The sequence below is a fragment of the Pelodiscus sinensis genome, chromosome 16 (assembly GCF_052426305.1).
Source record: "Pelodiscus sinensis isolate ZL-2025 chromosome 16, ASM5242630v1, whole genome shotgun sequence".
Lineage (NCBI taxonomy): Eukaryota > Metazoa > Chordata > Testudines > Trionychidae > Pelodiscus > Pelodiscus sinensis.
This window is the reverse complement of record NC_143067.1, coordinates 12,997,137-13,069,225: the sequence shown is the minus strand read 5'-3', so window position 1 is coordinate 13,069,225 and position 72,089 is coordinate 12,997,137. Positions and strand designations below refer to the sequence as shown.

At 43.9% G+C, this 72,089-nt stretch overlaps 1 protein-coding gene and 1 long non-coding RNA gene across 2 annotated transcripts in view; one reads left to right on the top strand and one right to left on the bottom strand.

Moving 5' to 3' along the window:
• Window positions 1-6,148, bottom strand: part of CXCL14 (C-X-C motif chemokine ligand 14) — a 12,583-nt gene extending 6,435 nt beyond the window's left edge. The window contains exons 1-2 of the mRNA XM_006116033.5: window positions 5,796-6,148; window positions 4,747-4,852 (exon numbers count right to left, since the gene is read on the bottom strand). Coding sequence (XP_006116095.1) covers window positions 4,747-4,852; window positions 5,796-5,859 — 170 coding nt within the window. The 5' untranslated portion in view covers window positions 5,860-6,148. The remainder of the gene's footprint in view (window positions 1-4,746; window positions 4,853-5,795) is intronic.
• Window positions 6,149-26,003: 19,855 nt separating this feature from the next.
• Window positions 26,004-52,308, top strand: LOC142818673 (uncharacterized). Its single transcript, XR_012896256.2, has 3 exons — window positions 26,004-26,074; window positions 26,370-26,462; window positions 48,739-52,308. It is a non-coding gene; the product is annotated as an uncharacterized LOC142818673 (long non-coding RNA).
• The last annotated feature ends 19,781 nt before the right edge of the window (window positions 52,309-72,089 follow it).

Below are 72,089 nucleotides of genomic sequence, written 5' to 3'. Positions count from 1 at the left end.
CTGCTGCCTGTTATTTTTACTCGATGGTTTTACTCCACCTCCTATCAGACATTTCTATTAGAGTTTAATAACTGATTTAAATAACTTGGTCAGGTAGGGCTCAATCCTGCGATTCTCTGCTCAGACACGTAATTCTAGCAAAAGGGCTATAGCACCTGGTGCAAAGAAGACAACAGCCACGTGGGACCATCTCTAGCACTATTAGCATGCTGTTTGTCCAGTCCACTCACAACTTGCACATAGCTGCACTGGAGGGGAAGTACACAAGGACTGATAGAACCTCCCTTGTAAATAAGACCAGGCAAGGAGGCAACACGTGGTCAATTTATTTCCTGGCCCTTCTCTTTTCCTCCTGCTCTATCCTTCGTTTGAGTGCCAACCATTTAAAGCTGCATGTACTGATGATGTCATGATTTGACTGACAAACCGGCAGAACTCATCCAGAAATGGGTAAACAACATAGGACAAAAATCCAAAACCCTGAATTTCAAAGTTTTAATTTCTACAGGTTCAATTTTCCACTCCTGACACATTTTTCCTGTGACTTTTTTACTATATTTTTCATTCAAAATTTTCCTTTTCTAGAAAGTAGGTAGTTAGTAAGGAAGTGTTGGTTCAACCAAAACATTTCAAAAACCATTTAAAAAATAAAGTCAGTAAAAATATCTGTGAAAAAAAATCCCGGAAAATGGAAAATTCTGAGAATGTTATTTTTTTCACAAGGACCCTCCTTAGGCGTATGAAGCTTACAGTGTTGCTCTAAATTTTGTAGTGCTCTATTCTGCATATGCCTAGAGTTGCCATCGGCCACAGGCAGCACCAGCTCCGGCAGCTCCAATCCGCATGTCTCCTGTTCCCTGCTCCGCCTCCCAGTCCTGATCTCCCAGTCTTCCCACCTCCCCGCTCTGCCTCCTGGTCCTGTTGGCCCACATCCCACAGTCTCTCAGCTCCCCACCTCCGGCTTTGTCTCCCAGCCTCATCGGACCCAATCCCTCCCAACCCATTTCCCTGCCCCAATCCTCTGCCCCCTTTACCTACCAGCCTGCAATTCCAGTGGCTGCACCACTCCCCCTTTCACCTGTTTCACCTCCCAGCTTGCAGCTCCAGCTGGCTGTGCCATTCAGTCTGCCTGCTCCCCCATCAGCCTCCCTACTCTTCTGGCTCCTGCACAGCCCTGCCCTGCCCCATGGAGTGACTGCCCCTGCCCACAGCAAGGAATGGATGGTGCAAGTTCTAGGGCACCAAAAATCATAAGGACAGCCCTGAGTAAATGGGAGAATTCAGACTCGTGAGCAGTGCATTATAATGGAATCAAGATGGAGGAATAGTATCTGTCACCAATGGTTATTGTCTTGACTGGGGATTTGTGTGTGTGTGTGTGGGAGGGAGGCACATGAATCAGAACTCAGTCTATGCTGCTTTGGTAAAAACCTATACAGAATATTTTCAGAAAATGATACACTAAGCCATGAGAGAAGTAGAGCAGTGCCTCTGCAGTGCCTACCTCTGCTTCAGAAAAGTGAGGAAAGGCAACTTTATTTGTACTAAAGTTTATTACCAACGTATGATAACAGTCCTGAGATGTTACGATATGATAACGTTATCTAACTAGTTGTGTTAATAAAGGAGTTTTAGGCCTGAGCTGTATTGTTTTATAACAGATGTTCATCTTATCATTTGGAGTTATGCCGTGTTAACTCTGAGATGAAGGAAAAACAATCATGAATGATTGACTTTCTATTGAAGGGACATTCCAAATTCCCAACAGATATTTGGATACATCCATATAGTTAAATCATACTTTAATGGCTGATGCACTTTTTCCCATTGGGATTTTATTCAGTATATGAGTCATGGGTAACCAGAGGGGGCCACAGATTTGGCTGACCCCTGAGCAAGGTGCGGGGGGGGGGGGGGGTGGCTCCATGCTCCCAAAAGGGTCAGGGCCTCAGTTGGAAGGGACAGGACTGGGGCAGCCAGCCCTCCAAGCTGCCCAGATAACACTGTGCCGCCCACCCCAGCCCTCAGAGCTGCCCACAGCATGCTGCCCAGCACTCTGGTGGTGATTTAAAGGATCTGGGGCTTCAGCTGCTGCTGCTCCTGTGGTAGCAGCAGCGAGGAGCACTGAGGCCTTTTGAATCACCAGGCCTCAGGGCAACTGCCCCCCCTTTTCTCCCCTCCGTCGGTGGGCCTGTTAGTAACCCAATTAGCACTTCTTATGACTGCTAATTGGAGGCCAAACAGTAAAGTGGGCTTTGCCATTTGAGAGAATTCCCCATCCAGTGGCCACGCTTGCTTTCAGTGTGCATATGATTCCTGTACTTTACCTCAGGAGAGTGAACATCAGTGCTCAGAGGAGGTCTAGACAACACCAAAAGATCCGGGGTTTGCTGTCTTTCACAAACTTTTCCAGTTCTACCGAGGTGTTTTATGTCATTAGATATAGCTCTTCTAAACAATATATTTTAGAATCCTATGATCCACTAGTTACTCTATAGTTTGCACATTTCTTCCATGTAAAGAAATGACCAGGCTTATGCTGAGAGCTGAAGGAGAATGAAGATTATTAACTGATTTTATTCCCTCTACAAAAGCCACAAAAATCCATCCACAGGAACCTGGCTTTTCTATGTCTTGTAGTAAAACTCCAGTATCCATTGCTTCTGGTCACAATTCCATCTTTCACTTCTCTCTAGTACTGATTTCAAATTACCCGGAAGTGGAAAAGAGCCACTCCCTATGAAAGCATTAATTCCAACATCTGGGCCTTATCCTTCCCTCATACTGGTATAAGTCAGGACTACTTCCATTAAAGTCTTACATTCTCTCACCAAAGAATGGGAACAGCCAGTTTGTTACAATACTCGGGTGCAAAACCATAATAATGAAGGTAATAGAATTTCCCCAAATTTGTACTCAAATTTGTTTGACAGCGAATTCATTTGCCGAGGCATTTTAGCAATGCTTTGGCAAAAGAATTTTATACATTTCCCTGACATTCTTTTTGCAAGTGAGAAGTTGCACTAATGAGATTCAATTCATGCCCACCATTTACCCTTCTCCCCTTAGCTGCCAAGTCTGGCCTTGCTTCTAGGGCTTTTCATCAGTTGTCTCTCACAGACTTATCCCAGAAAAGCTTGTTATTGTTTTCTTGACAGCTCTTCACCATCCAGCTTCTGCTGGCATCTTACTTGGGCAGAGCTGATTGCTGCGTGCATTCCCCCAGCCAATCAAGTGCCAAAGCACAGACTGAAGTCTCTAGCTGCTCAAAGTCATACAGCAAATTCTCCAGTTGCTTCTATGTGGCTGCATGTTTCAGCTCCGGTTGTTAGCCCCGGGTGATTGACATAAAATAGAAATCACTGTGTGCACCAGCTGACTGGGAAAGAGGACCCCGCTCTTGAGCAGAGAACATCTTGATTCAGAATATTATTACCACTTGGCCAAAGATGTTTTTCTCTAGGACAATTCAAAGGGTTTTTTATTTAAGCCCCTGTGAAAATTCTAAGGGTTGTTTATGCAAAACATTTGCTCAACACGTTTATTTCAAATGACTAATTTGGAACCAGAGAACTGACTTTGCCTTGGGCAGCATGCCACACTTTTACAATTTAAACCTTTTTAATAAATTACTCAAGCAGTGATCATCTAAATATAAATGTATGTAAGCTAAATCCTGCCCTGCAACTTCCAAATACTGCTTTTGGTTACATTGCTTGTAAATGTGGTGTAGCTGCTTTGAAGTCAGTGGGGAGTTTGGCTATTCACTTTAAAGTAACAAAGAAAAAAAATTGACCCAGAGTTTATATTGGTGTAACTGAGAGGGCTTTAAAGAGAGATAAATCTATTGCACCATGATATATTCAAGCATCTTTCTAAATTTAAATAAATTTGGTAAGGAGCAAATGCTGTAAAATATTCAATACCTAGCTTTTTTGGTGAAGATCTGACAAGTCGCTAAAACAATTTTGCTTGAAGGGCATTCTTTTGCCCTTGTAGAGCAGTGGAGTCGATAGCAGAACAAGTCTTTTTAGCTATTCTGACCCTATGGCTTTTATGCAGGCACATAGCCTGATTAGCGTTTTGAGCAAAGCCATTCAAAAACTTTTACAGTGTACAAGACAGATACATTAACACTCTCCACTCCGAATGCCATTGTTTTAAACTGATGTAATCTTCAGAGCTCCCTTTGACCTTAGCTTATCAATTAATAGTTTCAGTTGAGATTTCATTGCAGCATAGTCAATTTGCTTATATAGATAGTGGCATTTTTCTTACAAAATTCTACTTTCAGTTACAACCGCACTGAAATAAAGGGAATTGCGTGAATATAACTGAGACAAAAATTTGCCCCCAATGAATTTGGATGATTTCTCATTACTTGAAACTTCTGTGGTCCAAATTCTGTTCTCATTTGTTACTCCCCATGTAAATCCACAATAACTTGAGTTAAGCATTCTGGATTTTTCATCTGGGCATCTGAGAGTAGAATTTGACCCTCGTCATTTCTTAAACTAATAATTGCTATCATAGGCAATATTCTTTAGGTATTTATAGTATTAATCAGAGTCTGCTATACTGAAATATTACCAAGATGATTTGTTTATGTAGCTACATATTTTATTATGACTAACGTTAGAAATTACTACATCAGGAAATTCTGTAAAACAACTGACAAAGAAGGAGGCTGCTATACAGAAAGATGTCAGCACACAAACACAGTAGGAAGAATACGCGAACACTTACATGATCATTTTTTCCTTACAATGTGGATACTTTGGTTTGATTTCCAGCTTCTGAACAGCAGAGAATCTGATCTTAGGTCCCTTTCTTGAGCATTTGCACTTTGATCCTACAAGAGAAAGTTTTATCCATTTGTGCACAAAGTTACTGGGTACCAACTATTAATGTTTCCCTTCCTCATTAGCGTATAAAACTATATAGGCTTGTCATGTTTTAAAAACCTAGAGAAATGTACATTTTGAGGGGTAGTTGAGCCAAAAAGGGCAATATTTTCCAACTGAGTTATCACAGAAAGCTTTAGTAACTCCCTGAGAAATATAGGTCAAAGTACTGGTAATGTGGTAAATATGCTGCAGTATGGTTTGATTTTTTTAAAGTACACCTGCTGTGACTAAGCTAAACTTTAAAAAAAGCAAAAGGAAAGAGCCAAAGTCTCTTGTAAAGCTGAATAAGTGTACACAGATCTCATTCTTTGTCTTTACTCTACTTTCCCAAGTAGAATGTGGGGGCGGGGAAGGACTCTTAAGTTGTGCTTCTGAATTTCTTGCACAAATTCTACACGTACATCCTGAGCCTGAGAAAATCAGTTTTGTAACTGTCCTTTCCATGGAGAACTAGAAAACATCTCCCTTCAGATTTTATCCTCCCTTAAATTCATTGTACCGCATCAAGCTAAATTCTGTACACTTTCAGCCACACAAATCTGGAATAACTCAATTGATTTCAGAGCTTTTACTCCAGATATATTGCTTACCAGAAAAAAATAGCAGCAGAATTTGCTGCATCTAACTTAGATGCAGTTGGGCTGTACAACTATAACTGAGCACACACCTTTGACCCTTGTATTGTACCAATCTTGCATCTTAAAGAACAACATATTGGGACTGTTTCCCACTACTTTCAGTTTCATCATATCAATTATTCCCCATACAGACTGAGGACAACAATAAATCTCATGATAGTATTTCAAGGAACAAACACAGGATCCTCAGGGAAAAAACACTAGAAAGAAAGAAGTTAAAATGGGTGAAAGGAACAAGAAACTAACTTACCTTCTGCAGTGGCTAAGCACATTGCAATGAAGAGCAGAAGTAAAGCTGCTGTCAGGGGCTTCATGGTAAGACCTCAGATTGGTGTCTAAACAGAGCTGTCAGAGAGCTCACTTATATAATCGGATTTCTCTTCCTGCTCCTGGGCTTTGAGCAGATTCACTGGGTTCACTGACTTGATGTTGCCGGGGAAGGAACTTTGAGAACGTCTGGATTCCTTTCTCTTACTGCTACTGCTGCTGCTGCTGCCTCGTCAGCTTCAGCTCCTGTCTAAGCTCTGCCTCTTACCTCCTCTTGTCCTCTTTTAAAACGGCTCCTGCTGCCCTTCCTGCGAACTCATTAACATGCAGAGCGACTCAACTCGCAGCAATTTCTCAACACAAGAGAGGGTGGGGATGGAAACGATCCTATCTAGGAGATCAGACGGGTTGATTCTAAAGAAGAGAAAAGGAGAAAGGAAATAATTTATTAAATCTCCGCGGGCGGGGGGGGGGGGGGGGAGGAGAGATGCGGAAATCAGGTTGTTTATACATTTGCAAGGTATTTTTGACTCGTTCGGTAGGTGGCATGAACAGACTCAAGGGGTTCTCAAGAACGGTGATGTTGGCTCTGTTCTGCGTGGGGTGGATACATTTGCCTGAAGGGGACTTGCCTAGGTCCGAGCTGTATTTTGAGCTGCTTTGGAAGCAATGAAGGAGCTACAGAAATGACAGCTTTCCTAGGGAATTCCCACTGGCCATGCACAGAGAGTGAGGAATAAAGTGATTCTGTGACATTGCACCTGGTGAGAAATCTTGCTGGTTTAACACTCTTCAGCTTTGCCAGGCTTCCAAACTGAAGTGAACTTTTGTGAAGGAAGTGGACAACATGAAGCCTGAGGGAAGGCAGGGGCTAGCCCAGAGAATGTTGCTGGGAGCAAGGTTTATTTGAGGAGCAATGTATTGCTTTAAAGGTGTGTTCTCTCCACTCTGTTTCAAGACCAGGGTCTGATCTCAGTTCCACCCTCCCTAAATCTGGAATAACTCCTTTAAAATCCACAGGATAACTCCTGTGGTGTGTCAATGAGATGCAGAAGGATCAGTCAGGCCCACATCCTCCCTGCTAGTACTATATTTTAAATAACCAGTCCTAGGAGTTGTAATGAATGCTGCTTCTATTTCTCTGGTAATCTTGGTCATTCACACCAGATTTCCTTTGAGACGCACAAATCTTTGTTTATTCGCCCATTTACGGGGCACTTATGCCAAGGAGACTAAGTGCTGTACAATAAAAGCCAAAACCTTAATAGTAATCATAGCTTTGAACCATAATCACTAATTATTATCAGCTGAAATCCCTATCTGGGAGTCACTTGTGAATCACAACCCTGATTTCAAACCCACCCATATTCCTAAATCTGATGCGCTCCTATTCCATGTTAAGTTTTCGACAGTGTTGTTATTCTTGTGTCCCTCCTTTTGTGCCTCCCTCCTGCCCTATATTCCATGCTCCGGCGTTGGCAGGTTGAGGAGTACATGCATACCACACGCACCCGGCACGTTGAACACGAGCTCATGATGCAGTTGTTGTTCTGTTCCGCATGTTGCTTTCCCTGTGTGATGTGCTGACATGCCTGGAACATTCCAAGTCTCCTGCAGGCTCGCTAATGCAAACGTGTGTGTGGTTATATTTGCTTTCTGAGAGACGTGCTGCTCCTTGTGTACCATGGACAGACTGTGTGTGTGCGTGTGTGTTAGAGAGAGAGCACAGGCTGAGGAGCATGGCAATGAACTTGTCCGATGAAGCACGTGAGGTTTGGTGGCCTTGTGCACACACAACTAATAAATGCTTTGTGGCAGCTTTAATAAACAGGGCTTTTCAAACAAGGCAACTTCTGCAGGGGAGAGATAGAATCTTAGAGAAATTCTTGAGCTCCCCCCAATTAGGGGATCTCCTTATCTTGTGTGACTTCTGAGGGGGCTGTTGTCAAGACAGCTGTGGGTTCCCATCAAATAAGGCACATCACTGCTTTGACTCTGAGGCCTGAGGAAAAATGGGGCTTCTTCTCATTGAGGTGATTGCCACCAGCCAAGCAGTGCTGTACCAATGGGTGTAATATCTAGCTGAACTCATTCCAGAGAGCCTCTTGGCTTGTGTAAAAGAGTGGGCTGGCTTTTTTTTTTCAGCTGGGGAGGAAAGACAGGTCAGAACTTCTCTGTTCTGGAGGATCTTGCTGAAGGCAGCCGCTGAGGAGGAAGATGTCTTGGATAAGGAAGTTGGGTAAGGAACCTGAACTGTTTCCCTCTTTAGAGCTTCAAAACAGAACTTCTGGTGGGCCAAAGCTCCCCTCCCTTTTCAGTTCTGAGATGAGATGTCGGTAATCTGGAAAGCACAGGCCACCACAGCTTCCTTTTTCTTCTAACAGGAAGATATTGGGAAGCAAAGAACTTCTTCAGGGGAAACTGAGAACCTGGTTTTCCCCCAAGACTTGACCCAGATCTCTGGGGAGAATGTGTGGTCTCAGAGACCCTTTGGAATTAGCACCTTAAGAACATAAGAACAGCCATACTGGGTCAGACATAAGGTCCACCTAGCCCAGTAGCCTGTCTGCCGACAGTGGCCAGTACCAGGTACCCCAGAGGGGGTGGACTGAAGACAATGATCAAGCGATTTGTCTCCTGCCATCCATCTCCAGCCTTTGACAAACCAAGGTCAGGGACACCATTCCTTACCCCCTGGCTAATAGCCTGTTATGGACCTAACCTCCATGAATTTATCTAGCTTTTTTTAAAACTCTGTTATAGTCCTTGGGATGGAGAGAACTTTTTTATTCCACTTTTGTTGGACTCTGACTATGATTGTCTGGGGGAAGTCTGTGACCCCCAGAGAGCCTGAGGAAAATGTACCTTGGGAAGGACCACTTGTTCTTTATTGGGCTTTGCCAAAGGGGGAAAATGGAAGTCATCCCCAAGGGGCTATATTTTAATGGTTGTGGTGTTGTTGTGGATGGGGAAGAGGGTTTCAGAAATATCCCTTTTGATTTGGTTGCTTTGTACAAGCAAATACCTACCTCCTGATGAAAACATGTTGATTGTGTTTTAATATATCTGCAGAATGTGTCTCTGAAAGAGTGGGTAAGACTCAGTGAATATATGCATTTTAATGCACAGATGGTGACAAACATTTTGTTATATAGGTTATCATGGTGCTTTTTAGCAAACCAGGGAAGATGTCTGCCACCGCTTCATCAGGAAAGGGTTCTGTCCCATGGGCGCCAGAACCAGTCACGGGTTCCCCGGCCATGTAACTAGATGTGTTTCCTAGAATTTTTTGGTAGCCCCAAAAAAGAGAAGCAGGGAGAGTGATTCTCTACAGGGGAGACATCTGAGTTCAGAGCACAAACAGCAAGTGTGCTTCCCAAAATGAAAAACCTGCAGAGAATTCTCTTGCTAGCTTGAGTATCTTCCCTGATTTCTGCTCCCCTGGAGGTTGAAGTGGGGTCAAAGCACATCTTTCAACAGCCCCGGCCATCACAAAACAACCTGATCAAGGATAAACTTTCCGTGGCACCATAAGGGTATGTCTGCACTGCACAGTTATATCAGAATAAGTTATTCCAAAATAGCTTCTTTCGAAATAGCACGTTTACACTACAGGGAAGCCTGAAAATTAGTCTGAGGCAGGCTTGCCTAATGTAGACATGCTATCTCGATTTAGAGCCACAGGAGGAATAACTTAGAATGGCTCTGGGAAAGGGGCTAATTCAAAATAGCAGAAGCGAAGCATCTACACACGCCTTATTTTGAAATCGCTATTTCGGAATAGGCATTATTCTTTGTAGAATGAGGTTTACAGAAGTCAGAATAAACCATCCGTTATTTCAAAATTATTTCAAAATAATAGTAGTCACCTCCTAAGTGGGAAATGTCACCTAATAACTCACATGATAATTAACAAGGGTGATCTAATGCCACAATTCCACGTAGGTTAACATCTGAGAGACATGTTTAGACAGCAGTACATGTCCCCAAGGGAGCAGGGCAATATCTTTACTGGTAGCATATTACAGACTCCAGCTAGCTAATTAGAGGGGCATTGTCGCTGATGACAGGTCCGACATTTAATCTAATTAACTATTCTTTTCAATTAGTCTTTCCAGTGCCCTTGCCCAGCATAAAGCTCCCTGGAAAACTGCAGAGAGGCCCTGCTGGTGGAAACAGCCACTCTGCAGGCCAGCCACAGCTTGCCAATGAGGCTTGGTGAACTGCATTGGGGTTTCACAGCAGCAATTGCCCAGCAGGCTGGATCTTTAGACTGGGGCTTTGCTCCACTCCTGAAGGGGGCCCATTGATGCACGGAGTAGAAATGCACAGAAGCAGCAAGCAGGCTAATGGGACTTCCAGAGATGAGAACACACAATTTAAGGGAGTAAACCAGCAGCTCTGGTGGCCATCCCCATCCCCAACTGATCCCCTCATGGGCTGCACCCTGCTGGTCGATCCCTGGGGGGTGTGGGGCCAGGACAACTCCCCTGCTCTGACCCTGTCCCACCTCCTCCTGCCCCTGCTTTGCCCTTTTTCTGTCCCCATTCCACTCCTTCCCTAGTGTTGCAGCTTGGGAGGGTAGTGGGGTGTGTGTGTGTGTGTGGTGGGAGAGAAGAGCTGGGGCTAGCAGCACCCAGCAGGAAGTGGAGAAGCCTGGCCCCTGTTTGCTCTGCTCCACTGGTTCTCAGCCCTGTCTCTCCGATTCCTGCCACTGAGTGCGGGGGAAGGTCCTATCCTGTCCGTCCAAGTCCCCTCCCCTGATTGGCACATCTGGAAGCTCTGCTTCCCACCAGTGTCCACAAAAGAGGGTGCAGGCCCAACCCCTGCTGCCTTCCTGCTCTGCTCCTGCCCCCCTCCACTTTGGACCTGCCCCCCAGAGCTCCTGCTCTCACAGCCCTGAGCATGTCCCTCCCCACCTCAGCGGTCCCCACCCCTACTGTGGGGGCGTGCAGGGGATCAGGCTGCACAGAGCACCAAAGCTGCTAGGGATGGCCCTGACCAGCTGGTATCAGCTATACAAAGAAAATCCTAAACATGACCCAGCCCCTCCTATAAGGATTTTAGTCTCCCCCTGGGAAATACCCTATGGCTGTGTCTACACTGGCCACTTATTCTGGAAAATCAGCCGCTTTTCCGGAATAACTTGCCAGCTGTCTACACTGGCCCCTTGAATTTCCGGAAAAGCACTGACGATCTACTGTAAAATCATCAGTGCTTTTCCGGAAAATCTATGCTGCTCTCGTTCGGGCAAAAGTCCTTTTCTGGAAAACTGTTCCGGAAAAGGGCCAGTGTAGACAGCACAGATTTCTTTTCTGCAAAAAAGCCCCAATTGCGAAAATGACGATCGGGGCTTTTTTGCGGAAAAGCGCGTCTACATTGGCACGGAAGCTTTTCCGGAAAAAGTGCTGTTCCGGAAAAGCATCCTGCCAATGTAGACGCACTTTTTCCGGAAATACTTATAACGGAAAACTGTTCCGTTTTAAGCATTTCCGGAAAAGGATGCCAGTGTAGACGTAGCCTATGTCTCTAGCATGCAGGGCCAAACTGTGCTCAGATTATGGAAGCTGAATTCAGGCCAGCCCTACACTCAGCTTTGGGGCATTTCTCTGTATCACAGGATAACTTCTGAAACCTGCCACCAAGCAATTCCAATATGTCAGGGACTGTTCTAGGCATCAGTGGGATGATTCTTATTGAGGGTGGTGAAAACCAGGAATACCTGCTGGACACTGAAATCACTATTTGGTCACTGAAGGCATGTCTACACTGTAATTAAAAACCCACAGCTGACCCGCAGTGTTCCCTTTAATTTTTTTATCCGTGTGTAGAATAAATGTTGCTATATGCACTGAGGTATGTGCAGATGTGCACCACCAATAGAAACATATGCTGCCAGCTGAGGGCATTGTGGACACTCTACTAATCAGCTGGGCAGCATTTAAATCTCTCCCAGGCAGCCACACAAGCATTCAGACATTGCTGGGCAGTGCCAGCTGACTTGGGCTTGTGAGGGTCGGGCTGCAGGGCTGCTTCATTGCTGCATTGACTTCTGGGCTTGGGCTTGGGTCAGGACTGGAGGGACCTGCTTGGTGGGAAGGTCCTAGAGCCAAGCCACCAACCTGAGCCCAGAAGCCTAAACTGCAAGTATATAGTCCTGCAGCCCAAGCCATAGGAGCCCAGTCACCTGGCCTGGGTCAGCTGCAGGTGTCTGCACTGTAACCCTGTAGCCTGAGAGGATGGCAAGGCAGTGACCTTGAGCAGGAGATCGAATGGACTCTGGATGCCACTACTCTGGTAGTGACTTTGTGGTAGGGTTTGGATTTAGGATTAGGAAGAAGGTTAGCGGCTCCCTCACCCCCTTTGGCCAGACTTCTCCCTCCCTGCTGGGTTCCTAGCCTGGCCAGCTGTGTCTGGTAGGCTATTCCAGAAAAGATTCAAACCACCAAGCTGATGAGCAGAGCACCCAAAGTTGCCCACATCTGGCAGTATGTGTTTCTGCTGGTAGTGCACATCTGCACATGCCTCGGTGCACATAACATTTATTCTGCACATGGGTGGAAAAAAATCAGAGCGAACATTGATGGCCCGGTCCCTCAGACAGGAAGGCTGGAGTGAGGATGAGGCATCTGATTGTGTGTGTACAGTTTGTCTTACGTGAGCAATGAACCCTCTAGTTTATCTAGGGCGTACACCAGGGTAAGTGAGGTAGAATCTATTCCAAGGGCTGAGACTATTTCCTTTTTGTGGAATTATGCAAATCACCCTGTTTAGTGACATTGATTTAATGGCACTGACACAGCATAGGACACACTGCACCTGCTAGTCGGGCTTTGCAGCCACACACATAGAAGAGAAAAATGCATTTCGGAGCAGTCTACCTCTGACATAGTCCATTTGCTTTACAGCTGGGGCACAGGAATGTTTTTTCCCCTCCTGATTGCTATGCACCATAACTTAGCAAGAAGGATCTAACTGGATAAACCCCACCCTGATCCATCTCCACCTACCCTCTGCCCCTCTCCCTAATAATCCACTTGGTAGAAACTCGGAGAGGGGATAGGTGACAGCAGGTCTGGATACATGCTCTGGAATTGTCTGGGTAGCACCAGCAGATCTGCTTGTGACTAGATCATGAAGTGTTTGGGAGGGGATTTAATCACTTTGCTAAGCGGCACAGGTTCGACAAAGCTCAGAACAGGATTTGGCCCCCAGAGCCCTGTGAAAACGTAGCCTGTTTTTAATTAAAAGGTCTGTTCTGAAAGATTATGTATGTGAGTGACCCTTGCTGATAAGAGGAGCCCTTTAGTCTGCAGTGGGAGTTATGGACATAGTCTACTCAGGTGAGTTGTTTTCAGATCATTCCCTGCAGGCTTAGGGTTGAGTTCTTTCTCTGCAGAGACAAATCCCTCCTGGGAGGAGCAGAGGAGAGTCACTCCTGGAGGCACTAAGACTTTGTAAGAGCCTGGGACTTTACACACTTTTAACAAATATTCAAGAAGATCAGCCCAGAGTTTCTTTTGCTTTTATCATGGCCCTTTAGAAGCTGCTGGAGAGCCAGAGGAGAAATGTGCTTCCCTTAGGAGCAGAACTTCTAAGTGACATTGGTGGCATCATGTAAACTAGAGTATTATTTATTATTATTAAATATTTATTTAATAGTAGTGCCTAGAGGCCCCAAATGAAATCAGGGCACCTTGTGCAAAGCTCTCCACACACACTGGGCATGTCTATACTACCCAGTGGATCAATGGGCAGTCCAATTGATCCAGCAGTGGTTGATTTATCATGTTTTGTATAGAAATAATAAATTGGCCACTGAGCGCTCTCCCGTTGACTCTGGTATTTCATCAGAATGAGAAGTGTAGGCGGAGTCGATGGGAGAGCGTCTGCCATTGTGTCACCACAGTGAAGACACTGTGATAAGTAGATCTAAGTATGTCAACATCATATAGCTCAAGTTGTGTAATTTAGGGTACATCTACACAGCAGCGTCATTTCGGAATAACTGATGCTATTCCAAAATAACAAAGAGTGTGTCTATACTACAAGTCTTTATTTCAAAATAATGTCAAGCTGGAGCACTTCTTACTCTGACTCCTGTAACCCTCATTTCACGAGGAATAAGGGAAGTTGAAGGAAGTGTGTAGACAGTGCCAAAAGCCAAATTAAGCTATTTCAACTTAAGCTACGCAATTGACATATCTCAAGTTGCATAGCTTAATTTGACTTTTGCTCTGCGGTGTAGATGTATCCTGTGTTGGCTTGTAGAAGTGTAGTCCAGGCCTCAGAGATGGTCCCTAGCTCTGAGAATTTACAGCAGAAACAGGCAGAGGTGGAAGGGAAAACTGAGGCAGGGAGAGGAAATGACATAACTAAAGTCACAAAGCAGGTCAGCGCTAGGAATGGAATGAAGGTCTCCTGACACTTAGTCCAGAACACTATTCACTAGAAACTAGTGAAAAACATTAATTCATGGGCATTTGGTGGTTGCATATGTGAAGCTAATGGACCTGGGTTGTCAGTAGGTGGGATCGAACCTGCGGCCTTAGGGACAAAAATGGGGGGAGAGTAAATATTGGTATTAGCCTCTGATGGGCCACCATGGAAATATTTATCTGCACCTCTGCAGATACAGGCAATTGCAGCTGCTGTTGGCCATGGATTGTTGTTCCCAGTCAATGGGAGCAGTGGGAAGTGGCATGGACCGGAACACTGCTTCCCGCAGCTTCCATTGGCTGGAAACAGCAATCCGTGGCCAACTGGAGCTGCAATTGCCCATACCTGTAGAGGTGCAGGTAAATATAGTTGCAGCGGCGGCCCACCAGGGGCTAATACTGGCAAACTGCCACCATTTTATTGCCCAACCCGGGCTAATACCATGTACCTCTGCAGCATGAGCTAAATGCTAACTGGCTCTTAGCGAAGGCTGTAAAGCAGACTTCACCCTCCCTTTCTTAGTGGTTTCAGTGCCGCTGGGTTACAGATACATTCAGCGCTTAGTGCGCGAACATTTTCTTGTATCCCAATGGTCAGAAAATATAGTATGGAAGTAACACAGGCTTCATACATTTGGTTTATTTTGTTTATAGACTAAGGGTATGTCTACACTACCCTCCTAGTTCAAACTAGGAGGGTAATGTAGGCATACCGCACTTGCAAATGAAGCCCAGGATTTGAATTTCCCGGGCTTCATTTGCATAAGCGGGGAGCCGCCATTTTTAAAATCCCGCTGGTTCGAACCCCGTGCAGCTAGTTCGTGCCCCGTGTAGCCGCGCTGCACGGGGTTCAAACCAGCGGGGTTTTAAAAATGGCGGCTCCCCGCTTATGCAAATGAAGCCCGGGAAATTCAAATCCCGGGCTTCATTTGCAAGTGCGGTATGCCTACATTACCCCGCTAGTTCGAACTAGCGGGGTAGTGTAGACATACCCTGAGATATTATTTAGATTCAGACTAACCGCCTTTTTTCGATTTAATATGCAGTTAGCTGAGAGAAAAACACAGTGCATGGTGGAATGTGTGTCAGGTGCTAGCCAGCATGGGAGTAATGTTTATTAAAATGGCCTGAAACAGGAGTTTATTTGCTGCCATGGGAGCAAAATATTGGGAACAGCTGATCCTTGTTTAATACTATGTCCCGGTCAGAGAACAGAGAAGTAAATTAGTCATTGGAAGTCATGTGTTTGAATTCTTGCGTATAGTGTCAGAAATTTCGGAAAGGAGTAAGACTTAAACACTAAGCTTCAGAACGGTTTTGAATTTTTTTCTGAATGTGGCACTTTAAATTCCTCCAAGTGTGCTGTACTGCTGGGGGCAGTAGCCATTTTGTACGTGGCTGCAGATGCAGCCCGAGGCAAGGACGACAAATAATGGACTTTCTCCTGAAGGCTTTACTTTTATTCTTTTGTGTTTTGTTGTTTTCCCGTATAAAAGCCATTGGACTGAAAGTACAGGCTGTATGCATCTCAGAACACAAACGGCATGAAACGTCATCTTGCATGCTGCGTGTTTAGGGAATTGCAGTAGATTAGTGGAGGATATTGCAAATAGTGATGGGCGTGTTGTGATAGCTAGAGTTGCTTGGGTGTGCCAAGACTATGTGAAGACAACCTTTTCATCTTTACCTTTAAATGGCTTTGTTTTAACCGTCTGAATGGTTGATGACTATTATAGGTTGTAGGGCTGAGCTGTGGAGCTCAAGTCTCTGACTCTGGAAACAAGGAACATATTCAAAAGAAAATGTCTATGTCTCGCTCAGTAAATGTTCCACAATGGATGGGTTTTACGAGATATAGTTTTATTGGTTTTGCAGTCACTGATTTCTTCTGATTTTTATTTTTTCCATGATAAGTTTACATTTTAGCCACTGTTCTCTTCCCTTGGGTCAGTTTAAGACAACTCTCCTTATAATCCTAAATTATTCAGCAGTCAGGATTTTCTGTTACCCTCTGAATGAGTAGCTCCAAAATCAGAGCCTTGCAAGGTATCTATGTCCTGTCTTTGAAGCTGTTCTTCATGAATGATTAAATAAGACTAGTAATAACATGGCAGAGCAGTGTGTTGACACTCTGCAATTGATCTCAGAAACATCTCAAGATATCCATATCCGGATTAGGACTAAATTCTGCCAACAGCTGATTATTAGGAAAAAATATATTTTCATTTGTGTCTAACTTTCTGTTGACTGACTAATTTGCATTCTCTAATTTTCTTTTGCATTTGCACCTGGATCTGTAGTCTGCAGCTCACAAGATGGTCCTAAGAATAAATATTTAGTTTTGGAAATGCCATAGGGTCCTGAAGCAAGTTGGATTGGTATTAAAAGGTTAATTTAGGATGCTAAACCTTATCTCTGTATTTCACATTCCCTTTAAAATATATTTCCATTATTTACTCCACACATTTATTCTCAAATAGCAAATCAAAACTTGAAACAAAACTCTCAGGAGACTCTTGTAGGTTTCCTTATGATCCATATTTGCCATTTCCTGCTAGCTGTAAGCTCCAGGGGTATGTCTAGACTATATGTTTTTGTTGACAGAGGGTTTGTCGACAGATACTGTTGACAAAGCTTCTGTCGACAAAGAACGTCTAGACTACATCCAGTTCTGTCAGCAAAGCAAGCCGCTTTGTCGACATGACAGTGTACACGCAAAGGACAGTGTAGATGCAATAATGCCTTCTGTCAACAGAACTCTGTCGACAAAAGGTGTTATTCCTCGTAGAATGAGGTTTACCACCATCAACAAAACTGCCGAGTTCTGTCGATGTTATGTCGACAGAACTCAGCGGTAGTGTAGATGCAAGTATAGTTTTGTCGACAAAAGTCCACTTTTGTCGACAAAATCCTGTAGTCTAGACACACCCCCAGGAGCCAGCTAAAATTATTGAAACCATGAGCACATATTTGCTAGATGAATTAGGGCTTAGAAAACATTTGTGGATGCATATTCTCAATTGGATGACTAGCTGGCTGTTTGCACATGCAATTTTCACAACTCTGCATTTAGTCATAGTACTTTCATGTTAATTTACCTGAAAATCAGAATCCTTACATGAACTTTATATACTATTTCCAGGTCCAGTTCTACTACCCTGACCTGCTTGGCAGAATATCTTACTACAGGAGTAGTCCTGTTGATTCCAAGAAAAGAAAGGCACTATTCAAAGTGAGACATAGTGGCAGAATTGGTCCCAGTTAATATATTTTATATACTCACTCTCACCAGTTGGCTCTGCTGGTTCTTTTAGACCTGCAGTCTCACATTACAAAAATTAGAAATTTTTTTTGTTCAAACTCAATGTACATCTGGGTCCCTCTTTTATAGCCTTTGAGGGTTTTTTTCTAAAAAAACCATATTCTGTTTGAGAGATAATTGATAAGTGTTTACACATGACTAGTAACCATGGCAATGAAACACCCACAGAAGAAAGTATTAAAACAATTAGATACAATTACTATAATTTAGGGTGGTTAAGTGCAGAGATAAATCACTTCACTTCATCTCCTGTGATGTTATGCAGCTGAAAAGAGCAAAAGCATTCACGATAAATGTTTACGTGTGTTCAACATATGTGTGTATGTGTATGCATGCACACATACACACATGCACAGTAGGTGAAATTCACTGTTATGTATGCAGAACAACCAGTACAAGGGCAAATTAAGTCTCATTTAAGCCAAGCTTACACTAGCCCTGTGCATAGGCATGAATTCCACAGTCTGTGAACATTGGCAGAAACATTGGCAGAGCTTTAAATGGATACAGATGGGATTTTCCATTATTTATAAATGTTATTTCTCTGCCCCTCTTTGGAAGTTTGTTCACGAAATTCTCTTACCCCTTTACTTATACTTAACTTACTGTTCGATTATTGCTGAGTTTCCTATTATGCTAAGTTTCATGCACTCATTATTTTCTCGTGGGAAGAAAATCATATTTAAGCCTTTTCTTAAACCACCCTACACCCCAGACCAATGACACAGGCAGTGAACAGGGATGAAAGAGAAGGAGGTTGTAATTTGAGGCCAGCAGTTGTAAGATGTGGTTATATCCTGAATAATGACTTTGTTACAAAAATGGCAATTGTGGAGGTTCCATATTCATTGTCCCTCCCTCATTCCCGAGTTAATTTGGCTCAATATGCAAGTAAAACACAACAGCCAGCCCCGCAAGTTCACTCTGGGCTTCAATACTCTGAATGGGTCCTTTCCACCTTACATATCTGGGGCACCCCCCCAGGATAATGTAGGCAAGGGAAGGCACTGACTTCCCAAAACTGACTGTGCTCGTCGGAGCCTGGGAGGGCTGGGGCCAACGCACAGCTGCCTGGTTCCCTGGCTGCCCAGGAGGGGTAGGGCTGTGACGCGTCAGCCTGGCCAGGAAGGATTGGGCTTCAGGGCTGGGGATCAGCAGGGCTTGGCTCCATGGGGGGTGGGGAGGTTGCTGAAGGGGCGGAGTCTCAGATGGAAGGGGTGGGGCCTGAGGCAGGAGTGGTGGGGCTGGGAATTTCCTTCCCCATCTGGGCCTTGGCTTGCCGCCCATGTTACCAGAAATACTCAGGGTTGAGAGTCATTTCACCACCACCTGCCCTTCGTATGAAACAGGCTTATTTGCGCCTGCTGTGGGTCAGCTCCCAGAGACCAATAGAGACCCACACACCAAGCAGGATCTTCCAGGCCTCCACAGGCCTCGCTTTCCCCCTCTCTGTACAGGTAACGAGAAGCCCACACCAATGCCCAAGCACCCCCTGCAGCGTCCCGCCCCTTCTATGCTGCACTCTCTCGGAATCACCAGCTCTGATTTTCCCAAAGGAACAGTGCGCACCCGCAGCTAGGATTCAACTCAGGCCCAGCCCTTCGCTTTACAGCACAGCACTTAGATATAGTTACAGTGCAAACTAGAATAAGGTTCATTATCAAAGGCTAGAGACTAGGGTCGCTTACTCCCTAATTACCCAAAACTGAATGTCCTGCCCTCACCCCTTCCCTGAAACCATGCTCCCTGCCCCAGCTCACTATCTTCCCCCTCCCTCGGTGGTTTGCTCTTCCCCACCCTCCCTTTCACTGGACAGGGGCAGGGACTTGGGGTGCTGGAGGGGGTGAGGGCTTTAACTGGGGGTGTGGGCTCTGTGGTGGGGCCAGAAAGGAGGGGTTCATGATGTGTAAGGGGACTGCAGGTCGAGGCAGTGAGTTGTGGTGGGGAAGGAGGGGAGGGCCCTGGCTGGAGGTACGGGCTCTGGGATGGGGCTGGGGATGAGGGGTTTGGAGTGCAGCAGGAGGCTCTGGTTTGGGGTGGCTCAGGGCTGGGGCTGGGTGTTGGGGCATGGGCTTACTTTGAGCAGCTTCTGGTCTGCAGTGCAGCAGGGCTAAGGCAGACTCCCTCTTATCCTGGGTCCACACTGCGCCCCAGAAGTCTGTAGCAGGTCTGTCTCCTAGGCAAGAGGCAAGGAGGCTGCTCTTGCTCTCAGGCATCTCCCAGGAAGCTCCCCCTGGCTGTTCCTAGCCAATGGGGGTGTGGAGCCAGTGCTCAGGGTGGGTGGCAGTGTGCAAAGCCCCTGTTCCCCCTGCCAAGGAGCTGGTCCTGCTGGCCACTTCTGGGCTGCAGTGCAGAGGCAGGGCAGGTAGAGACTAGCCTGCCTCCATGCCGCAGCACCATGACTGGAATTTTAATGGGTCAGTTAGTGGTGCTGTCTGGAGTCTCCAGGATCCCTAGGCACAAGAAGTAGGGTGCAGGGGACGCTGCAGCACTCCCAGGTTTTGCACCCAGCTTCCCCATGCCTGTGGGCTGGCCCCACAGCTGACTTTGCCAGCCTCAGGCAGCCTCTGTGGGGTCCTGCTGGGCCTCTGAAGTCCCACCAGCCCCATTGGCTTCAACACTGCCCGCTGGCCTTGTGGCCTCTGTTGGCTCTCAGGCTGTGTCTAGATTACATCCCTCTTTCGACAGAGGGATGTAAATTAGACACTTCGAAATTGCAAATGAAGTGGGGATTTAAATATCCCGCGCTTCGTTTGCATAATCGCGTCATGGCTCTCTTTCCAAAAAGCGCCATTTCGAAAGTAAAACCGTAGTCTAAATGCGGTTCTTTCGAAAATGGCAGTCTAAACCGCGGTTTTACTTTTGAAATGGCGCTTTTTTGAAAGAGCGCCATAACGCAATTATGCAAACGAAGCGCGGGATATTTAAATCCCCGCTTCCTTTGCAATTTCCAAGTGTCTAATTTACGTCCCTCTGTCGAAAGAGGGATGTAGTCTAGAGACAGTCTCAGGGTCTAGTTGCTCACTGGCCGCACTGGATCCATAGCCTGCCGGGCCTGCCAGCCTCAGGGTCCAGGCCGCCGGCTATGGAGGCTCTGCTGCTACCCAGGTCCCACTGGCGGCCCGGGGCTCTGCTCCTGGCTATAGATTTTGGCTCAACTCCTGGTCTTGGCCTGGGGCTCAGCAAGTGTTCCCAGCTGTGGGTCTCTGTGGGTAGCAAGAGATCAGGGTTTGCCAACCAACTCTCCCAGACTGTACGGACCGGACTCTATTGTCACCATGGCAACCATCAGAGGGCACAAAACAGGCATAAGGGCCCCCACTCTGAAAATAGTTCCAGCACCACTGCCAGGATCCCTTTATAGCTGGGTGTTCTGGTTGAAAACCAGAATCCTGGCAGCCCTATGACTCAAGTGATAGTGAGTAAGTATATTGGAAATAAATGGTTACATCCAGAGCAAAATCCTAACACACTTTCTAGACATTAAGAAGTTACTCTCTCGCCTAAAGAAATTTCTCTCACCCAAAGTTCTCTTCACTGCTTTCAGCCCAGCATAGTGGAAATCCTTTTCATGAAGCCTTTTATTCCCTCTATGAAGTGTGCTTGAGCATTCCCTTTGTGACCCAAAACCAATAGAGCAAACCTTTGGGCTACGTCTACACTGGCCCCTTTTCCGGAAGGGGCATGTAAATTTCAGCAGTCGTCGTAGGGAAATCCGCGGGGGATTTAAATATCCCCCGCGGCATTTAAATAAAAATGTCCGCCGCTTTTTTCCGGCTTTTAAAAAAGCCGGAAAAGAGCGTCTACACTGGCCCCGATCCTCTGGAAAAAGCGCCCTTTTCCGGAGGCTCTTATTCCTACTTTGAAAAAACTTTCCCAAAAAACCTTCCCCTGCGTCCAGACTCAAGCCGTTTTCTTTCGAAATTATTTCGAAAGAACGCGGCTTTTCTTTCGATGGCGGTAAACCTCGTTTCACGAGGAAGAACGCCTTCTTTCGAAAGTTTCTCTTTCGAAAGAAGGCGTTCTTCAATGTAAATAGGGCTTCCTCGAAAGAGAGCATCCAGACTCGCTGGGTGCTCTCTTTCGAAAAAGTGGATTGCTCTTTCGAAAGATAAGCCTGCAGTCTAGACGCGATCTTTCGAAAGAGGCTCTTTCGAAAGATGCTTTCGAAAGAGCCTCTTTCGAAAGAAGCCTGCAGTCTAGACATAGCCCAAGTGATAACAATTCTGCAGACCTTTACATGCCCCGGATTAAACCTGAGAACTCCTTTTCCTTCCAATGAGTTTAAACAAGTGTGATGGAGGGCATAATCTAAGTGCAGTTAGGTTACAGAGGAAAAATGGAGTGGTTATAAACCCACAACATTAGACTGAACAGGAGATGGGCAGATGCTATTGCATGATTTGTAGGTGCTAACCAGGAGGCAGGGAAACAGAAAATAGCTTCTGAAAAAGGCATCACAAAAAATATAATGCAAAGACAGTAATACCATAAAAAGCACAAATATTATAGCATGCTGGGTCTTTTATGTCAGTAGCGGGGGTTGGCATTTGCAAAGATGGTAATGAGAGTTCTGGCTGAATCTTCCTTGCTCTGCAAACTCCCTAGTTGGATCTCCCAAACTTCAGTGCTATCCTATTCCTTCGATGCCCCATCTTCTTTTGGATCAAGCCATCTTCTGATCCATTGCAAAGCTCTTTTGCGATCTGTCCTAGCAAATGGTTGCTTTCTGAAGTGGAGGGCAGTCATTGGTGTAGCCAATTAGAAACAAAAGCAGGGCTCTACCACCCAAAGGCTTTGGGAGAAGTGTTGGTTGTGGTATCACTTGCACAAATGAGAAAGTGTTTTTACTATTCCTCTGGCTCTGTCATATCTCATGAACATATGCTAAACCCCATAATAGTTAGACCTCTCTCGTTGTGTTTTTGGAGAATGCACTAGTCGGAACACAGAATTAGCAGCAGTGTCTTGTTCTCACACCTGCTCCCCTCTATTCCCATTGTAACTATCATCCCATTAAACGACATATAGGTTTTGACACAAAATTGACAGGACAGAATGTACAAAGTGATGGAGGAAAACTCAGAAGATAGCACAGCTCTGGATATCGGGATAATATTCTTCTCTAGGTGTCTATCACCATATCCAGGAAACCTTCCGTTCTCAGTAGCCTAGAGGCTTATTGGGGTTGGGAGAGAGCCAATTTCAATAAAGTTTAGTTTTACAAAAGTAGATATGGATGGCGGGACACTCAAGATTGGTGTTCTTAGGGAGCAAAGGAATCAGTGAGGATTCTGAAGAGGGAGGTGCTGTGAATTAAAAAGGGCAGAGGGAAAACACTTGAACACGTGGTGGAATTAACATGAAAAAGTTAATCACAAATAAAAAGGAAATACTTCTTTCTGCAGCACACGGATATAGTTAGTCTGACATTAGTTTTTGCCTCATTAAAAGAGCTGAATAATTTTATGACCAGTAGGAATATTTGTATCAAAACAAGCTAAGACGAAACACATGCCAGAAGGGCTGAAAATGACGCCTGAAAGTGTTCAAAAGAACTCCGCCCTTCTAAAATTCTCCACACGTATACTGTCAGTATGTTCATGATATTATTAGTTTTGCCTACTCTTTTTCTAACACCAGTAGTTGGAAATAGGCTGCTCTGACTCCAAATAACTCTTTGTTTCTGAATTTGTTCTTATGGCTTAAATAAATGACTATTCTCACACAATTACATTTTTCTGTTATAGATTTGGCAGGCTTTGATCTCTATAGATTGCCAATTCGGCTTCACCTGCTCGAAGGTAAGGACAACCTGGCAGGTAAATTGGCAATTCCAGTCCTAAACAGCTTCCTGTTGTAATCCACTCAGATCATCTGGTTTGGTCAAAGAAACATAGGAATCACTGGCTACTTCTTTAAAGGTCTAGAGCTAGTCCTGGCGTGCAGTTACTCTACATAGAGGGCAACAAAAAGAAAATCAGCTAAGACGTACAGAACAGATGTCAAAATTGACTTCTGAAATATTTCATTTCAAGACACAGTTCCAAACTGAGTTACATAACACATCCCACACAGCCCTTACACACGCACTTACCCACAAAACAATTTTCCTTTTACGTAAGTGGTGGAAAATGAAAACTATCTGGAACACTGGGGTGTTGTAGGAAAAATAACATACTATATCTCCCTTTATCAGGATGATGTTCTAGCTTTACATCCACATTCTGTGGCCCTGATGGCTGGCTGGGGCAGGCAGAAAACAAACACAGGCTGTTTGGACTAAAATAGGTTGGCTGCCACCCCAGGGATGGTGTTTCCATCAGCAGGGTAGGGAAATCTGGATGTACCCTACTCCACCAGTTCCCAGCACAAGACTGCTTCCACTTGGTTCCCTAAGAACTGAGGTTAATTCCAGTTTCATCATTCAGTTTCCTTTATTTGGGATATAGCAAAGCTACATTGAGTTGATCAGATTCAAGTGTAGGAGTCAGCACAGGATATACATTGCATCCAGAGTTACACAGCAAAACATTTCCTTATATACATTTTGACCAACAAGTCAATAACTCACAAGTATATAGTATCATGAGCTTTCATGGGCAAAACCCACTTCCTCAGATGCGCTTGAGTCTGAAGAAGTGGGTTGTGCCCACGAAAGCTCATGATACTAAATATATTTTGGTTAGCCTCTAAGGTGCCATGGGACTACTTGTTGTTTTTAAAGTTAGAGACGAACATGACTACCCCTTTGAGACTAAGAACGCATGTGTTCTTCACTACATGTTGCATTATACACCTCCAGATTGGCTTGGAACCAATCCCGGTACAGCATACTCTGTCCATGCACTGTGCGTGAATAACTTATTCTTTATCTCATCATACAGTTCAGGCTTCTCTTGTCCATTCTGAATGCTACTGAGGTCTTCCCCCTTATCTTAGCTGGTACAGGAACTTGTCTCTAGCCTACTGACCCATTTACCATCACAATCATGCCCAAACAAATAAGGTAAGTTCCTTATGCCAACGCCTTCACTCTGCTGAGCATTTGCTATTGGTTAGCCTAGATGACACCCTGCCTCCACCATGCTGGCTTTTGTTGATTGCATTTGTAGGTACCTCTTTCTCCCTATAAGCAGCTTGTGTGCTTAACTCAGGGTTTGTAGAGTTTAGTGATTTTCAAGACATTGAAAAATGAGGTGCAGCAACACTCAGCATTGCAATGACTAAGAATCCCTGTGTGGATTTGGGCTGAAGGGTGTGATGCGAAGCCTACTAAAGTTAGGGGAAGCTTTTCCATTGACTTGAATGGGCTTTGAATCAGGCCCAAAAGAGGAAGAAAGGAAATATAAATCATTTCCCTTGGTCACAAACATCGCGATATCAACAAGCCTCATGACAGCTTCTCAGGAATACAAGCTTAATATCTTCTAGCGCTGATCACACAAATCATCAAGAGCTATCTATGACAGATACTGGATTGTTCAGGATGCCATCAGACTTTTATTATTACTATACAGTTAGATCCCTAGCGTGAAATACTGGTCTCATGGAAGACAAAGGAAATCTTGTCATTGACTTCAAAAGGGGCAGAGTTTCACTCCAGATTTCTGTCTTGAATTGTTTCAGCAGACCAAATGGAGTGGCACCTAATTCCTGCCCCTAATAGCTTGACCTGAGCCTGGGTTTCATAGCCAATCATCTTACTAGGCTCAAGATCCATTGACTTCAACGGCTATAGGGACTGATGTATCTGAGGACTGGGCTCATGGTATGAGCATACTTGGTGTGCTGTGCACTTTAGTAAATGAAGTTTGAATAACCACCATACCAACTGGAAAAATATTATGGACTGGTGGAGACCTCTAGAGGCACCAAAAACTGTTACCCCATGAAAAATCCAGCTTTAGGTCCTTCTTTCAACCTGAATTTCACAGGTGTGAGCTGGGCCTACCATAGAGATTGTGTCTTCAGCTCCAGTGGGTAGCGGACCACATCTTCTCATGCATTTATGTCTCTTGCTAAGCTATCTGAAGAAACAGCACTGAGGGATATCAATGGAAACTGCCTCCACTGTTCCACAATGAAGGCTGCCATCAGTCAGCACAGTAATACGGGGCATAATTGAGAAATCTTCCTTTTGTCTTCCTGTCCTTTGCTCATGAAAAGGAGCTCACTGTGAATACTCTTAGATATAGGTCAAGCATTCTCCCAGTGGTGCTTACATGTCACTTAAGGATTAACAGAGGTGTCATAGAGGTGGGAATCTGCCCCCCAACAAGACCAGATGGGAAAAAAGACACCTGAATCTGTTTTCTCAAATGCCATTACTTTCAGGTTTAATTTATGTCCTGTCTGCACAAACCCATCAGGAACTGAAGCAAGATAAGACAAGTAGCTCTTTAACATTCTTTATGTTCTATTTTCTGCTGCTCAGAGACAATTTTGAGGGCGAGGCAGCAGTTATTTGCACGTAGTTCTCCCTTCCCTAATGCAATCGAGGTAGGTTTCTGGGGTACAATTCTAAAGGCTGCATTTGTGAGATTCTCTGTGGCTGGGCTGTTTTAGTGAGAAAACAGAACAAAAGATTTGTAAAGGGTTTGTACCAGCCTTCTGCTTGCCTGCTCTTAGTGGTGCTTATGCTGTGTCCCTTCAGTCTCATAAGAGGGGGAATAGCAGATGTTTTAAGATTATTTTTGTGTTTGTTACAACAATTTAAATCCGTATCCATTAAATAGTCTACATTATTTGTAACATCACTCAACGGTAAATAATTTGTAGCCATTCTTCAATACAGACATATGTTGAGAGAGGTCCCACTTCAATGGAAGGATGGTCAAAATGACAAGTGGAACCCAGATGGAAACAATATATATCCACTTCTAGATGGGTAACGATTCTCTTTTAATTGCATGGTGGTCTAGGTGGAAAATTCATACTCTACCTTTTATGTGATGACTCTAACCTCTCCTTCTCTTTTGTGAAAAGTTTGAGATATTTTCAAATGTGTTTTTTGTTCAGAATTATTTGCAAAATACGTTGAATTTACCAATTCAAAATATTTGGTAAATATTTCGACAACATCACTGTCCAAAATGAAATATCCCAAATTCCAGCTGCTCAGGATAGTTGTAATTGGGTATCCAGATCACATGGTATTGTTTCTTCTCCTGGACTGGATAAGAATAACTCTTAGAATCAGTTTGACAGTGTGCATGTGAGTGTTCATTAATTCAAACTTTACTTTCTGGCTCTTGCCCACTATACCATGAACATTCCAGTTAGTGAAAATGTTTGCTAGAATCTTGATGGAAATGAGGTAGGCACACAGACAAAGCAAACTCAATTTTTAATTCAACCCATTTGATTGTTTATACTATCAGAGGGTATGTCTACACTACCCCGCTAGTTCGAACTAGCGGGGTAATGTAGGTATACTGCACTTGCAAATGAAGCCCGGGATTTGAATTTCCCGGGCTTCATTTGCATAAGCCGGGCGCCGCCATTTTTAAATCCCGGCTGGTTCAAACCCCGTGCCGCGCGGCTACACGCGGCACGAACTAGGTAGTTCGGACTCGGCTTCCTAGTTCGAACTACCGTTACTCCTCATTCCACGAGGAGTAAGGGTAATTCGAACTAGGAAGCCTAGTCCGAACTACCTAGTTCGTGCCGCGTGTAGCTGCGCATCACGGGGTACGAACAAGCCGGGATTTAAAAATGGCGGCACCCGGCTTATGCAAATGAAGCCCGGGAAATTCAAATCCCGGGCTTCATTTGCAAGTGCGGTATGCCTACATTACCCCGCTAGTTCGAACTAGCGGGGTAGTGTAGACATACCCAGATTTACTTGAGATGATGTAACATGTACATTGTTGAGACAATTGTGCATATATTCTGGATTCCTGAGATACCATGAGACAGAGCGCCATACCTGGAGATGGTATAAATCAGCTTAGCTTCATGAGCTGAGGTCATGATTGATCAATGATTTGCCTGGGATTTTTAAGTATGTTACTTTATTGAGCTCTGGAGGCCAAATTCAATACTGATTTCCACCATATGCAATTCCATTCACTTCAGTAGGGCTGCACAGACTGTAAGGTGGTGCAGAATGCAAACTAACTTGATAAAATAATTATGTTGCTTTTGCTAGTGACTCTTATGAAACATTACTTTTGGAAATGGATGAATTGCTAATAGTTATGGCTATCATCTCGCAAAGACCTCTAGGGCTGAATATATGTTTAGTTTGAGTCCTTGGGGATACCTGTTCTGGATTATTTCGTTTTTCACGTTACAGCTTGTGTCTTAGGGTGGAGTTATTTGATTTATTATAGTGTGTTATAAAATATTTAGACAGATGCCTCCATAAATTATGTATCTCTTCAGCCGATCAAACGTGCAAATTATTTGAGGTATTTTGAAGGCATCAAGCATCAAGAAAAGGTTATAGTAACCTGATAATGCCAATGGTTTAATTATGTTAGTATGTTGTGCATTTCATAGTAGTGGGACTTCTCTATAGAAAATCTGCCAGTCCTGTCTATCTCCTTAGTTTCCTCACTTGTGTTGCTCTGTTCATTCAGAGAACATATCAAATGCCTAGATGTTGAGAAAAATCCTTGACCATTATGCAGTCAATGGAGTAGCCAGCTTCTGAGTAATTTTGTAATGGTGCCCCTTCTTTTCTGCCTAAATTCCAGACTTCTGAAGAGAGTCCTAGAATCAAACAGTGTAGCTTGGTGCTGTAAATCAGACTGGAAGTATGTATCTATTATTCATAACTCACTCGGTGGCTGATTCCCTATTCTTTGTGTGCTTTGTACACAGGGCTGGCCTTAGAGAAAATGGTTCCCCGGGCGAACTTGTATTTGGTGCCCCTGTCCACCTCCCCAGACATGGTGCCCCCTTTTCTCCTTGCTCTCATGGGCTCCCCTATCCCTGGACTCCCATCCTTTGCCCCCTTTGCCAATTATTCCTGCCCCTCCTGCACTCTTACTCCTACACTGTACCCCTTGCACTGCTAACCCCAACATTTTGCCATCTTCACTCCAACCTCTGCACTTTCCTTCCACCTGAACCCCCAACCCCAACCCTGCATTGCCAATGAGTTTACCACATTGCTCCCTGCCCCTTATCACCCAACCCCATATATCCAGGAACCCCCATTCTCAGTGGCCTCTCACCCAGGGATCACCACAGATCCCTATGCCCAGTGCCCTCCCTCTCACAGACCCTCCATGCAGTCCAGCACCCCCAAAACTGCCCAGCTCCCCATATTCCTGAGGGCATTTGGCACCAAAAAAATAAACATTCTGTGCACAATATTTTAAAATTCTGCAAATGTTATTGTCAAGAAGTGGAGGCGCCAGCACGGGAGTGGCAAGCATAGGTCACCGGCTGCATGAAGGTGGGAAATCACCCTGAAGCCTCTCCCCACCCCACTCCTCTCCTAGGATAGGGACTTGGCAGTGAGATACCTCTAGGATCATGGCAAAAGGCCACAGGGAAGCATTTTATGTGATGGTTGAGATATCAGCCAGGAATAACCCCAAGTCCATTTGAATGACAAAAAAGCAATCGCTAATGCTAATGAAGCAAAATACAGGACTATGCAGCACTTTAAAGACTAACACAATGGTTTATTAGATGATGAGCTTTCGTGGGCCAGACCCACTTCCTCAGATCAAATAGTGGAAGAAAATAGTCACAACCATATATACCAAAGGATACAATTAAAAAAAAAGGAACACATATGAAAAGGATCAGAGGGGTAGCTGTGTTAGTCTGAATCTGCAAAAGAGGCGAGGAGTCCTGTGGCACCTTATAGACTAACTGAAGTGTAGGAGCATAAGCTTTCGTGGGCAAAGACCCACTTCCTGAGATGACATGCATCTGACGAAGTGGGTCTTTGCCCACGAAAGCTTATGCTCCTACACTTCAGTTAGTCTATAAGGTGCCACAGGACTCCTCGCTGCATATGAAAAGGACAAATCAAATTTCAGAACAGAAAGGGAATGCGGGGGGGGGGGAGGTAAATGTCTGTGAGCTAATGATATTAGAGGTGATAATTGGGGAAGCTATCTTTGTAATGGGTAAGATAACTAGAATCTTTGTTAAGACCCCCATGCAAAGTGTCGAATTTTAGCATGAATAACAGTTCAGAGGATTCCCTTTCAAGTGCAGTTTTAAAAGGCTTTTGAAGCAGGATGCAGGTAATTAAGTCATTGAGACAATGTCCTTTCTGGTTGAAATGGCATGATCTTTGTGATCCTGTCTAATATCTGTTTTGTGGGCATTGATCCTTTGACGAAGTGTCTGAGACGTTTGTCCAATGTACATAGCAGATGTACATAGCAGATGTAATGCTAATGATTGAGTCCAGCTCTCATCCAGGCCCTTGCCTGCCACGGCTCTGGGCCATCACCTCCCAAATGGCCTTTTTAGTTCCCGTTCAGCCTGAAGTGAGGTGCTGGGACTGTGCTGTTTAGTAAGAAAAGAAAGCATCAGACACCTGCCACAAGTAAAAGAAATGTCTTTTTTCCTTAAATAAAAGTTTTCAAAAGCAAGTCCATCTTCCTGCCTAGATCCATAAACAAGTCGCTCCCTCCCTTGCATCCTGCAGCCCTGATTGTTGCTTTACTGCTTCAGGTAAACACCCCCTTTTGTTTTAGTGTCATTTTCTGGTTGACACAGGCATATTGTTCCTCATGGGCAGGAGCAGTCATCTTGTATTTTCCTTTAACTTCCCCTCCTCCGTAGCCAGGCTAGGTGTGTGCCTCGCTCCTCTACCCATCTTTCCTGTGGGGGAAGAGAGGAGAGGGGATCCTTGGCATCGGGGCTGAAATTTCAGAGCAGAAGGAAAAACTTAAAAAACAATGAATAATCTAGCAGCACCTTAGAGACTAACAAAACATGTAGCTGGTATCATGAGCTTCCATGGGCACAACCCACTTCGTCAGATGACTGGCATTATTAAAGGTCCAGTTTCTAAATAAATAGGGGATGGGCTGGGAGGAGAGAAGGAAGAAGAAGGAAAAGAAAGAAAAAAGGGGGAAGAAATAGTCAGTCAGAGTGTCAATGCTACATGAAGCTGATAGAGAAGGTACTAACTGTTCTTCAGTACCCATGGTTTGGTTGTTTTATGTCAGTGGTCCCCAACCTTTTGGGGCTGCCGGGCACCCAGAGGTGGGGCCGCTAATGCGACATGCGGCCAGGGGTGGGGCCACTCATGCACCATGTGCCCCGGGGCCTCACACCCGGGGCGCAAGAATGGCTTGGGCCAGCCCTGGTCACTCGGCGGGCACACATAAATGCCCCGCCATGGGCACCGCATTGGGGACCACTGTTTTATGTCATTAGGATGTGGAATGTAGCAGGCCATCTAGCCAATGTGTTTATTCATACCTCTGTGATAGGATCAAATCTTGTAAATTAAGTTCTAAGGCTTCCCTGTGGAGTTGGCTTGTGGAATTGGCCTGAAACAATACGATGACTTTGAGATCCATTAATGAGTGCTGGGTAAGTTAAAATGTTCCCCTTTCCATTCATCTGAAGAAGTGGGTTGTGCCCATGAAAGCTCATGATACCATTTACATGGCCATACAATGCGCCTCCCTTTCTCTTCCCAGTCCCCCTCCTGTTGCAGCCATCCCCAGTCTGGTTCCCTCCCTACACACACACTGTTCTCTGAAGTCCCTGTGCCTGGCTCTACTTTCTGAGCTCAGCTCCCCCTCTTCCCTGCCTTGCCTGGCCCCCACCTGCTCATTCACATGCAGCAAAATTTTGCTCTGGGCAGAGAGGGACAGCTCTGGGGTCCCCAGGAGGGAGGGGCTGGGTGGAACTGGAGCCCACAGCTGGCCAGAGGGGAAGGGCAGAGAGAAGCCTGCCAGCTGGGACAAAGAAGAGGCCAAAGGAGAGAGGGAGGAGAAAAGCCTACAGGTGGACAGGAAAAAGGAGCCAAAGGGGAGGATCAGAGTCTGAGTCTTTTGCAGCCCTCCCTCCACCAGCTGTAGTGCCCTGGGCCTGGGCTTGGATTGCCTGGCCCAAAGACTGGCCCTGCTTGTACAAATTGGTATTTTTCTGAGCTGGTATTAGAAATGCAGGAATGTGATGGGTAGCTACTACTGGAATTGTGTGACTTGTAGTCAGTTGGGAGTATGGGCAATTTAACTGGATGCAAGTTACGTGGTTCAATTTCTGACCACAAAGCAGTTTTTCTGCCCTGTTTTTGTGTCCACAACAGGAGCTCTCGCAAAGTAAATTGGCAAGAGAATATTCTGGATCATTCCCTTGGCAGCAGCTGTTTGTGCAAAGGATGAGGGCTCTGCTTTCAGACCCCTTTCCCCTCTTTTCATGCATGACTCCCTGCTCCTCCACAGAAACCAGCATTGTGCTGCTCTTGTGCTCTGTCACAACCTACAGGGAATCCATAATCATCTCTGCCCTTTGCTTCCTGTTCAATCATAGATCATAAAAGCCTCTGAGATTTTTGTGAAGAGGAGGTGAGGCTTTGAAGCTGCTAACGTATGCTCCATCAGTTGGAGGAACAGTAAAAAAGACACTGAGTGGCTTGAACGTCAGGTGGTAGTACATCATAGGAATGAGAACAAGCATAGTTAAGACAGAATGCCTTTCAGCTCCTCAGTCTTAATCCTGACTCTTACTGTGACTCAGAGGGGAAGCCACTTAATCTTCCTTTGACTCACTTTCCCCATCTGTTAAATGAGTAGGAATATTTACCTGCACCAAAAGCAGTTGGTGAAAGTTAATCAATTAATGATTATATAAAGTGTTAAGCTATATAACTGCTATGTGTGCTTATTATCATCTGTCTGAAGTTACATTTCTAACCCTAATGTAAGTAAACGTGTTCTGTGAAGGAAAATGATTCACCACAAACTTTAATTTTAAATCTATAAGAGCGCCCGCTGATGTAAAGCAACACGGCACCATAAAAAATGGTATGCCATTGATTTCAATGGAATTATTCCAGTTTGCACCAATGGAGGATCTGGCTAGTAGGCAATACTTTTACGGCAATCATAGACCCGATCCAAAGCAGTCAAAATTAAGAGGAGTCTTTCCTTGGATTTAAGTTGACTTCAGACAAAGCTCTAAATGAATAAGAACCTCATCCTATTGAAATTAGTTGTTTCTTTTCAGTCTTTTGCATGCAGAAATTTTGCTTTCCCCATTACACACCTCACTTCTTTAAACCAGCGGCATGTGGTCTTGTACAATTCCAGTAATTTAGCTTTCCTCTACCCATTTGTTTTACATACATTAGTATTCCATTATGGTGCTTTTTTTCTTGCACTTCTGGCCACATCTTCACTTACCGGAGGATCAGTGCTCTGGCAATCAATCCTCTGAGGTTCGATACAGAGGGTCTCATAAAGACCATCGGTGCCGGTACTTCTCGCTATCACAAGGAGTAACAGAAGTCAATGGGAGTGTTTCTTCCATCACCTTCCTGTTCTAGGGCTGGCCCAGAAAATTGATGCAAGGTACATCAACTCCAGCTATGCAATTCTGGAGTTGTGTATCTTGCATCGATTTTTTCTGACTCAGTGTTCTAATGCTTTGCTCAATGACAAGAGCTGACTGGCAGAAGTGCATATTTTCAGTGTGTATCACTAAAAGTGAAATACATTTTGGTATGTTTCTTGAGGTTTTGTCGTGAAGAAGCAAGGAGAGTGAAGAAGCCCTTTCAGTCCACAGTGGGCTTGATAACAAGATTATAATTGGCCTTTTCAAGCGCATCCATCTCCTTCCATGAATAAGAGAGTTTCCATTAGAGTGGGTCACTGTGGGCATGATTTTCACAAACTCTAATTTAGGAATTTAGCAGCACAAGTTGCTGTGACTCTCCATGGGACTTATACTTTTATATTGCTTAGTTGCTTTTGAAAACCCCACTTTACACCAGTAAGGGTAAAATCTCTTCTGAGTATGATGAAATCTGTGTAGGTAATACCCTATCCCTACTCAGACTTAGGGTATTAGCATGATTCTCAGCTCAAGGAGACATACTCGCACTTGCTGTGATTGAGTTAGTGCGCTAAAAATATAAAGTATCCAGGGCAGTACAAACAGCATAAGAGCTAGTTGCCTCAAATCCATGCCTAGCCTCTCTAGGCGCTCTTGCTGCCCTGGCTACATTCTTTGTTTAATGTATTAACTCAATAAGAGCTATCCTGGATATGTCTCCTCCAGCTGGGAGTCATGCCCCCCATTCCATGTGTGGAGACGCTCAGTGATGCACATCCCTTCTACCTCTGCAGAGATGAGTCTATGCCCCTAAGCAAGGCTCACAATTCTTTAGATAGTGCTAGAATAAAATTAATTCCAACATCTATGGTGGTAAAAGCTGCTGGGGGTGGAAAGTGTGTTAGGGGGGAGTCTCTAGTGAGGCAGAGATATTGCAAGCTCTCATCTGCCAGAGTTCCAAGCACGGGCTGGAAAAATGGGTGGTGTTAAGCAGGAAAGGTGAATGACCAAGGTAATCAGGAAATACACTGATCCAGGTGCTTAGCTAGCACAGAAGGGAATAATTTGCATCAGGGTGAGTTACCCTGGGCCTCTAACTTCATGTTTATATCACACACGTTCAACCTGTGTTTGCATTTTGTCCTCCAGCCAAAGACTATGCAAATTGTTTTACTGCATTTTCCCCGTTAATCATGAAAGTTTTTCCTGGTCTGCCTGGTACTTCTTTATAGGCTAAAGAAGTTACTAGGTTACCAGCCAATAAATCTCAACATATTCAAATGAGGTGCAGTTCCCTATTACACTTTTCTGAAAGACAATTAAACAAATTGTCTCATTATCAACCCTTGCAGTCTCCGTGGTTATAAGCTTCCTAACCCAGGATTACTATTTGGTCTTTTCTCTTTCAGTACTTCCCTGTACAACAATGGACCAAATTTTTGGCCTATGACTTTTGTAATCACATCTACAAAATAAGCTAACTTTGCATTAGACATTCCCGCTTGTGCTGCTTGAAATATTATTTTACAAGTAACATAAATTTTGAAGGCCTAAAATCGGTAAAAGTACAGTTGATTTCAGTGGGTGTTCTGCTTAAGAAAAAACTTGAAGGGTGTGTCTATACAGCACCCTAAACTCGAAGTAAGTTAAGCAATTTGCGGTACATGAATTGCATATCTTAACTCGAATCTATTTCAAAATAGCTAATTTTGAAATTTGGCGTGTCTACACAGTGTCAGATTTTGAAATAACATGCTATTTCAAGCCTTCCCTTAACTCTTATGCAATGAGGTTTATAGGGATACCTAAATAGCATGACTGTTGTTTCTCAAAACATTTCAAAATCACGGGCGGCTTATGTAGACACGTGGTAGCTATTTCTAGTATCCCAAAATAGCTGTGCAGTGTAGACATACCCAAAGATTCATCCCAGAGAGAGAAGCATTTAAAGCAGTGGTGGGCAACCTGCGGTCCATGGGCTGCATGCAGCTCATTAGGGTCCAATGTGTGGCCCAGGAGATTTTTTCTTTACCATTGCCCTCCCACAGTGTTACCAGATTCTGCTGGGTTTCATCCACTTCGTTTTTTACCTACTGGTGTTACTAAAGTGCCACACACACAAAGCGAGAGCACATGACGTGCGAGGCGGGCTAATTGCACACGGCATTGACTGTAGGAGCCGTGTGCTCACTCTGTATCTGGTTGAAGCACTGCTACAGTTCCATTGGCACACCCTGCAAATTCTAGGTAGGCACAGGGGCGGCCCATGGACCTAGGCAAACTAGGCACCCGATGATGATGTCACGGGGCGCTGGGGTGCCCCGTGATTATGTCACGGCCATTGACAGCCATGTAGGTGGGGGCACCGATCGCGCCTTCCGCCTAGGACGCCAGCTGCCGCAGCCGGCCTCGGGCCACTCCTGGGTACAGAAGCACTGTCAGCAAAACTGCCCTATCCCAGGAGACCGACTTGGTTTTGACCATCTTGTAGCCCACTGACATGAAGGAGGGCCACCCTTGCAGTCCACTCACTAGCCTCGCTTGCCCATCGCTGACTGACAGGCTGTACCTGTAAGGTACGTGGAGGGAAAGGTAGGACTGCATTTGTTACATTTTTGAATTTGTTGCATTTCCTGAATTTTTCAAGTCTTGATTTCTGGTCTTTAATAGCTTATTAATGCTCTTTTTTCCATTGGAAAATATATACTGCAGTGAGAGATTAATGAGGGAAATGTTTTATTTCTGAGGCCAAGTTATTGCTGCCTTCTTGTGCAGTGTAATGAATTGGAAATGCAAGAAGCCTTTGCTATCCAGGAGAGCAACACCTCACCTCTTTACAGGTATCACAAGAGCTATCCCTGAATTCACTGGGGATCCCACTCCACTGCCCTACCTTCAGCGGGCCCCTTATCCTGCTTTCCAAACGCAGGAGCCAGCTCCATCCCTAGGGTGTCTTAGCACACTACCCAAACACCCCTAAAGGTGAAAATAAATGACAAAACTCCCATCAACTTCTAAAGGTCCACGATTTGATCCTACTTCCCCTATGTGGGAATACCACTTACCAGCATCTTTTGGGCACCACTGCTGCTTCCCATTTGCTTTTTCCTGCCTGTCTTCTACAAGCTGCTGCCTTATGCCTTGTTCATGGTAGAACCTGCTAATATGGCTGTGAGATATAATTCCAGGCTGTAGAGCAAAATAACATGACCCAGCAGGCTTAATGGGGAAGCTGTCCAGAGATGTCAAGTGCTAAATTGCAGAGACAAAGAAAGAGTTCTCACAGATGAAAATGAATTTGTTGCCTGCTGTGCTATATATTCTCTCTGCTCATCCTTTGGCACTTAGATTCTTATGGACAGAGATTTGAGTGCACTCAGAAAACACTGGGAGCTAAATAAATATTCCCTAATCTTTTTTCAGGCTCTAAATCACATAGCTTTTAGCTATTTCTGGGCTTCTTTGGATTAGTTTTCGAGCAGTTGAAGGACAGCAGATTATTAGTTTGTTTAAGCATAACATCTCAAGCAACCCAATGCATTTCACGTTGTTTCCCATTTGTTCCATGTGTACTCAGAGATATGGATTTAGCATAAGAAGCTGGGACATAGTGGAAAATCAAAACATTTATGTTCCTGGAGTGACTCCAGATTTACCATAAAATCATAGAACACTCGAAGGGTCCTCAAGAGGTCCTTGAGTCCAGTCCTCTGCCCTCATGGAAGGACCAAGCACTGTTGAGGTCATCTCTGATAGGTATCTGTCTAACCTGCTCTTAAATATCTCCAGTGATGGAGATTCCACATCCTCCCCCCCCCCCCCGGCAATTTATTTCAGTGTTTAACCACCCTGACAGGCAGGAAGTTTTTCCTAATGTCCAGCCTAAACCTTTGCAGTCTAAGCCCATTGCTGCTTCTTCTATCCTCAGAGGCCAAGCAGAATATTTTTTATCTCTCCTCCTTATAACACCCTTTTAGATACTTGAAAACTGCACACCTTGGCAGAAGTGAATGGAGAATCAGGGCCCAGGAAGCTGTGTTCCTACCTGCTCAGGAAAGAGCCATGAGGAGATTCAAGATGGAAGATCTTGTAGAGTCAGAGACACACTCCACTTTGTTTCTCATTGAGAGGTGACATCCATCCATTCAAAACCCTCCACTCTGAGAACTATGGTTAGCTCTTGGTTTGTGGGAAATGACACAGAGAGCATAATTATGGGGGATAGGGTTTGAGACAGCGCTGTAACTCCTAAGTCCTGTTGAAATCAACCAAGCTGAACCAGTGTTGGACTAGAATAATGCAGTGGCAGATTGGACCTCTGATTATTTTTTAAGTGGTTTGTTATAGAAACCACTTTTGTTGCATATGAGAGGTTCCATACGTCACATGCAGCAGAGTGGAGGAAGGAAAGGACTCCCTCAGAGCACAGGAATATCAAGTAACCCACATGGGTGATTGTTACATTGGACAATGACACACATTTTCTGTATCTGAGCTCTATACTCTTTAAAAAAGATGTTCTCACAGTTGTGGAATTTGGAGTTAATAATCAAGTATTAAATAAGCAAGGAAAGAATACAATCAAAGGGCCTGGCTGCTAGAGAATTGTCTTCTCCTGAGAAACCAATAAATAAGAGCTAAGCAGCTAGAAACCCTCCTGCTTTCTATGGACAATGGGCCAAATTCTATTCTCCGCTTTGTGAATATATATCCAGAATTGCTTCATTGCCTGTAATGGAGTGACTCTAGTTTCACACTAGTAACTGAGAGTGCAGTTTGGCTGGATATGTCTTACACCTTAGGAAAACTGGTATATGAATTGTGTTGGGTCCTTTTTCTCCCAGCAGTGACTGATTGCAGCATCTGGTTGTAAGTGTGAAATTAATTCCTCCTGGGCTTTGTGCTGGTGGTAGGGAAAATATTGTATTTTCTGAGGGGTCTGTAGCTGACACCTGCACTTCAGCAGCTAAAATACCCTTGGACAATTGGCTTCCCATAATTTTTAACCCTTTCCATGATGACTGTTGTTACAACCTTTGCCTTATGACAACCCTTGAGATGTTCATTGAACTGAACCAAGTAGCAGAGGCAACATGCTGTGAGCATTTTATGCTATGTATCTGCTGTGGCATATAGCTGAAAGGAGGTAAACGGAATATTGTGAACTGTATGAACAAAAAACTGTATGCTCTATTGTTTGGAAGCTTAAATATACCTCCCTCCCCTGTTTACTTACTAGTTTTTCTACCTGGAAAACACTGATTTGTCCTTTATAAAACACAGTCCAGTTTGGCTTCTCCTTGTTTTACCTCCTTATTGGCAAACTAGTGTTACCTGTGAAGTCTGTGCAGGCAATAGGATTGGTTAATTGTGTTTCCTGTATTAGTGGGATCTGAAGCAACAGGATAAAACAAATTCTGTGGTCATAATGCAAAGAGAAGGCTTTACCACTGCAGATTGTTGTAATGTGAATGACTACCCACAGCACAAGGTGATGGAGAATCAAAGTTAAAACTCTTTTTGCTTCTAGACTACCATTTTATTTAACCTTCTTAGTATTCATCCATATGTTGAAATGCATATATCTCTGTACCAAGGGTCTGATCTTGCATTTCTTGCAAATCTAAAACTCTCTAACAAGTTACGTGGAGATAAATGTGTTTATCAGCATGAGTAATGGTTGGGCTTATTAATAATTTTATGGTCAGAAAAACATACCAGATTTGCAGACAAAAACATTTTCACAATCACTATCACAATCACTGCCAAACTAAATACATGTTACTGACCGTAAGCCATTAGGCGGGAAATAAAACGAATCTTGCTGAGATCACAACAGTGTCATAAAACACACAAAGCAAAGGCACACAATCATGTAGAAATGTCTTTTGCACCGACTAACTCCAAAATCAACAAGTCTCTGCTAAATGGCACATTCCATTTGAGTTGGTTTTATTTACATTTTCTTCTGCTTCCTATGTTTGTGATTCAAAATATGCCTTTGGAGCAGTGGTGAGCAACCTGTGGTACGTGGGCTGCATGCGGCCCACTGGGGCTCCATCTGCAGCCTGTGGACCCCCTGGCTACTTGCTTACACCATGTGCCTCTTGTGCATAGGAGCACCAGAGCACTGCACTTCCTGTGACTCCCCCCTCCCTCCCAGCACTTTCAGAGTGCGCGAATCACATGATTCCTGCTCCATCTTCGCTTCTCTCCCTCCCTCCCAGAGCTGGAACACTGTGAATCAGTTGCTCTTGGCATTCCAGCTGTGAGGCGCAGGGGGAGGAGCAGGGACGGAGTCTGAATCAGGTGATTTGCGCACTCTGGAAGTGCTGGGAGAGAGAGGGAGGAGCAGGTAAGTGTGGGACTCTGGTGCCTCGGTGCGCTAGAGGCATGTGCGGGAGATGCCAGACAGGGATGCCACGGGCTGCAAGTGGAACCCCAATGGGCCATGGACTGCTGCAGCCCACTGAGGTGAAGGAGGGCCACACATGCCGCCTACCCACTGTTAGTGGCTGCCCATCCCTGTTTTGGAGTCTATATTTAGCTTTGTCTTTATCAGTATCTCTCACACTGCTTACCATTTAGCTGGATATATGTTCAGGATTTATCTTGCATATTTAAATTACCAGAATCCTGTAGATGCCACACTCTTCCATCTTTTATTCCTCTCCTCTCCTGCTTCCAAGCTTTTTGGGAAAATAGAAGTTTATTAATATTCTTTCATTCAATTGCGATAACACCCAAGGATGCCAGTCAGGTTCAGGACCTCAGTGTGCTAGGCACTGTATAAAAACATAATAAGCCAGGGTCCTGTTTTGGAAGGGAAATTGCAATCTAATTTCAGAAAAGATGTAACACTAACTGTGGCAACCAAGAGGAGGAAAAGGGCAGAGAGGATGAAAGGAACAATAATAAGTAGAGCTGGTCGGTAATTTTTCAAAAAATGTTTTTTGTTGCAAAATGCTAATTCATCAGATTAGGTGCAGGATGGATTTTCTGATGAGAGAGAGAGAGAGAGAACCATAGTCTAGAGCAGGGGTGGACATTAATTTTAGAAGCGGGGGGCACTTCACAAGTTTTTTAAGTGGCTCTGGGACATCCCCAAAGGGGCAGGGCCTTGGGCATAAGGGGTGGAGCCAGAACACTTCCTGTGCTCTCCCACCCACAGACCCTGATTGGCCTGGAGATGGGGGAGTGCGTGAAGTCTTTGCCCCTGCCCTCCGGTGTCTAGAGAGAACTGCCAGCTATTTTGAGCATCTGGCAGTTTCCTCTAGGTGCTACACTCCTGGTGGTGGGAGGAGATTTTGCACGGTCCCCCCACTTCCAGGCCAATTAGGGCCTAGGGGCATGGGGGCATGCAAAGTCTCTCGCCCCTGCCCCCATCCTGCAAGGCTGCTCGGCACCTAGACTGAATCACCACCTGTCCAAAACAGCTGACAGTTCCCTCTAGGTGCCACACACCTCTGGCAGGGGAGGAGACTTCATGTGCTCCCCTGTCCCCAGGTTTCGATTAGCCTGGGGGCGGGGGAGTGTCAGAGCTGCCGTGGGCCGGATCAGCTGGCTTGGTGGGTCAGATCCAGCCCATGGAGGCTCTCTTGCCCATCTCACATAAGATATAGGAGACTCAAATTCAAACTGGTGCTCTGCTTAATTTAGAGAAGGCACTTGAACTTAGGCCAAGACAAAAAGACGGATGGAAAATAAATGTTATTTTTCTAACATGTCCTCATGGCTTTTAATGGAGAAATACTTGTTACAAACGATAGTGCTACTCTACATTAGGTCCCAACTGGAGTATTGTGTCCAGTGCAGGGCATCCTATTTCGAGAAAAATATGGACAGATTGGAGAAGGTGCCCAGAAGAGCAACAAAAATAATTAGAGGTCTAAGAAACATGACCTGTGAGGGAAGATTGAAAGAATTGGGTTTGTTTAGTCTGGAAAAGAGAAAGCTGAGAGGGGACATGATAACAGCTATGAAGTGCCTAAAAGGTTTTTACAAGTAAGAGGGAGAAAAATTATTCTCCTTAAACTTCAATGATAGGACAAAAAGCAATGGGCTTAAACTGCAGCAAGGGAGGTTTAGGTTGTACATTAGGAAAAACTTCCTAACTGTCAGGGTGGTTAAGCACTGGACTAAATTGCCTAGGGAGGTTGTGGAATCTCCATCAATGGAGATTTTTAAGAGCAGGTTAGACAGACACCTGGCAGGCACGGTCCTTCTGTGAGGGCAGGGGATTGGACTTGATAACCTCTCCAGGTCCCTTCCAGTTCTAGTATTCTATGATGCTAAATAAGTCCTTAGTCTGCCATCATACTTCTGCTAGGTTAGTCAAACAAATTTAACAAGAGGCTGCCAGTGCCAGTGGTAGTTCTACTCTGTCTGCTTCAGGGCTAATTATCAGTCATCTGGGTGTGTTGTGAAGATGTCAGCTGATGTTGCTCTTTGAGATATAATGCTACTCTAAATTAGGCCTCAACTGGAGTATTGTGTCCAGTTCTGGGCATTCTATTTCAGGAAAAATATAGGCAAATTGGAGACGGTGCAGAGAAGAGCAACAAAAACTGATGTCAGACTTCTCTGTGCTATATTAATGCAGCATTTTAGGGATAACAATTTGGGCATTCAAACTGGCTGTTGCCCACCTCTTGACATTTACGAGTTCAAAAAATATTTATACATTGACCTTTCAGGAAAGGCATATACATTACTGAAGGTATTGTTACGATTCATGACTCATTTACACTTTGCAGCTTAAAATGGTTTGATCCCTGTAAGTCTCTTTAAAATTAATTGGCATGTTTCACTGGTTCCAATAATAAATATTATTACATCTGTTCCATTGTTTCTTGCAGAATGTTGTTGTGATTTTAATTTGTTTCTGATGGGTCTATCCAGTCTCCATTTGGAGAAATCATTCAGTTTCCATTCATTTCTTTTGGAGTCCCATTCTGCCAACAGTGTTTCCTTTAGCTTTCTGGCTGCAGATGTCTTGGCAACATCTGGTGTTCGGTGACCAGAATTTCTTGCAGACTGTGTGTGTGTGTGTGTGTGTATGTGTGTAAAAATTGGCAAATTGAATTGCATACAGATCATTTGGACTCTATAGACCTGATATTACCTAGTCATTTCTCATTTAAAGTCATAGCTGAAAAAAATCCTAATACATAATCCAACGAAGCCAGGTAAGATTTAAGGCTTGACTACAAGGTGCAATAGTCCACACTGCAGAGGTGTAAATTTTAATCTCCTTGATCATGTTGCAATATTAATTGGTCCAGGAGGTCCCTGCAGGTGTAACCCACACACCTAGTGTGATTTCGTGAAAGTTTCCTAGTACACATAAGTGTAGCACTGTGTCAAACCAAACCATGTTAATATGCACTGGTGTATTTTTATGTTCTACACCAGGCCTGGGCAAAATATGGCCATTGGTCAGATCTGGACCACCAAGCCATCGGATCCGGACTGTGGAGGCAGTGGAGAGCCCCAGACAGGCTCCCTTGCTTACCCTGCAGCCCCACACACCACTCAGAAATGCAGCTGCTGGGCCCTGTTTCTGTTTCAAAACTGGAGGGGAAGGGAGAAAACTTCAGGAGCTGCTCTGCCCCAGTACAATCCCATTGGCCAGTTTCTGGACAAACTGGCCAATGGGAGCTGCCTGTTTGAATAACAGACACAAAGAATCACACCCCTTCTCCTCCCCTCAGTTATTCAAACAAGCACATGGATGGGCAGGCAGGCTGGCTGACTGGGAAACATTTTAAGCTCTGGAAGCCTTAGATCTGCAGGCAGTCTGGCTGGTTTGGCTGCTGCCTGGTAAGTCTCCTTGCCAGAGCCTGCCTCTGGCATCCCAGCCTCTCCCTTCCCCAACTCTCTTCCCTTTTCAGTCAACATATCTGAACCCTCTGCCCCCCTCTTGCACCCATAACCCTCCCAGATTTGGCACTCCAATCTCCTGCCCCAGATCACAATCCCATCCTACCCTAGGTCACATCCCAAGCCCCTGTACTCCAGTCCCCTGCCCTAGGTCACAACCACCTCCTTCACCCAAACTCCCTCCCATACTCCATTCTCCTCCTGCACCCCAATCCTTTACCCCAAGCTCCCTTCTGCACCCAACCTCCATCCCAGACCCCCCATCTCCTCCATTAATATCATGGAAGAGTACCCTTGACCACTTTACAAAATCTTGGAGTGGCTCTCCCCCTGTCAAAAATTATTGCCCACTCCTGTTCTACAGGATCCACACAGGTTTGTTAGTGCATAACATGCTAGTGTGGATGAACATTTACACCTCTCTGGTGTGGACTAAAGCACCATCAGACAAGCCCTTAGACTGTAAACTCACTGAGGTCAGGACTGTCTGTTATTGTTTTTACCACACATAGCATACTGGGTTCATGACTGGGTCTCTTAGTGCTACCTTACTAATATAAGGTACTTTTATGAGCAGGCACTTTTCAATATCCTCTCTATTCTAGAAAGGTTCTTATGCCAAAATAGTTGAGCCCTTCCCAGCCACTATGGTGGCTGCTTAAAAAATTGCGACATCTGTTGCACAATAGTTAATGGTTTTCTGTAAAGGATTACTGCAATATATTACTTAATGTTTTCAAGGATGAAATATGATAAGGCTCAAACGTAAGAGCCTGATTCACCGCTGCTTTTGTTTATGGATGCCACAGATCACTGCAAAGCCTCTTAAAAGAGAAAAATGAATTGCAAGTAAAATTTGTCTCCTCTGAGTCCTGGCAAGAGTGGGTGAGAATTTCACAGTCTGACCTATCTCAGAAAGATGTGGGGCCACTTTATGCCACCCTGCCCAAGTTGAGTATTTTAGCCTAATCCTTAGGCCACAAGCTCCAATTAATGTAAATGGGGGAATCAGATTCTGTGCTTTCCTTACTACACGCACAGTAAATAGTAATGTAATGTAGAAATCCAGTTACTTTCCCATTATAATTAAATTGATTCAGAGTTGGGGGTGCAGTCTCACCTCAGGGTTTATTCATAGAAATCTGTGCTGATGGGTTTCTGTTTACCCTGCGTGGGTCCTCTGTAGATGAAAAACACACGTGAGCCGAGCCTCCGTAAATGAGACCATTTATGTCAGTGTCTCACTTGAGGCAGCAAAGTTTGAAAATTGTTTCGGCCGTTGCTCAAGGTCCCACAGGGAGGGAGTCCATCGCTGAGGCAGCGGCTGCTCAACATGAGGAGTGGCCGAGGCTGGTTCATAATTGTATTTGTATGGTAACAGTACTTTGAAGCCCAAATCAAACTTGGGTCTCTGTTGTATTCTCCCCACAACTACACAGCGACTAGATATGCAGGGGGAGGAAGGGAACAGCATTCCTGTCCTACAACTTTTTTCAGGATTTCAAAAGATTTTGCCGTTCTGCATCAGAATGAAATAGAGATTTTTTTTTCAAAAATGAGGGAAGGAGCAAGCAGAACCATCCCTAAGGGATTGTGAATTGGGGCAATCAGTCCAGGCCCCACAAGCCAGCATGATTGGCCGGTGCAGTCTGCCCTGAAAGTGATGGATCGATTCCAGAAATGACATATTCATCACTTTCAACTCAGGCCTCACACCCCTCTGAGAACCGCTCTGGGAGCAAGAACCCCCTAGACAAGCCAAGGGCTTTGGGCACTCACCTGGGATATAGCACATAGGAAAGCTGGGTTCAAGTCTCTGATTTGCCTGATTTAGCAAAGGAACTCAAAGTCAGTGCCCAAGCACTTGGTTATTCCAGGGCCACTATTCTGCTCCCTCTTTGGGTTTGACAATAAACTCATATACTCATAGAATATTAGAACTGGAAGGGACCTTGAGAGATCATCAAGTCCAGTCCCTTGTCCTCATGGCAGAACCAAGCACCATCTAAATCATCCCTGATAGATGTCTGTCTAACCAGCTCTTAATTATCTCCAGTGATGGAGATTCCAGAACCTCCCTAGGCAATTTAGTCCAGTGTTTAACCACCTTGACAGGTAGGAAGTTTTTCCTAATGTCCAACCTAAACCTCTCTTGCTGCAGTTTAAGCCCATTGCTTCTTGTTCTATCCTCAGAGGCCAAGGAGAACAATTCCCCTCCCCCCACCACCCTGTGACACCCTTTTAGATAGCTGAAAATAGCTATCATGTCCCCTCTCAGTCTTCTCTTTTCCAAACTGAACAAGTCCAATTCCTTCAGCCTTCAGGTCATGTTCTCTAGACCTTTAATCACTCTTTTTGCTCTTCTCTGGACCTTCTTCAATTTCTCCACATCTTTCTTGAAATGTGGTGCCCAGAACTGGATACAATACTCCAACTGAGGCCTAATCAGTGCAGAGCGGAAGAATGACTTCTCATGTCTTGCTCATAACACTCCTATTAATGCATCTCAGAATCATGTTTGCTTTTTTTCACAATAGTGTCGTACTGTTGACTCATATTTAGCTTGTGGTCCACTATGATCCCTAGATCCCTTTCTGCAGTTCATCCTGAACCTGAGAAACCTTCTCAACCAAAATATCACTGAAACCAACTCTTTCCCATGAAAAAGTTTTGGTTTTTACAAATCAGCACGTTCTGTCAGATCCTTTCTCGTCTGTTCTACTAGTGACGGACAGTCCCTGCCTTGAGGTGTTTACGGCGTGAAAAGATAAAACACACAGGCTGTGTCTACATTGACATGATTTTGTGCAAAAGTGATTGCTTTTGCGCAAAATCTTGCTGCCTGTCTACACTGGCTGGGAGTTCTTGTGCAAGAACACTGACGTTCTAATGTATGAAATCAGTGCTTCTTGTGCAAGAACTATGATGCTCCCGCTCAGGAATAAGCCCTCTTACGCAACTGTTCTTGTGCAAGAGGCCAGTGTAGATAGGCAACATGAATTTCTTGCACAAGAAAGCCCAATGGCCAAAATGGCCATCGAAGCTTTCTTGAGCAAGAGAGTGTCTACACTGGCATGGGTGCTCTTGCGCAAAAGCACATCTCTTGCGCAAAGGCACATGCCAGTGTAAACGCTCTCTTGTGCAAATACGTTAATTCAAGAACTCTTGCATTAAAGAGTATTTGCGCAAGATCATGCCAATGTAGATGTAGCCACAGAGTGGGAGCAGAAAAAGAAGCACAGAGGGAGAAAATGACCAGGGAACCTGAGGCCCAAATTCACATAGCCACAGTCAGGGGCAGAGATGGGAATCAAATTAAATCAAATCCAGGTGCTGGAACAATTTTTAGGGTGGGGGTGCTGAGTTTTGCCCCCCCCTCCACACACTTGTTTGTACCCCTCCGATGGTTAACTCTCCCAGATCAGACTAATGGGGTGCCATCCGCAGCAAGTCCATCAGGTCTGGGACAACTGGGAACCCTAGACCTTTGCTGCCCCTTGATTGGGGCCATAGCTGGGAGCAACTGTTGAGTCCCAGGCTGAGGCCAGCAGCAGAGCCCTGGGCTGGCAGCAGGACCCCAGGAGGCAACAAAGCCTTCAGAGCTGGCAGCTTGGACCTCAGGACCAGCAGGGTCAGTGGGCTGCAGAGCCCCCAGGTAATAGAACCTCAAGGGCTGGCAGAAGCCCCAAGGCTGATGGGCAGCAGGATATAAGAGGGGCAATGAAGCCAGTAGAACTGGCAGGACCCTGGAGGCCCAGCAGGACTCTGCAGGGGCCACCTGGAGGCCAGAACCCAGCGTTGGCAGGTGGTCAACTGGAGAGCCGGCCTGGGTGCAAAACCTGGAGGTGCTACAGCACCCCCTGCACTTCTACTTCCCATGCCTATGGCTTCCGGAGCCTCAGTTCCATCCCCTTTCATAGAGGCTTCCTTACCCATACACAGAATACTCAGTTGCGTAGGGCACCTGAAAATTTGGGGCACCACTGGGTCTTAATGTCCACCCACCCACCTCTTCCTATCCCTGTTCTGTGGCTCTTCTTCCTCCAGAGTGGGTCTAGTTAACGTAAAAGTAACAACATCTGGCAGAGCCATTAGCAGAATACTGAACCAGTGAAAGAGCCAGGCAAGTGGTAATGAAGGCATTTAACAGGCAGTTGTTAACCCCAGGTATATGCTTGTTTCAGAGGGTAGCTATGCTTGCCTGTTTCATCAAGGAGTCCGGTGGCACCATAAAGACAAACAATTTTATTGCCGCATAAGCTTTCGTGAGCTGCCACCTCTGTGTCTGAAGGACGTGTGAGTCTAAAGGGCCTTCATTTAAATTTGTTTTAATAATATTTCATTGGTGCGCTGCTGTACAGGAGCGGCCCGAGGTGGGCTGTGGCAGCTGGCGCCCCAGGCGGAATGCGCAATCGGTGCCCCCACCTGCATGGCCGTCAATGGGCCATCAACGGGGTGACGTCATCATCGGGCGCCATTGAAGGTGGCGCTCTAGGTGACGGCCGAGTTGGCCTATAGTCAGGGGCTGCCCCTGTTGCTGCAGATTATAAAACCACATCTCTACAAAATCCTCTGCTTCCTTTCCGGGTTGCCGTTGTGCATAGGGGCACCAGTTTCATAGGACTGTGTAAGGCTCCATCAATTCTAAGGACAGCTCTGCCTGTTCACTACACAGTCTCTCCTGCTTATGTAGTACATGATAAGGTTGGAGAAGACCAGTGATAATCAAATCCTTGCAGTTTCAGAAGCGAATTGGAGATCTCGCCATCTAACTGGAGTTCAAGTGCCTGATTTAATGACTTCTGTGGAAATTATAAACCAGGTGTGTCACTGGGGGTGAGTCTGGGATCTGACTTCCGTGGGCATGCAAATTCTTTTTAATCATGCTCTCTGTGATTGTGTGGTTGAGCCATGGGCTCAAAGTCAAACCTTCTCTAACAGGTGTACTTTCTCTTACAGTCGGCAGGGTTGTGCCTTTTTATTTGAGCTGAATTCATGAATCACGACTCTTGATTGTTTCTAGCAGCTGTTGATTAATCACTTTACTTTTATTCCTTTAAGTACATGGCAATTGATTTTCAGTGACTCGTAAAGCTTAATGTAATAAACAGGATCTGAAAGGGCATGTTATTTCATTTGTATTCATCTGCTGCTATTTGCTTTTATGCCCTGTGATATACTGGGACATAGATTCGAGTGTGACTTAAATGGATTCTGTTTGTAGTTTGCTTCTTAGAATCTGATCTTATTTTTGCTCTAAATATTGGTACAGCAAAACGGGTATTTCATGAGATTCTTCCCCATTTTCTCCTATAGCCAGAATAGTAGGGGGATTGCTAAAATGTGTGGGTATTGGCTGGAATAAATTAGAACATGAGATATTGTATATGAAATAATCATGGGCACCACATGAACATTTAGTAAAAATAGTACAACTCAGACCTAGCTAGAAATCTACAGAAGAATGCTTTATTTTCATACAGCACCAGGCTAAGAAACAATTGAAAGAACGGTGAACAGAAGCAGGTTCTGTCTATTACTATATCACCCTTTAAAAATAGTTTTTTCAATACTCCCAGAAGCCTGGGGAGACCTTCTAATCAAGCAGCCATCCTCCTGAAAAACATGCTGATATATGCTTTGCACCTAAAAATGTTAGTGGGTTTATACACAGGCACACCCACCTAAATGATTGTAAGCTGTTCTCACACTCTTGGGAGAAACCTGTTGACCTCTGTACATCTTTTATTGCAATCTGAGTTATTTTACAGCCCTTATTTTTTTCTTTGCAGGAATATGGAAGGTGATGAGGACTTCCTGTTTGGCCTTCTCTGCTCCTATTGAATCTAATGGAGTGGATTCTAACCGTCTAAGAATAATTCCCCTTGAGTTTTGACTAACAAAGCTACAAAGTTGTACTTTGTTCCTGTTGAGTGCTGTGATTATTTATTGTTTGTATTTGGGTTGTGTTAGCAGGTGGGAGCCCCAGTCCTGGATAAGGATTCCAATGTGCCAGGCACTGTACAAACACAGAACATTTTTTAAGGCTGTAATAAAACAATACCCCTGGTGTTTACAGATTTAAAAATGTGAAGTGACTGAGAGGATCCCCTAAACACTGAGCTACTGGAACACCTGAGAAGTTAGAGGTCAGGTTGCTTCATGTGACCATTGGCAGTTCAGAAAGTTTTCCCAGCCTACGTCTTTCATTTTTTATTGGTTTTGTAACTTTTTAACAAAAGAACAAAAGAGGTGCAGGGGGATGAAGCAGGACTTCTATCAGAAGCCCAGATCTCAAAGGTAGTTAGGTGCCTAACTCTCTTAAGCATTAGGCATACAGGTGCAGGAGCTAAAGGGGTAGAGGTGCTGCAGCACCCCGGGGCTTGCAGCCTAGTGCCTAGGGTCCTGGCTAGGGTTGCCAGATAGTTTCCCAAAAAATACCGAACCAAAAGAAGAAAAACCAAACCAGGAAAAAAATTGTTGAGCAAAAGAAAGGAAGAAAGGAAGGAAAAAAGGGGGGCCCAGAAAAAGTTGTTGAAGGAAGAAAAAAAAGGAAAGTGTCGGAATTGACCATGGCTGAAATGCAGTCGCGGCCCCTTTAATTGCCAGCACGCTCCCCAACCACTCCACCCACCCGCACCAGGTGCCGCTGGGGAGGCAGCATGGGGCATGTTACCAGACAGAAGGCAAAAGTACTGGGCTGTCCGGTTCAATACCAGACACCTGGCAACCCTAGCCTGGCTTCCCCTTCCCGTGTATATGGGGCTCTGCTGCCAATGTTACCCCAGAGTCCCAGGTGCTGCCTTGCATGTCCAGGGCTCTGCTGCCGGCCCTACACACTGGGGGAGATAACTATTTCGGAATTAGCGTTACTCCTGATGGAAAGCGGTACAGATTTCGAATTTCGCGGCCTATTATTTTGAAATAGTGAGTTTGATAGTATGGACGCTCCACTTAGAAATTCAATCGGGGGTGGGGGCATTATTTTGAAATAAAGTCCTAATGTAGACCAGGGCTTACAGAGCTTCTCCAGGATGACAGTAACGTGATCAGCAGGAATATGGTTGACACTGTACTTCTGTCCATTCCAGGAAGCAAACTGAAGAAGTATCATAGGAAGAAGGAGGTTTTCTGGCTCTTCTTTGAAAAGCAAAGCAAGCCATTATTTCAGGAAACCCAACTTCTCTGAATTAAAAATTCACTTTCCGAGCTACGAAAGTGAATGCTTAGGAGCCAAAACAATTTAAACCGTAATTCCGTTGAAGGTCAATAGCTTTGGTTAGGGGCCTGATCCAAAACCCACTGGAGTGACTGGGAATCTTTGCTTTGATTTTTTGGGATTTGGATCAGGCTGTCTTGGAACATATCTACACAGCCGCTGGAAATGCCTGAGTCCTGCTCAAGCTAGCCCTTACCAGTAGCAGTGTAGCCTCAGTGACACAGGTAGCAGTTTGAGCCAGCAATCTCAGTGTGTAACCAGGGGACTGGGAGGGAATGTACCTGAGCTGCCATCCTGACCAGTGTTGCCTATAAGCTGAGCACTTGGGTGTCCATCCAGGAGATATTCAGGTGCTACCCACCTGATTAGCAGAGTGCCCACCACGCCCACAGCTGGCAGCATGTTTCTACTAGTGGTGCACATCTCCACATGCCTGAGTGCACAGAACAAAATTTATTCCGCACATGGGTGGAGAAAACATTAGCAGGAACATTGATCCTGACCACTCTCTGGTCAAACAGAGCTAGTGTGGGTTTGCTTCCCAGAATGCATCCAGCTCCCAGCTGCGGTGCCAAAGTTGCCTTAGTGAGAAAGACACATACGAAGCCAAAGCCAATGAAACTCAGGGGTAGGTAATGGCTGTGAAAATGATGGATTTAACTGAAAGCCATGGTGCATTCCCTTTTAATCTAGGATTGAACTACATTGCCTCCAGTAGGTGCTTTTTAGTATCCTCACAGTTCAGGTTTGAACCTCCAATATTGTGCAGCAGTCAGGCATGCTTCATCTTTCCCCTGAACATCTGTGCCCTATTTGCTATAACCAACCCTCTGCGCCAAGTCTTTCCTCATATTCTGAAATATTTAAAAGCATTCACAAGAGTGCAGAAAGGATTAGGTGCCTTTTATTTGAGGAGAGCTATGAATAAAAATAATCTCCGATAGAGCTGTAGAATTGCACCAATGTACGGAGTGCATCTCAGTGAAAATAAGTCCTTTAAAAGGCGGTGGGAAACCAGATACTTTGAATGAGTGAGGATGTTCATCTGCCTATTTACAAAAGAACCAAAGGTATCCTATTAATAAGAATAAGCAAAGCCAGGGTTTTGGAATGACTGATGCACTTTGTGAACAGAGAAGAAATATGTAGTGGAATATTAAACACAGATGAAGAGAAAATGACTAACATCTGTTAAGACGTGTGAAAGAGCCATTTGTGTATACAGAGTTTTGAAGGGTTTCTAGAATAGCTACTAAGTGAGTTTACCAGGCTAGTTTTCCCCTCGCTACATATGCTCTGCTGGCTAGGTAATCATTTGTGATGATTTATAACCTCGTTACAAATACGCGGCAACACCGTAAACGGATGCTTAACTCCTGACACGCATTTTTGTTGCTCTGCTGCATTGTGTTTTTGGCTTCCAAGCAGAGGTTTTCACTTCAGCTTTATTCAGAGTCCTGTACAACAGGGTGATAGATTTCCTGAGCTCTGTAAGTGTTCAGATCACTGGGCTGTCACTCTCCAGTCATTCTGGACGGCTGTATTTTCCTTTCTATTCCTCTTCCAGAAAGAACAGGCCTCTCTGTTTCAGTGTCTGAGAAGGGCCTAAAAACCAGCGTATAGGATGATGACACTGGGTATATCTAGACTACAGGGTTTTGTCGACAGAAGTTTTGTTGACAGATACTGTCGACAAAGCTTCTGTCGACAAAGAGCATCTAGACTACATCCAGCTCTGTTGACAAAGCAAGCCGCTTTGTTGACATAACAGTGTGGACGCAAAGCACAGTGTAGATACAATAATGCCTTCTATCGACAGAACTCTGTCGCTAAAAGGCGTTATTCCTCGTAGAATGAAGTTTACATACATCAACAAAACTGCTGAGTTTTGTCGACGTTATGTTGACATAACTCAAAGGCAGTGTGGACACAGGTATAGTATTGTCTACAGAAGTCCACTTTTGTCGACAAAACCCTGTAGTCTAGACACACCCCGTGAGTTGTGTTAAGTGGGAATGAAACTGCCCAGTGCAGAGGAGCCAGCTTGAGACTGATGCATCTATTAAGTCTCACTTAAGCCCTGTTTTGAGAGACATGAAGCCTTGTCTATGTTACAGAGCCTTAGCCCGCACAGTCATATTGGAGTCACTATGGGTATGTCTACACTGCCACCCTTGTTCGAACCAGGGTGGCTAATGTAGTCATTCGAACTTGCAAATGAAGCCCGGGATTTAAATATCCCGGGCTTTATTTGCATGTTCCAGGGCGGGTCCCATTTTTAAATGCCCCGTAGTTCATACTACCTGCCTGTGGCTACACGCGGTACGGGCTAAGTAGTTCGAATTAAAGCTCCTAATTCGAACTACCATTATTACTCCCACAAGAAGGTTTAACAGTAGTTCAAATTAGGAGCTTTAATTTGAACTATCTAGTCCATGTTGTGTGTAGCTGCGGGCAGTCAGTTCGAACTACCGGGCATTTAAAAAAGGCGCCCGCCCGGGAACATGCAAATGAAGCCCATGATATCTAAATCCCGGGCTTCATTTGCAAGTTCAAATGCCTTCATTAGCCACCCTAGTTCAAACTAGGGTGGCAGTGTAGACTTACCTTATGCGACAGAGCTCCCTTGCATAGCTGCAACATAAACTGACAGAAGTTCTTCTGTCAGTGTAACACCATCATCTCCCCAAACATTAGCTGTGCTGTCAGAAGCACTTGTCTGTCAGTAGAGGGGTGTTTCAGCAGAGGTCTACTGACATGCCTTGGGGAGGGAGTTTTTTCAGACCCTTAGTTAACATAGATATGCTGGCAAAACTAGCATGGACCAGGCCTCTGTACACATGGCTTGTGCCCACCGTACCTACGCTGTTATCCCCTCTTGTGTGACAAGTTTCAGAGGGGTAGCCATATTAATCCTCTTCAGCAAAAATGAGAAGTCCTGTGGCACCTCAAAGACATTTACTTGGATGTAAACTTTCGTGGGCTGGAGTCCACTTTGTTAGACACATGAAGTGGAAACTTCAGTTTGGCAGGGGTACATACATATGCAAGGATGGGAGTGTTACGTTACCATATGGGGACCGGTACTAATGAGGCCAGTTCGATCAGTATGGATCTGGCCTTCTCCCAACTCAGGATGTGAAGAAGCGGGTATTTCACTAATTGTGTAGTTGATAGAATTTTATATTGACTACACGATTAGTGGATAAGGGAAGGGGCTCAGCCGTGGCTCGTGCCGGGTCCAGCAGCTACCCCCGCTGTGGCTCTGCAGTTTAAATGTAGTAAGAGCTGGGCAGGCAGGCAGCCCGGCTCCTACTGCATTTAAACTGCAGAGCCGCAGCGGGGATAGGTCCTTGCCCGGTGTGAGATGGGACTGAGCTGGGATTGCTCAGTCCTGGCTTGCGCTGGGTCCAGCAGCTCCTGTCCACGGCAATCCTGGGCCCACCATGGTCAGAGGCTGCTTCACGGCAGCCTCCCTTCACTCACCCACCCCTCCGCGCTGGGGGGCTGGAGGGCGACGGGCAGGCGGTATTGTGGAGACGGTACAGGGGGAACTGCCTCTTAAGGTGAAACTGGCTCCTGCTTCCCCCACTTGCTGCCTCTGATACAGAGGCAGTGCAGGGGGGAATGTGAGTAGCTGAGTAGTCAACTCAACTAACCGATAAACGTAGGCTTATCGGTTAGTCAACTACTTGTCTACAGCCCTACTCCCAATAGTTGATGAGAGGGTGAGAATACCAAAATGAGGACAAATACGTCTTGTAGTGAGCCAGCCACTCCCAGTCTCTCTTCAGAGCCCCCTCATCAACTCTTGGGAGTGGGCACATCCACCCTGATTGAATTGGCCTCATTAGCACTGGTCCTCCCATAGTAACGTAACACTCCTGACTCTGCATGTGTGTATATCCGGGCCAAACTGAAGTTTCCACTTCATGCACCTGATGAAATGGGCTCCAGCCTAAGATAACTGCTGCCCAAATAAATGTGTTAGGCTTTAAGGTGCCACAGGACACCTCATTGCTTTTCCACTAGGTGTGGCTGCAGTTTGGTGCCTACTGATGCTTATGCTGGTTTAATGTATTTCTGCACGGGATGAGGAATGAGCTATTTTGATGCCAGTTTACAGTGGCACTTGATGACCTCCTGAGGTCTCTTCCAGCCCTAGGATACTATGTTTCTATGATTTGTCTGCCACCAGGAGTGGAGAGGCCACATAGTGGTTGTGTGATGGAAGTGAGCTGGGTGAATTTCTAAGCTTAGGAGGAGTTTCGCTGGTTTGGGGGGTGTTTAAGCTATACCAAGTGGGCTTTTAGGTTAATGGAATGCTAGCCACACGAGGGGTTATACTGGTCCAACTAATTTGGTAAAAGGATCACACCCTTAACCCAAATACAGTAAAACTCCAATAGTCCGGCGCTCCTGATAGTCCGGCATCAAAATGGCAAGAGCCTAGTGAGTGAGCTTCGGCAAAAAATGAGTCACAAGGTAACAGCGGCAGCAGCTGAACTGAGTGAAAAGGGTAAAAAAGGGTTAAAAAACCAAAAACATTACAGTACACTGTATACAGTATGTACAATAAAAAAGGTTAAGAACACTTTATATACAGTATATACTATATACAGTATATACATAACCAGCTTATAGTACCTCCTGATAGTCTGGCATATTTGATAATCCGGCACCACCTAGGTCCCATAGGTTCCGGATTATTGGAAGTCTACTGTAGTTATATGGGTACAAAATCTCTGTGTAGACCTAAGTGAGACTTGCAAGGTGCTTCTTTTAAGCCCATCTTTCGTTGGTTGTGCCACACCTTTGTGATGCTCTCAGGGAGTTTCCAATATTAGAGGTGAAAAATTAAGGACCCTTTGAACTCAATGAGAAAAAGTTTAGTGGGACTAGACTTTCTGCCTGTGTCTTTTGGGGCTGTAGAGTATTTTGACTCCAAGAAAGACATTTTCAGCAGTTTGTAATTCAGCTGAAAATTTGCAGGTCAGCAATATTGCATGGTCTAGGAAGATTCCACTTTTGATAATTAACACACACTTGAGTAAGAGGGAATTAGAGAAGTGCACAAAAGCTGCTGAAAATGAAGAATGAACTATGCTAAACATGTAAGTGGAATTCTAGTTTCACAGCTGCATTAACTGCCCCAAATACAAAGAATCAAAATCAAACCAAAAGATAAAAAAGTGAACATTCATATTTTAAAATCTCAGAGGGATAGCAGGGTTAGTGTGTAACTTTAAAAACAAGCAACTAGTAGTCCTGTGGCACCTTACGAGACTAACCAAATTATATAGAATCATGAGCTTTTATGGATAAAACCTACTTCATCAGATGAAGTGGGTTTTACCCACCAAAGCTCACGACCCTATGTATTTTTGTTAGTTTCTAAGGTGCCACAGGACTACTTGTTGTCTTCATATTTCAAGTTACTCTCCCCCCCACATGATATTATAATCTTGAGAAACCTAGTTGGCATGCTTTACACTAATTATGCTCTGTGAATTAATTACAGTTTGTCACTCCAAGCATAATAAATATAAACCCAGGAACTGAAATAAATATGTTATATTTAGAACACATTTGGCCTGGTATATTGTTTTCATACTGGAGTGACTCCAAGGTTAATCTACCCTAATTGTGTCTATCACTGGAGTTTAGTGTAAATGAAACAGACAGCTCTGGAATTGTTGATATAATTCTTTCATTAACATCTTGATGCCACTGTAGAACATGGCTCCTGTTCTACTTTTCAGACCTCACTTTTCATGGATTAGGCCAGGAGTTACTGAATTACTCAGGAATTGTAACTGTGTTTTGAAGAAGTCAGCAATCACATTCTGTTATTGCCAATAAATAGAATAGAATCAATGCAAATTCAGATGATTACTTCTCTCTCCCCCAAGAACCACTAGGTTTCTAAGCCACCATGTAGTAAAGAAAAAGAGGAGGTTGAAGAGAAGGAAAAAAGCTTTCACAAACTGAGATTAATCACTAAAGACCCTGAATTGCAGCTTAGCTGAGCATCCTGATTGATGTTAATGGGAGATACAGGGGCTTAGCACCACTGAAAATGAAGGTATAACCTAACATAATGTTGGACTGTCCTGGATTTGGGTTTGCATTGTGGCTTGGCCATTCAAATCACAATGTGAAAAGGTGCTTTTCCAGTGTCCAATGAGTTTCCAAGTTTCAGTACTTGCTTCATTCCCAAACTGCTTAGTGTTGAGTGAAGACTCAGCACACCTGTGCATTTTGGGACTTAATGCCTGGCCAGAGCAAACAGGACAGGTGATGCACAGGATGAGGATCTTTGACAGAACAGAGCTTCAGGTGTTTTACCTTAGGGAGATTTCACCCTTAGGGAGGGACAATGGAGGTTTGAGAGGGGCCACAGGTGTTTGCTGTTGGCTGTGAATATCCACTTTGAGATCATCTGGAGAGGGATGATTGGCCAGATCCTAGCTGAGGTTGGGCTAAGGGCTATAAAGCTGGTCTGTAGCTGGGCGAGAAGGCATGGGGGGGGGGGGGGGTAGTATTTGTTCTAGTAGGAGAGCTTGGTTTAGTAACAAACCACTTTCAGATTAGAGGAGTGCATTTTGTGTGGCTGTTAAATGTAATGGGTTCATTTCAGCTGGGGAGCGTGGCATGGTTTACATGCGCACTCTGCCTTAAAATGTTGATTTATCTTTGAAGCTGAGCTGCAGGCTGGGAATGTTGTTAGTGTTATTAATCATATTTATGATAGTCATGCCCAAGGGAAAACCAAGAATGGGAGCCTCATTAGGCTAGGCACTATACAAACAGAGCCAGGAGCTCACTCTAGCTGTAGACACACACTCCAGTCCTGAAACTGTCTCTTAGAGAAATCTGTACACCTTAAAAGAGGAATTTTTTAAAGGGTGTCTATTTCTTATGGAGGTAGGATTTTGTAACTTAAGATGTACATGTTTCTTATAGAATAGCATATTAACCTCCCTCCCCTTTTAAAAAAAAAATTATTCCTCGCTTTGTTCTTTCCCCCTTCGCTGCCCTTTAGAGTTGATGGCCTGCTGATATCCTGCATAGGAGCAAACTATTCAAAACATTTGAGCCCGATCACAGTTTTTCCAAGAGGATATTAAACCAGAATAATTTTTAAAGCCAGTGCTGCACATTCATGTGATAAGAAATGAACAAGTAGGTTCTGTAGCAAACAACAATAGGTGTTTGTGGCACCTTTAACTCAGAGCTTTGCAAAACATTTACTAGTGGAGGCTGACCACACCTTGGAAAAGAAACGATCCCTATTTTGCAGATAAACTAATTGCCCCAAGATTTCACAGGGATTCAGAGGTAAAATAGGAGCAGAAATCAGGGTTCTGATTCATGATCTAACCAGTCAGCCACATGCTGGTTCTATACTCTGGCTTGCTAATGTTCAAAAGTAGAACCTTACTCTGGAAGTGTATTTAAATGTGGTCCTTCGTTATGAAATTCTTAATAGCATAGTTTTGCCACTGAGCCTGGAGGGAGGCAAATACAGGCCCCTATCTTACTCTGGGATGTGCCAGCGTAGACATCAGTGTGACTCAGCAATGCAAGAGTTAAAACGGCATTTCTCAACAGTGTTATAGTTCCATCATAGCTTGGCTCCAGCCCCCTGGCTAGTCCAATGTGCATCCAAAACCACGTTAGCTTGAATACAGCTGAAAGATAGTTCCGGCTAAAACTGCTAAAAGCCAAGTGTAGACAGGGCCTCCATCCCGTGGGCAATGCATGCAATACTTTAACTAATAGAATTATTTAATAAGAGATCACAGATTTATGACAACAGTTGTGTACCAATATAGTAATGAATAGCACATGGGGGAAACAATAAAACTAAGGTCAACCCTGAAACACAAGTGAGACTCCTTGACTCTTCCAGTATAATTAACTTCCCTCTCAAGGGCTTGTATTTAGGCATAAAGGAAAAATTCAGTCTTTAGTCTCCTTCTGAAAAACATCTGCATGCCTGGAGCAGTTGAATTAGGGAGATTATTAGGTAGGAAGTTTTAAAACAAGCCCTAACCCAAAGAATTTTTGGTGTGGTTATATTGCTATACCATACATTCTCAAGCCATTAGAGTGAAAGTCAATGAGGAAGAACGCAATTCAGGAATATTTTGCTTTTTAACTCTTTGCTTCACCACCTCATAGAAGTGTCTGCACATACCCTTGTTTACAGATAGAATAGCAATAGTGAAATTATGGTTGAAAAGAGGTCTCTGTTAGTAGGAACAAGAGTTAAAATTTTAATCACCACCAAAAAAGAGTCATGGAAACTGACCCTGGTATTATTGTTCCAAACCACTGAGTTAGAGTCCGGAGAGATTTTAAGACAGCAATGAATAATAGCAACTCTTTTTAAGTTAATGTGAATTAAAAAAAAAAAAAAAAAAGATTAGCAGTGATTTCTCTGTACAGAATTCCATGTGCCACTGAAACAATAAAAATAGAAAAGAATTAACTAGTAATTCAGATTCCTAAGGTAGTTAGGTAGTGCATGAACAATCCTTTTCATGTGTTATCTGCATGGCCATAACTTCTTATCCGAAATGGAAGAGTGTGAAGATTATGAAATCCTAATGACATATGTAAAAATGAGGTCATAGGAGGAAGGTGCTGGGAAAAGGTTAAATCCTTTATCAGTGTAAGTCTACTAATACTGTACTTGGAACATTTCAGAGTTCATCTTCTGCTTCTTAATTTGAAACACCAGCATTTACAACACTCACCATAAATCTAGTCCCTTGCTTAGTGACATATGGTTCCTCTGGCCTCCCCCTGTAGGAAATGAAATTGTTGTGCCTTTTCATGTTAGGTTACAAAACCAGAGACAAGTGGTACTCAGGAAGAGGTGCTTCTGAGAACTGTAATACAGCATGTGGTATCCCACTGACACTTGTGAGCCTACACAGAGACAACACTCAGTTGGGGGTGCGTGAAGACATATGTGAGGTCACTCCCCCTCCCCCATTTGCTGGTTGGCATGCTTAGTAATCTTCTGAAGCTGATTTCCTTCCCTCTGGCCTCTCCCCCACTATCAGCAGGCATCGGTCCTACTACTGTAAATAAGGGTGAATATGAGCTTGAGGAATCAGGCTCTGATCTTAAGTTGGCAGGGTAATTTCCAGTCTTGGTGTGTTTGGGATGATGCTGATGGCAGCACTAATAACTGTTGGCCTACTGCTGTGTGATGTCGCACTTACCACCCCCATTGCACCCCTCCATTACTCTCCATCCCTCATTTTCCTCCATTCCAATGTACATTCGGCTAGGGCAAAATGGTGGTGGTGGTGAGCAGATCCCCAGACCCCAGTACTGCATCAGGAGCCATCCTTCCCTGGGAAAGTTTGCTGGTCTACCTTCTGTCCAGTGGGCAAAAACTGTCATTATAGGATGGTGGCTCTGTGGCTCCTGTGAATTAAATTGGTGGTCTCAATTTGTGTGTCACATTGGAGAGGTGTCTACAACGCAAAACCAATTGCCACAGATGGCCATGAAGGGTCATTCCTCCTACCCCTACCATTGGGAGTCCCATCAAAAGAGACCGTGGAGTGAATGTCCACAGTGTCTGAACTCCCGCTTCACCTGTACAAATGGGCACCCGAGATCAGAGCCAAAGCCTACGCGTGGTGGCAGAGTGAGTGAAGCTGTCTTTGCTGTTGTCCATGTTCTTTGATTTCTGAGGCAAGGAGGACTGACCGAATCAATAGAGAAGATCTGGGGGAAATGGGGAAGGGACTGGAAATGATGCCTTGCTATTTTTTCCCTGGGAAATTCCATTGTTTTGCACTTTACACAAAAATGTTTTTTGCTGTTTTAAATAAAAAAAAAACCATGTTTTGTTGGACAGGACAGCAAACTGTTACATGTAAAATCCCAAGTCTTGTACCTTCTGCAAACTTGAGAAAAATGGCTGATACTATGAATAGTTTTATTAGGACTCTGCCATCACTGTTCTCTTCACATTAGGAATGTCTCCTATCGAGTTATCAGGAAGACAACCATCAGTACATACTATTATAGAAATCCACTCATTTTGCCATATACCCATATATATGAGATGAGAAAGGAAACGTGGGAAAGTGCAATGCAATCTATCTGTGGAACAGATCCTGGAGATAAAAGGGAAAATATGTGTGATATTGGAAGCTATTAAACAGCAGCAGAGTTGATCTCTAAACCTCATACTGTCTGACTGATAAAAAGCTGCTCATGTCTGCCTCCCAGATTTATAGTTCCTTGCTTACATCATACAGGAAACTTAGTGACATTTTTGTATAGCCTGTCAACTTCTGGATAAGAAGGAAGAGCAATTAACAAAGCCCAGCATCTTAATATACATTTATTCTAGGAACTACAAATCTGACCACATACCCATTTGCCCTGTTACAAATAATTGCTGTTAACATCATTTGCTGAACTGGAATCATGGAATCTGCACCCAGAGACAGATACCCTTTGGTTAGCATACAATGGAGGGGACCATCTGTATGAGATATCACCCCTCCCCATGGAGCACGTCAAGAGCCTGAGCAGCACTGTGCACCTAGGGTGCCTCCTGCATGTCTGGAGCTCTTTGCATGAGCAGCATAGGGAAAGAAGGCCTCTTGTCTCTCATGTCAACCGATGGGAGTACGACCAACAGGGCTGAGACATCCTTAGGGTCTGATCCAAATCCAATTGAAACCAACCTCCCTTTAGCCCTAGGTCAATCTGACTTCTGTTGGGTGGTGCACAGGCAGCCAGTGGAACCACAAAAGAGGACAGTGCAGGCCAGCAAAGGAAAGCAGCCAGGGTACCTTTGATATCTTTGATATCCTCAGCAGATATTTTCTATCAGTATTTAATCTTACTATATATTTTAGAAATGGGCATCTGTCTGTCTGTCCTTCCCATCTGTGAGTCCATTAATTCAAGAACTCCTCTTAAATGATAAGAGTTAGGCCACCAAATTGGGTGTGCAGCTTCCTCTTATCATAACGTAAAGGAAGGTCAGGGTTTGGGTGTGCCAGGATAATGTGAGGTGCCCAGAATGGGATTGTTTCCTAGCAAATGGAAAGGGAGGGGTGTGATAGCAAAGACTGTTATACTCACGCATGACCACAGGGGGCAGCATGCACCCCAATGAACTGCCACTGGCCAGCAGCACAGCTCCCACCACTCTGGCCTGCCCTGGGGAGCAGCTACTGGCCTGCAGCTGACCTCCAGTCCTGGGCTGGCTCTCAGGAACACCGGCGGGCAGCCTCCGTGGCCCCTGCCACCTCCAGGTTGGCCCCAGGGAGAAACTGGTGGAGTACTCAGGGGAGAAGCCAGTGGGTGGAGTACATGATTCCCCCCCCAATCCCAGGGTGTATACCCCATCCCAGGCTGGCGCCAGGCTAGCCCCAGTGAGAGTCTGGTGGGGGACACCCTCGTTGCCCAAGGGCAAAGAAGGCAGGCGTAGTGTGTAGCCCCTGCAGTCCTGGGCTGGCCCTGGGGAAAAAGCTGGAGCCCACTCTTACCTTCTCCCCTGAGCCCTCCAACTCCTTCCCTTGTACCCTCTCCTTCCAACTCTGCCCTGATTCCTGCACCCTTTCATTCTGACTCCTGCACCCCCCCCCCATCTCTGTCTTGAGCCCTTCCTTACTCCCAACGCTGACTCCTGCAGCTCCCTGCCTTAAAGAATCAGACCAATGCAGGGTAAGTCTTCTAGTAACAAGTATTATTTATTGTATGGAATATTTTTACAGCCCTCCAAGTTATGCTAGGTGCCCCACAAAGGTGTGTTAAAAGGAGAATGTTCACGTCATGAAGATCCTAGTCTCATTTTAGACATAGTGCAATAAGAATGTGACAAACAGTAAATGCAAAAGATGGAGATGGGTAAAGGTTACAGTAAGAAGATCGTGTCATGACCCAGTAATGGCACGTTCATCAGTTTGATGACATACTCCTATCTTTAAAAAAGGGAAAGGAGAATCGAGAGAACTACAGGCCAGTGGCCTCACCTCAATCCCTGGTAAAGTCATGGGGCAGGTCCTCAAGGAATCCTTTTTGAAGCACTTGGAGAAGAGGAAGGTGATCAGGAACAGTCAACACGGATCCACCCAGGGCAAGTCAAGCCTGACCAACCTAACTGCCTTCTATGATAAGATAATTGGCTCTGTGGATATGGGGAAAACGGTGGATGTGATGTACCTTGACTTGACTTTAGTCTTCCACAGTATTCTTTCCAGCAAGTTAAAGAAGGATGGCTTGAATGCATGGACTATAAGGTGAATAGAAAGCTGACTAGGTCATCTGGTCAGTGGGAAGTGATCAACAGCTCGATGTCGAGACAGTTCGATGTCTAGTTGGCAGTCGGTATTGGCAGTCGGTATCAGACAGAGTGCCCCTCAGATTTGTCCTGGGGCCGGTTTTGTTTGACCTCTTCATTAACGATCTAGATGATGGGATGGATTGCACTCCTCAGCAAGCTGGTGATGACACTAAGCCGGGGGAAGAGGTACATTGGAGGGTAGGGATAGAGTCCAGAGTGACCTAGATTTAGGATGGAAGAATCCCATATACTGCTCTAGGCTGGAGACTGACAGGCTAAGCAGCAGTTCTACAGAAAGGACTTGGGGATTACAATGGCTCAGAAGATGGATAGGAGTCAACAGGAAGGCTAATGACAATTTGAGCTGCATCAGGAGCATTGACAGCAGATCAAGGGAAGTGACTATTCTCCTCTCTTTTGCACTGGTGAGGCCACATCTGGAATATTGTGTCCCATTTTGGAGCCCCCACTACAGAAAGGATGTGGACAAATTGGAAAGAGTCCAGCGGAGGGCAATGAAAATGAATAGGGGGCTGGGTCACATGACTTATGAGGAGAAACTAAGGGAACTGGGCTTATTTAGTCTGCAGAAAAGGAGGATGAGGGGGGAATTAATAGGAGACTTCAATTACCTGAAGGAGGGATGAAGAAAGGATGGAGCCAGGCTGTTCTCAGTGGTAGCTGATGACAGAACCAGGAGAAATGGTCTCACATAACAGTGGGGAAGGTCTAGGTTGGATATTCGGAAAGGCAATTTCACTAAGAGGGTGGTGAAGTATCAGAATGAGTTGCCTAGGAAGATGGTAGAATATTGCTGGAATGATTTAGTTGGGGTTGGTCCTGCTTTGAGCAGGGGGTTAGACTAGATGACCTACAGAGATCTCTTCCAATCCTAATCTTCTACAATTCTATGACACTTACATTTTCTTTGCAAATATTTCTGTGTATCTCAAAGAAATGTGTGGCAGACTAGAGCAGGGATGTGAGCATGGGTAGGTCATGACCCCACCCTATCAGCACACAGAACCATTGAATCTAAGCCTGTGTGAATGCCAAGTTTAAGTACATTTATTAACAAGCTTTTGAACCTTGCACTGTGAAGGTGGGATCTGAGAGGCATGTCTTCACTACAAGCTGGATCAATGGGGCAGCGATAGATTCAGTGAGGGGCAATTTAAATCAACCACCTATCACTTTCTTATTGACTCTGGTTCTCTGCCTCAATGAGAAGTGCAAGGGGAGTCATCTAAGCACATTGACTTCAGCTACATTATTTACGTAGCTGAAGTTGTATAACTTGGATTGAATTCCCAGGCCGTGTCTACATTGGCAAGATTTTGCACAAAAGCACCTGCTTTTGTGCAAAATCTTGCTGCCTGTCTACACTGGCCATGAGTATTTGCGCAAGAACACTGACTTTGTAATGTACAAAATCAGAGGTTCTTGCACAAATACTCTGACGCTCCCGCTCAGGAATAAGCCCTCTTGCACAAGTATTCTTGCGCAAGAGGGCCAGTGTAGACAGCCAAGTTAATTTCTTGCATAAGAAAGCCCAATGGCTAAAATGGTCACCAGAGCTTGCTTGCACAAGAGAACGTCTACACTGGCATGAATGCTTTTGCACAAAAGCACATGCCAGTATAGGCGATCTCTTGCGCAAATACTTTTAACGGAAAAACTTTTCCGTTAAAAGTATTTGCGCAAAATCATGCCAGTGTAGACGCAGCCCCATTGTAATGTAGACCAGCAGATAGTGGACACAGCCTGTTCACCATAAGTTGATGCTCATTAAAATTTCCATTTGTAGTTCCACCTCTAGGTTTCCGTGACTGCATGTGAGTTGAGCTGATTGATAGCTATGTAACTAATCACCTAATGCAGCTTCATGTTCCAAATATAGATCTTGAGCTAATGAACATTTCATAAACATGAATCAGATTAAAGAAATCTTTAATCCTAAGAGTTATAGTTTACAATAAACAAGGATTTTGTGTCTATTTTCATACATAAATATTTATAGCAGGGTTTGTGGCTACTGGTTAAATGTCAAAGTTTGTTATTCTCCACATTTCTATACCAGAGATCTGCATGTGTTTTTCATAAAATGATGGCTTTCTATTGCTGAAAGATTTTGGACTAAGGTCAGCTGTCTGAAATGCTGCTAGAAAAAAGAAAGCTTTGAAAAGTTTCATGTGTAGCTAGTTCCAAAATGGATGATAATGAGAGGTAATTTCGACAAAGATTCCTGGGAGTGGATATAGTTCATACAAAAATAATGCTGGGAATAATTTCAGATAATCTTGTGGTTAGTCCTTCTGATGGAGACAAAGAAATATATATGCACATTTATTCCCATTGATTTTAAAAGTTTCATTTTTAGAAGTTACCAAAAAGGAGGGTGCAGAAATGTATTGGATTTTATTGATCAAAAAACAATCAAGAGTGAAAATACACAGGTAGTAGGGGTCTCACTCTACAAAGTCTGAAGGAGAAGTTTTGAAAGGCACACTTAGGCAATTCTCAGTGAATGCGTGTATTATTTAGATGCTTAACATTGATTTCAAGTATCAGAGGGGTAGTCGTGTTAGTCTGGATCTGCAAAAGCGACAAGGAGTCCTGTAGCACCTTATAGATTAATATTGATTTGTTCCTTTGGAAATCTCTCCCTTAACCTATGGGATTACTCATTTGAGTAGTTACTCATATACACCTTTGCAGGATTTGGCCATTTAAATTATAAACTGTTTTGATCAAAGAACATGTCCATTGGTTTGTTTTGTAACACTGTCCTACAAAGAACTAATAATTATCCTTGTAAAAGACTTAGAAGACAATCTTATATCATGTGGTTTCCTGCCTGTTATCTAGACCAAAGAGTTTCATATAAATGATTATATTTATATGAAGTGAGTCAGAAAGGATTTTGAGGCTGAGTGTTTCATCCCTTCTCCGCCCCCTAAAAAATCCACCTATGCATACAAACCTCTCATCATCTGGACAATAGCTTGTTCCTATGGATTTGATCCAATGCAGTCTGGGCATGACCCCATAGAATGGGAGAAAATGTACTATCAGATGTTTGTGTCCCAGCAGTCATTAAGAGAATCAGTTCAGAGGCATGGGAGTCAGACACAGTCAACGGCACTCACAGTATGTCAGGGTGGGCCTCTATGCTGAAATCTTGGCCTCATCAGAGTCCTTGGGAGTTTTGCCATTTGTTTCAGTGAAGCTGGATTTTATCAATGTTTTTATGTAATGGCAAAGCCAAGCAGCCATCATAGTACTTTCTAATTTATCTTCAGTGCGAAAGAGGCTGTAAGAGCAGAAGTATCAGAAAATGCCATCTTTCTCGGGAAAGACACTTTTAATGTGATATTCCACGATTACGAAATATATTCATTAGCAAAGATATAAAGTTGCTCTTTGGAGTTTTAAAGTACTAAATTGTTGCAATTATTTTAATCTGTAGCAGATTTTCAAACTTTGAAAACAGGAAAACATACCCATTCTGGGCAAGAACCCCTGGGAGGGATTGGGGAGAGCAAACCACATTCGGGCCCTTTATTGACAATTGGATTCAGATGCACAAGGTTCAAACTGCAAGTCATTCACTACATAGGTTTTCTTGTTATGGTAAATGTTATTAATGCCAGTTAGAAACCCTCTTGGACCAAGAGACAGAAATGAGCAGAAGTGCTGGCAGCACACATGACATTCAATTTTGTTCTAAGCAGAAAAATGCATCTGTAGATAATTTCATTGTTAGCTCTCCTTTTGGCATGTGAAAGCACAATAATCACAATTAATAAAATCAGTGACTAGCTTTTTAAAACTGGGGATTTGAATCCAGGAGCTTCTCAGGAAACTCTCTGTCTTTAGCTTTTTAAGATTTTATCTCTGAAAAAAAAATGCTTTTAGAGTGACAGAAATATTAACAGTGTAGATCAAATATTATGATTTCATATCACAATCAGAAGATGACATAAAAATGGCTGCTTATAATATAAGGCAAAACAGGAGGCTGTACCCATTAATGTCAAAAGCAAAATCTGCACTATGTTCCAGAGGAACACAGTTGGGCCTATGATTTTTCTTCCCACCCAATAAGTCCAATATTAGACCAAAATTACAAGAATTTTATCTTGTGTGCTAATCATGTTGTTTTTATCTTCAGAATACTCTCCTCTGCATAGTGAGACTTGAGCTATTTTGCACAGTTTGGCACGTCCTTGTTCCTTCTTTTAGCTTGAGAGCACACAGACACTGTCCTGTCACAAGCAGAATGCAACAGGTAATAAATTATGCTGAGCATAGAAATAAATTTCCACAGCTTTCCATAATGTGTTTGGACTTGTTCTGATTGCCCTGGGCTTCTTTAATACATCAGCACAAGGACCAAATTCCTATAGTGTCTTGCAAGCAACTGCTACAGAAATGAGAGTTTCGTGACAGCAGAAATTAACAGCAACTGAGAGTAAGAGTAATGCATGATATATGGTTTGTTCTGGGTGCTGCATAAACGCAAGACAGATTCTCTTCCCAGAAGATCTTTCAATCTAGTTTAAGGTAAGAAACTGAGTGGTGGGGAAAGGGACACAGCATCCAAGCAAAGTGGTTGGGGCAGCACATGACTTCTTAGCTTCTTAAATTTTCAAAAAAACCTCTTAATTAATACACACACACACACACATGTTGGGTTTATTTATATTATAAAAGGTAGTTTAGGGTTGCTTTTTGCAAATGGAATTTCAAGCTTGAACGAGAACAGAAAGGAAGAAGGATGGTGGGTAAAGGGAATCTGAGGAGAAAGGGACTATAAAGGAGATAGGAGACAGAGAAGGAAAGAAAAGAGAAAAATATGTAGTGAGATTGGGCAGCTGAGAAGTTGTGGTGGACAGGAGATGGCTAGAATGAGAGGGACCAGCCGTCAATGGTAAATTGTTTTGTATTTTTTCAGCTGTATAACAGTCTCCTAAAGGGAGGAAAAAGTTGCTGCCCCAGCTTTTGGGATGCTTAAAACCAGACTAAGCAAAATACTAGAAAATAAGCGTAAAGGCCTGATCTACTCTAGACCAGGAAGGTCAGCTTAAGGTACACCATCCAGCTGTACAAAATGTGTAGCTGGATTTGGCTAACTTAAGCTGAGTTGCTGCATTATCTGTACTGCAGGAGGCTGACAGAAGCACATGCTCTCATAGGCTTCCCTTACTCATCACAGAATGAGGAGTACAGGACACTGGTGGGGACTGCCCTCAGCATTCAATTTAGGGATCTACACTAGACCCGTTAAATCGACTGCTAGAAGATCAACCTCCAGAGGGTTGATCTTCCTTATAGTGTAGACGTGCCTGAAAGGGCACTGTCTCTGGCAGCATGCAGTGTCTTGACTGTGACACTACACATTTGTTCTATAAGTAGGAGAAAGATCATCAGATCACTTACTAGAGCTGGTTGGAACGTGTGTAAATATGCAGTGAGGAGGAGCAAGAGTCTGTAGAAAATTGACGGAAAATTAATATCCAACATACGTAACTTCAGAGATGCTGCTGCAGTGCCTCCTAGGAGTTGTAGTTCAGATGCCTTATGCGTCCATTCTCATCTACATCTCCTCTCTTGGGGAGGGGAGGCAATGTATCATGGGAATTCCATGGCTGCAGGACATCAAAGGAGATGAAGTTTGGCTGTGGATCTTAGCTCATTAGGTAACTGAAATACAATTCAATGAGGTACCGTGGCAGCCTGTTTGGAAATATTTCAAGTTCTGCCAAAATATTTTGATTTTTGGGTGCGTAGTTCAAATTTTTTTGGTGGCAAGCAGACACTTGTTCAGTATCGAACACCCAATTGTCCATCAAAACCAATTTTGATGTAATTTTTTCATCCAGCTCTAGCAGTTACCCTGTAAATAATATGGTAATAAAGGAAGACCCTTTAGAAACTTTCTAAGTCTGTATAGCCCAGTGAAAACTTGCTGATTAGCAAGGGAGGAGATAAGCCTTCAGGATCAAAGCAGCAGGAGACTGATGGAGGGTGGGAAAAGGGACACAGCAAATGTAAATGGAATCAGGAGCAAAACACAGTGTTCGGCAAAAGGAAGTATGAAAGAATGAAAATAAAAAATGGTATGAAAACCATGCACAATATTTTGCTCTGTTTTATTTTAAAAAATCCCCTCAGTGCCATCCCATTGACTGTAAGAGGTATTAATTTTCTTTATATGGTCCCAACAATATAAATATTTAATGGTGTTAGATTACAGAGCAGAAACAGTAGATGAGCTCCAACCAATAGGATTTGAATTGGCCAGGCTTTTTGCATTGAGATGACGGCTATTGTGAAATGAATATCTTTTCCCATGGCATGCATTTAAAAAATCTATCTGTATTTCTTTTTAGGTCTCGCTCAGTGCTCAGAAAACATAAACACCTTTCCTACTCCCAGGGTTTTGTCAGTATTTTCAAGTGATATGTTATGACAAACAGGATAATAGCTCCAGGTTATGTGGGTAGATCATGGTATTTAGATATATGATTAACATTATTATATTTAGTAGCTAAGGCAAACACATTGATTTGAAAATGCACAGCTCTTTCTGGATATAAATTATCTTTGTGAATATATTAAGGGAAAGCTACATGTGCTGATGATTGTTTTATTATAAAGATATATAGATGCTTTCTTTCTCCACTGCATTCAGTCTCAAGCAAGAAGAGTCAGGAAAACTATGAGATGCAGCATAGCAGTGAAACCTGAGGCCAAATTTTTCCAATTTGGATATCAAAAGCTAAAAACAATGGGAGCAGCGGGGCTAGGTGCCTCAAAAAGTTAGATACCTAAATATGGAGTTAGGCACTCAACCTCAAAACTCCAAGTTGGAAAATCTTAACCTTAACTTATGTTTACAAGTGAAATATCATGGTAAAATGATATATGGACACAAATCAGACATCATAAATTGTAACACATGAACATGTATGGCAACATTTTATCCCACCTGATCACTCAGTCATCGATTTAAAAGTATCCATTTTTCTACAAAGGAATTTTACTACCCAATTACAGAAGGAGACTGCAGAACTGGAATTTATTTACAAGTATGACACTGTTACCATGGGCTTGAATAAAGATATTAATTGGTTGGCACATTACAAAGTCAATTTCCCCTGCCTTTAACATCCACATTTCCACATCAAAAGCTATGGATGGGACACCTTCAGCCTGCTTAATTAGCCTCATTAACACAGGTCTTACAATTGGCAGGTATTTCTTTTACTGTTATATATATCTTGGTTTCTGTTATTTTCATTCCAACTCTTCTGATGAGGTGTATTTTACCCATGAAAGCTTATGATACTATAGATTTTTGTTAGCCTCTAAGGTTCCACAGAAATACTTATTGTTTCATGAGATGAATTCATCTGATGAAGTGGGTTTTACTCCCAAAAGCTTATGTCCTAATACACTTGTTAGTCTTGAAGGTGCCACAGGACTCCTCATTGTTTTTGCAAATACAGACTGACACAGCTCCCTCTGAGAGCTGCTGAAGAAATGCCAACAAGACTGGGACCAAGGAGGAATATTCCACATTTATGTAACAGCATTATACAGTTAGGTAGGTCTCCCCTGTCTTCTTGTGCACTGTAAGCTTATTGGCTGCTGCTGAAGGCAAGATAATCAAGTATAGCAAACCCCATTTTTCCTATGTATTTTAAATTCAGCTTTCATTTCTCTCGGAATAGCAAAGAGAATAGTAGAAAAAATCCAAATGGAGCCAAAGGAGCCATTTAAGCCAACAGCACCAAATCTTTGTTAATTGAACTGGTTGCCTCATTTGCTGCTTTTGGAAAGAACAATCTAACTCCGTTAATCAAATATAGTGGCAGAAGACTTCAATCTAATGGGAAGCTAACAAGCACCTAGGGTGATAATTAATTAGCAGACGGGGAAATAAAATATGAGAAGCATTGCAAGCAGAAAAGGAAGAAAGAAATTATTTGAATTAGTAACTTGAATTAACTCCAAAGTTAATAGGACCAAGCCACAAAGAATAACAATTTGCACTACTTTTACATTGATTAAATCAAATGGTTTTGTTAAGTATGACAGCTCAAATTATATCAGAAATCTTCAGTGTCCTTGACCTGTCTTTTAAATTCCTCTCCACTTTAGGAACAAGTACTGCAAATGTCAGAGAAGCTTAAAATACTCGTTACCAAAATTCATCATTCCACTACAGAAATATTCAGGGTGATTTTCTTGATCAATTTCACAAGGACTCTGGGGAATTGGCCAACTGCATTATGCCATAAACTATAATGAGTCAGTATGGAGAGATGAGTCCAAAGTGAAATGTACAGGACTGTCGGTTGAAAGCATGATTTGAAAATTTGATGTTGCTGGGTACAAAAACGGTGTTGTCCAATGTGACACTTGAGGCTGAGTATTGCATATGTGACTCAACAGCATTACAGAGTTGCATACAGATTGAGGTTTCACCTATCCGTTCTTATCCTATATTAAGCAAAATTGGACCAAAAGCAAGTCAGTGCAGGACTATTGGCTTCAGTGGTTCTACTCCAATTTTTACTGGTTGAGGATATGACCCAAAATGTTGACTCTCTACTCTAAATGTTACTAGTTCCTTATAATCTTTTCTAACTGATTAAATGAAAATACAGTTTTTGAAGTTGCAAGGTCTTTCTTTGCAGATGCATTTTAAAAAGATTCTATTGCATTCATAATAACAGTGGGTCTAGCAGAAAAACTTTAGTAAAGGTTGAACAGGGTATTCTAGTAGAGTATCAGATTGGGAAAGATTTACAGATCATTTCAGATTGCTTCAGGTTGATTTCCTGTATCAACTGTCAGCTAGGATGGACTTTTAATTTTTTTGTAATTAAAAGTGTATTATGTGTGAGATGTAATCTAATTCCATACAGAAAAGTGTAATCTAAGCCTGCCTCAAATGACAAATGGAGCTAAACATTTGATTATTTAAAATATAAGGTATACGGGGATTAATTATGCTCTCCACCCTTTTGACATTTTAAAAAATGAATTAAGATCTCCATGCAGACCCCAGACCAGTTTATCTGCATCATAATAAGAAGACACCAACATTGCAAATTACTCTCCTTCAGACAATAAATTCCCACAGTGCCATTGTTGCTGTCCTTACTTTGGCCAGGTGGCCTTCCTATAAAGAGAGAGGCACTTGGTGACATTGAATGAATATCACTCAGCTAGCTGAGTGGGGATGCTGCATTTAATAAGCAAATTCAAAAAACAGCTAGAGCATGAAGCGGTCAAATAGGTCACAAAAGCTGTCCCTTGTTAACACCTTCCAAGCTTCCGTGCTTGCTCCGTGCATGCCTATTACACATTACATGATGTTGCTTCTAGTGTTCCACATAATAAAGCATCAAGATGAGATGTTAAGATGAGGATGATGATAATAATACCTGGCTCTCACCCCTCTCTTTTCATCAGTAGTTACATGATATTGCCAGACTGAAGTCAATGGAACTAATCCAATTTACTTGAGTCTCCAGATGAGGGTGTGGTCCATTTCTCACTTAAAACATTGCAAT